This window comes from Ochotona curzoniae, unplaced genomic scaffold, assembly GCF_017591425.1.
Source record: "Ochotona curzoniae isolate NIBS_2020 unplaced genomic scaffold, NIBS_Ocur_1.0 contig_4792, whole genome shotgun sequence".
NCBI lineage: Eukaryota > Metazoa > Chordata > Mammalia > Lagomorpha > Ochotonidae > Ochotona > Ochotona curzoniae.
This window is the reverse complement of record NW_024466389.1, coordinates 528602-595960: the sequence shown is the minus strand read 5'-3', so window position 1 is coordinate 595960 and position 67359 is coordinate 528602. Positions and strand designations below refer to the sequence as shown.

General features: G+C 65.6%; 2 protein-coding genes across 2 annotated transcripts; one reads left to right on the top strand and one right to left on the bottom strand.

Annotated features, from left to right (window-relative positions):
* The first annotated feature begins 10420 nt into the window (after positions 1-10420).
* FAAP20 (FA core complex associated protein 20) lies at positions 10421-12296 on the top strand. The gene is made up of 4 exons (XM_040987584.1): positions 10421-10482; positions 10998-11136; positions 11208-11422; positions 12128-12296. Exons 1-4 carry the CDS (start codon positions 10421-10423, stop codon positions 12198-12200), a joined length of 489 nt encoding a protein of 162 aa, XP_040843518.1. The 3' UTR covers positions 12201-12296.
* Positions 12297-13747: 1451 nt separating this feature from the next.
* Positions 13748-61415, bottom strand: PRKCZ (protein kinase C zeta). The gene is made up of 18 exons (XM_040987784.1): positions 61219-61415; positions 59211-59332; positions 58658-58747; positions 58395-58445; positions 29447-29532; positions 25606-25737; positions 24705-24786; positions 23396-23448; positions 22679-22867; positions 21713-21810; positions 19605-19691; positions 18731-18866; positions 18559-18646; positions 16501-16620; positions 16095-16174; positions 15793-15882; positions 14098-14213; positions 13748-14018 (listed from the first exon to the last, which is right to left on the bottom strand). The coding sequence occupies exons 1-18, from the start codon at positions 61287-61289 to the stop codon at positions 13931-13933; spliced, it is 1779 nt and encodes a 592-aa protein (XP_040843718.1). The 5' UTR covers positions 61290-61415; the 3' UTR covers positions 13748-13930.
* Between the last annotated feature and the right edge of the window lie 5944 nt (positions 61416-67359).

Sequence of the window (67359 nt, the reverse complement as noted above, 5' to 3'; positions counted from 1 at the left end):
GCCAAGACCCCAGCAAGACCCAAGCGCACAAACACTGCTGCGCTTGCCCCCGGCTCCCTGCAGTGCCCAGGATGGCTGCTGCACCTGCGTGGGAGACCCTACTGGGACTCCTGGCTTCGGCCTGGTCCAGTTCTGGCCGTGTGGCCATCTGGGGAGTGAACCAGTGGTTGGAGACTCTCTCTGCACCTCTGCCTTTCAAAGAAATAAATCTTGGGAAAACGCACACACTCCTCGCAGGAAGGACACTGCCGACCATGGAGTCCCAGGGGAGAGCCGGTCTGGCCCTCCGAGGGTGCCGGGGTTGCCTGGTCTACACCTGACTGGGGTCTGCACACAGCGGAAGCCACATGGAGCCATGCAGCCCGTGACGGTGGCATGAAGGCGCGCCGGGCTGGCTGTGGGACGACAGCCACAGGGGACCGTGAACCCACACAGGACATTGAGGAGGGCACTGCCTTGGAGGAGGACCCGATGGGACCAAGCGCCTAGGCTCCCGCCCTGAGACCGCAGCCCAGCTCTGGGGGTGCCTGGCCTGGGCCACTTGGCAAGGCCCCCCGAGCAGCCATGGGCGTGCTACCCACAGGCCCCTGCACCCTGAAGCGTCCTGTGCCACACTGGAATGTGCGTTGCCCAGGGCTGCAGCCACATGGGTGACCACAGGTGGCTGCCCGGTCCCCGTGCCCTCCGGCACCAGCCCACGTGAGCCCTGGGACCCCTGGGGCAGGGGGCTGCGGGGTCACACGGCAGTCCTCCCACATGCACAGAGCCGAGCACTGTCAGATGGCTCGGGGAGCACTCTCCAGAGAGCACCAGCCCTGGCGAGGGGGCGTGGAGTCTAGAGGCAATGATTTGGCTTAAAGATGTGTTTATTTATCTATTAGCAAAGCAGGCAAGCAAAGAGGTGGTGTCAGGGGAAAAGCCAGCAGCTGGTTCACTCCCCAACTAAGTGGCCTCCGTGGCTAGCCTGGGCCAGGCTGCAGCCAGGAGCCTTCCACGTGGCAGTGGGCCCGCGTTCTTGGACCACGGTCCACTGCCTCCCAGGTGCATGGGGGGCACTAGTTGACCTCCCAAAGGCCAGATGGGACCCCAACAAGGACCCACCCTGGCTCCCCGCCTCCTGCCCCGGCTGCCCCTCAGTACCAGACCAGGCCCTCTGCCCTTCCTGTAGCCAAGCTCCCTCCGGCCGCCCTCCTAGGGGGCCCACTCCACACTGGGCTATGAGCTGGCCTGGGGGCCGCCTTCAGCTGCCGGTTCCGAGCACACTGGCCAAGACCCTCCTGCAGATCTGGCCCTGCCCCTCACTGCTCCAAGTGTGACCCTCTGGCTTGGGGTTCATTCACTTACTGCAGTGCGGTTGGGGGGTGGGAGGCTGCCTTTCCTGTGGTGCCTAGTGTGAGACACACAATGCCCATCATAGCCCTGGGTCTGGGCACCGCTACCCCCCACTGAGCCTCCACGTGGCTGGGGGTGCTGGCCATCCGGGCCCTGGGGGTCCCTCCTGCACAGCTGCCCCAGTCTGGGATGGCTGTAGCGGAGGCCCTGAGCAGACGGGGCAACATGGAGGCCCAGGGGTGCCCAGGAACTCCAGGCAGGCCTGGTCTCTGAAGGGGAGGGAAGAGCAGCCGGGTGCCCAAGGGGCTGCGCTCCAGGCCTATTTGGGCCGCGCAGAGTGGGCCTCCGCTGGGCTGTGACCTGGAGGGCACGGGGCACCTGGAACTTCCAGGACGAAGGGCTCATCACGGCCCTCCGTGGGCTCTCAGAGCTGCCCCTTGCGGCTGAGGGCTGGGGTGGGTCGGGGGAACCCTCAGACCCCGCCATGTGGGATGCAGAGGCCTAGGCAGCAGAGGCAGCAGTGGTCTGCACCCCAGGCCTGGCCATAGCCACCTTGCCCTGTCACCCAGGCTCCCAGCCTCTCTCGCCTGGCACCCCTGGCTGGCCTCAGCCTCTTGATGCAGCAATCAGACAGCCCCCCCTGGGGAACAGGAACCCACAAACACAGCTGGGTGAAGGGAAGCCTGGGCAGAAGAGGGGCACCCCCATGCACCCTGACCCTGCTGCTCAGAGAGGGGTCTGCGGTTCCCCGTCCTCACGCCTCGCCTGCTCCAGGACCCGTGTGGAAAGCCTCTCCCTCCAGGGGCTCCCGTGGGCTCCTGGCCGCCTCGGGCCCTGGCCCAGCAGCCTTCAGTGGAGACTGCAAGATGTCACTGGCCAGAGAAGGGGCTGTGCACTGTGGGGAGGCTGCACATAGGGTGGGGTCCTCCCCCTGCCTCCCTTCTCTGGCCAGGGCGGGCCGGGGTCTCTGCAGGGCTGGGCGCTGGCCTTGGGCGGCGGTGTGCCCTGCGCCCACCGGGCGGCCCCTTTCCCTCTTCACACGTCGCTTCTTGGAACTCGCACCCTCTCGGCTTTGCTATTTTTACCCACCCTGAGCCTTCCGGTCTCCATGGCGACGCCTCCAAACAGCAGACTCCAGGCGGCAATGACGTCACCTTCCCCTTCCTGCGGCCCAGGCCTGCGAGGCACTGGTTGCCTGGGCCCCCTCCCACGCCCCCCTCCAGGCCTCGCTGGCCCCGGCAGCCCCCAAGGTCTGTGTCCGGCCCTGTCCACACCCCTCCCGGCAGCTCACCCTCGGGCTCTGGGACCCCCAGCCCTCTGAGCTGCCACAGGTCCTAGGGCCTCGGGAGGCAGGGGCCAGCTGGCACCGCGGGCCGAGGAAAGGCCCCTGCAGCCGCCATGCCAGAGACAGTTAAGCAGTCAGAGCCGTGGCCTGGGCTGCCAGGTGTCTGCCACTGTGCCCGTGAGGCGCTCATGGCGCCCGGGTCTCAGCCCTGCCACACACCGGGTGCTGACTTGCAGCTGGGCGGGCTGTGGCCCCAGGGCCTCACGCGGAGGTGGGGCAGGGCAGGTGGCCCCCATGGGTGTACGCTCAGTTGTACAGGCAGAGTTCTCTGAGAGCTGAGGGGTTCCCCTCCGCTGTACCCCCTCTTCCCTGACTCCCCATTGTCTCCCTGCTGCCAGAGTTCTTTCTGGTCCCAGGCCTGGCCGGGGGTCTTTGCCCTGGAGGTGCTGGGGTCCTGGCCCCACTTGGCCTTGGCCCCTGGGGCAGGGCCGGCCGCCGGCTCCAGGAGGCCCCAGGATCCTCCCGGGCTGTGGGCCTGGAGGTAGTTTCCTCTTGCTCATTCCTGCGACTCCCAGATGCCGTCCCAACTCGCCTGTGTCTGCCGGCAGCAGGCACGCCGCAGGTCCGGGCACGAGGCGTGCAGGTGGGCGGCTGGCCCCAGAGCCCCACGCAGACCCAGTCACCACCCAGGTGTGCCGCGGACGGCCACAGGCAGCCTTCCGGACCAGCCCCACCCTGCAGACAGGACCTGGGGGAGGCCTGTGTGAGCGACCACGCTCCCCAGAGCGCAGCCGCGCAGCCCCAGGGACAGCGCTGTCTGAATGGACAGGGGACTCAGGGAGCCATGAGGGCTGGGATGGGGGAACCCCAGCCCCGGTACACGTGCAGGTCACACCAGGACCCCAGCGGCTGGCAGGGAAACTCCTGGCCAGCCGGACGGATCTTGCCGGGACAGGACAATGGTGACTGAGGGTGAAGCCCCGGCTTCCACATGGGCGGAGGGGCTGTCAGGACCTGGTCTTGGGGGCTGCGTGTGTTGGGGTGGGGGTCCAGGCTGCCCCCTTCCAGGCTAAGTGGGGGCGCTCGGGTTATTTGAAGATGCATTCATTTACATGAAAGGTTACAGAGGGAGAAGTCTTCCACATGCTGGTTCACTCCACAGATGCCTGCAACGGCCAGGGCTGCGCCAGGCTGAAGCCAGGAGCCAGGAGCTTCCTCCAGGTCTCCCACGGGGTTGCAAGGGCCCAGGGACTTGGGCCATCCTTCACTGCTTTCCCAGGCGTGTTGGCAGAGAGCCGAATCACAAGTGGAGCAGCCGGGACTCCCACCAGCGCCCAGCCGGTATCCCTGGCCGTACTGGTGGTGCCACGTGCCCGCCCTCTGTGACAGACGGGCTGAGGGGCAGCTGGCTGCAGCCACAGGGCGCTGCAGGAGGGGCAGGTGCTGTGTCTGCCACTGCCCCCACCACGGGCCCTTGTGTGGCAGAGACTGAAGGGCTGCTGGGCCCCAGAGCAGGCGACGCTGCGTTCCTGAACATGTTCCCAGCCTCGCCACCCCGCCTGGCACATGGGCGGACCCTCCCCTGGCCCCTTGCTCAGCCCAAGACCCTCTGGGGCCTGCGGCTGGCCCCTCCCGGCCCTGTCCCTCCCACTCCGGCCCAGCCTGGGGGTTCAGCAGACAGGTACCTCAAGCCTGGAGCTGGAGGTGCTCAACTGCCCCATGTCGCGGTGCCCGGCAAGGCCTCCAGGGAGTCCTGCCCGTCCGCAGGCCTTGCCCCTCCAGGCCCAGCTGCCCAGGGCTGTGTCTCCATGAGTAATATTTAACTTGGAAGGGCTCTCGGACAACTGCGGGGGAGAAGTTAACAGCAAGTTAGGGTTTGGGCTGCTTGCCAGGAGGGGGATGGGAGGAGAGAGCAAAGTGGGGAGGAAGACAGGCCGGAGGGGCGGCAGGGACGGGCGCTGGGGAGGCGGGCCCAGACAGCTCCAGGGACCCCAACCAGCCCAGGCGCCCCACAGGCCCTGACTCGGAGCCTCAGGACTCGGTTCTGGGGCCTGAACGCACATCACGCGGAGACACGGGGAGACGCACGCGTGCACTAGTACACACAGGCTTGTTAGCAAAACAGCCCCACCCGCAGCTCAGGGGCCTCAACCAAAGAAACGGGAGGTGGGAGCAGGGAAGCAGCCCCCCCCCAGGGGTTCCCCCAGATGCAGGCTGCTGGCAGCGCCCACGGGGTTTGGCTGTTCCAGGCCTAGGCTGGGTGCTGCCCTCGGTCACCACGGAGACACCCAGAGCCCACTCAGGAGCGAGCTGGGCAGCCTGGGGCAGATGCCATGCGCAGGTCGGGGCAGAACAGTAGGGGCTGGGCTCTAGCTGGGCCCCCTCCTCTCGGGGAACAGAGCCCAAGGTTGGGGGGCTCAGAGGAGAGAGCCCCGTTGTCCACGGGACACTCCTGAGTGACCCGGAGGGTTCCTGGCATCCCCAGCTCTGCCCGCGGCCCCTTCATGCCAGGCAGAGTCCCACCCCACTCCGAGCCGAGAGGAGGGGAGGGGGAACGGAGGGGAGTGCAGGGGAGGGGGGAGCGCGCGGCTGCTCAGTTTTCAGGCTTTTTTTTTCCCCTCCAGCTCAGGGAAAAATCCACCCCTCCCATAACCTTCTCTCTTTCTCTCTCTTTTTTTTTTCTGATTTGCCCTTGGGCTAAAAGACCTGCCCCTCCTCGTGGAGGGGGGTGCGGGAGCGGGGGATGGGGCCCTAGCCGAGCTGGGCAGAGCTGGGCGGGCCGCAGCAGAGTCTGGGACCCCGCCCAGGGGAGGAAGGACTCCCCGAGTCACTCCCGGGACCCCGTCCCCTCCCCTGTCCTGTGTCCCGCCGCGGCCCGCCCTCCACCGAGTCCCTCCTGGCAAGTTGGGACGTCCCAGCCCGGGTAGGGGGTCAGGAGCGTCCAGCATGAGCCTTTGGGGGCCCCTCCGCTCCACGCAGCATGGGGAGGTCTCCCTGGCCCGGCTGTGCCGCCCGCACCCCGCCCGCGCAGGGTCCTCGGGCTCGTCTTCCTCCTTCAAGGACATGGCCCACTGCAGGGTCAGCGAGTGGGGCACCCAGAGGGCAGGACCCGGCCCGGCCCCGGCCACGCCGGCTGGCAGGCTGGCAGGTCGGGCTGCGGAGGGCCCGAGGCCGCGTCCCGACCCTCGCGGGGAGCAGGCGGGTCTGGGCGCGCTGGGGCCCCACGGAGCACAGCCTGGGGCGGGGGCGCCCCACGCACGCGGCCTCGCAGCAGGCCCGGCGCGAACAAAGGGCTGCGCGCGAGGCCCTGGGGACGCGCGTGGGGCGCACCGGCCCGGCCTGCGCGGGCTTTCGGCGGCCGCCCGGGGCGCTCCCGGCGAGCGCGGACCCCGCTGGACCGAGGCCCGGAGGCCGTTAGCGGGCGGGCCCGGGGCGGGGCGCGGGCGTGGGTGTGGGAAGAGCCGGAGGGCGCGGCCGGGAGGGCGGCAGATGGACAAAGACCCGCGGGCGGGGGGCAGGCGGCGGGCGCGGCCAGCGCGGGAAAGCGGAGAGCAGAAGGCCGCGCCGGCGGGTGACCGGGCCGTCAGCCCAGCGGCGTTTCCGCGGTCACCTGGGCTGTCAGGCTGCCCCGTGCCTGCCAGCTCTCCCGGGCACGGCGGTGGGCGGCCCCTGGCAGGCTGCTGGCGGCCGTGGCAGCCGGCCACACTTTGTGCATGACTCCAGTGGCCTGTCCATAGGCTCGCCAGGCCACCGCACAAGATGCCAGGGCGCTCCGGGGGAGTGGACAGAACAGGCCGAGGGCAGTCTCCCACAAGTCGGCTTGACCAGAGCCTTCGAGGACGTGCCAGGCCCACAGACACCCACAGACGGAGGGCAGATCCGACGTGGGCTCAGGGTGTTGGCTGGGCAAGAGTCTTTGGGCACCAGCCCGTGTGGCTGCAGTGGGTGTGGTCTACTGGGCAGTGGCCAAGCTGGGGGTCAGGCAGCAGGGCATGGCAGGGGAAGTGGCCTGTGCGCAGTGGGGTGCTCCTTTCGCTGCCCGCCTCAGGCCAGGTCTCCCAGGCTGAAGCCACTGCGCCCATGCTCACACCGTGGGTGCTCAACTCCCAGCCCAGCCCAGCCCTTCGCTCCTGCAGCAACAGCAAGGGGCCCAAGTTGCAACCTGCCACAGCTCTCCATCTGTGGCCTCTGAAGAGAACAGACGCCCCAGGCCTCTGTAGGACACTGGCTGGAGGGGGCGGCCCGGCAGCCAGGCCCGCGTCCCGGTGGAGGGGGCGGCCCGGCAGCCAGGTCAGTACCCTGGTGCATCTCTGACTGTCCCCTGCTTCCCCTCACCCCCTGGGAGGGCCTGGGGGAAGGTCCTGCATAGCCGTCTGTCGCTGTCCTTCTGTGAAGCAAGGGACAGGTCACAGGGCAGGCCTGAGACACAGCCCCCTGTCCAGGGTCCATTTCAAGCTGACAGTGTGGGACACAGCCTGGAAAGGCCTCGGGAGGTTTTGGGGAAGGAGGAGTAGGCGCTCCAAGTCCGAACTCAAGCTGTCACTCCGGAGGGCCTGGGGAGGTACCCCCAGCACGGCTCGGGCAGAGAGAGAGACTTGAACCAGGGGACCGGGAGCAGGGTCCCACTGCATGCAGGAGTGGCCGTGAGGAGGCCATGACATCCGGGCCACGTGGCATGCCCTCAGTCCACGGCCCAGGCGGGGGCCCACACTCCTGCTGTACTGCAGTGTTCCCCAGGCAACAACACACACAGCCTGTCTGCCTGGCACTCATGTACCCCATGAACACCGCCATGCCCGGCTCCAGCACTGGCACAGCACAGCCAGCAGGTGTCAGGAGGTGGCCAACTCAGGCCCCTGGCTGGGGCCAGTGTGCCAGTGCTGGCACTGTGGGGGACATGTGGTGCAGGAGGTGACCCAGTGCCTGCCTGCCTCAGGTCCTGCACTATGGCCCCCCACCCAGCCCGCTCACTGCCTGCGTCCCGACAGTGTTCGTCCAGTGGCCTGCAGGATGCCCACCACCTCCTGAGCCCCTAGTGGATTTGGTTGGGCAGCACTAGGCACCCTGGGGTCTTGCCAAGCTGATCTGGGACCCCGGAGAAGTCAGCTTCCCTGCCATCGTCCACAGGGCATGCTGGCGACGCAGGAGGACGAGCTGGTGGTCCCAGGGCCGGCCCTGCAGCGCCGTGTTGTAGTTGGAATGTTGCTCGTCTCTGCAGCGTGTCTGCCCAACTAGAGATTAAGCTCCAAGCAAGCCAAATTTCCAACGCAGGAAATGTGTCTCTGGGCTGGGGGTACAGTGCCCCTCACGATGCTGGCTCTCTGAGGAGGGTCTGTGCCATCTGGGCACCAGAGCACCTTGGGCTGGCCCTCCTGGGGGCACCTCTGCTTTTCCCCACTGCTTCCCTTGCCACTCCCTTCTGTGGAGGGTTTCCAGAAACCACGTGCCCATCTGGGCCTGCATGAGGTGCCCTGGGGAGTGGGGACACCAGGCATCTCCCACCGCCACCGTCCGGCCCGGGTACCAGCAGGACAAGGCGGTGGCGGTAGAAGTTTGAAAGCTGAACTTAATGGGGCTCAACTAGTTAGCTGATCCTCCTCTTCAAGTGCTGGGACCCCACAGAGGCCCTGACTCGTGCCCAGCCAGCTCCTTGCTTGCAGCCTGGCAAAGCCATGAGATGGGTCACGCCCTTGGCCCCTGGACCCGGATGGGAGGCCCGGCTGGGCTGGCTCGGTCCTGGCTGTGAGGTGGCTGATGGAACTTCTGTATGTCTTTCTCAATCCGCAAATGGGGCCCCGGGGGGGGAGGGGAAGGCAGAGGAGGGAGCCCCCTCAGCGCCTGTGGCTCTGCCTGCTGGAGGAAGCTGGAGCAGGATGCGCACAGCGGTCCAGGGAGGGACAAGGACCAGGCGCTGCAAGTGTCAGATCGGCTCTGGTGTCCGGATGCTGGGGTGGGGCCCTTCTGGGTTGTCCCGCATGGAAAGCCAGGGTTGACGACAGCAGCTGCCCACATGGTCCTCTGTCCTGTGTGATCCTGTGGCACATCTCTTTGCCCTGGGGACCTCGCACAGGGCCAGAGAAGGGTCCAGGGTGGGCTCAGTGGAAGAGGTTGGCCCTGCACCCCGCGGACTTGACCATAGAGACAAGGAGGTAGGCAGGGCTGCCCTCTGGGTCCACCAGTGGGACCTTGGTTGGAGCGAAGGGAGAAGGGGTGAGGACCTGAGAGCTGAATCCCAACACCCCCCCACCCCCAAAAGCCCCCGAGGCCTGGTACCTCCAGGAAAGACCTGGAGCTGGGAAGCAGGTTAGGGCCAGTGGGGTCCAGCAGGGCACAGGGCAGAGGTTGGCAGCAGCCTGTGGGTCACCACCTGCAACAGGCATCCCTGGGGATTCCCTCATCTGAGAGCGTCCTGACCGCTGGTCACTTTCTCCAGGGTCCCGTGAAGTCCCTCTGCCTGCAGGCCCAAGTGTTGACTCGCTCATGTGCAACAGCATGGGCCCTGCCGAGGTCTGGCTTAGCACAGGTCAGCAGGGAGCAAAGGACGGCGTGGCCCTGGGAGGGGAAGCCACAGTGTGCAAGGAGCCAGGCCTGGCAGGCAGGTCACACGGAGACGGGGTGGGCACAGAGTACTGCAGGGCTTGCCTTGCCCACCGGCTGCAAGGAGCCAGGCCCTGCCAGGGTACCTGGGCCTGTGCTGCCACCCTGTGGCGGCCTTTGAGGTGGCCTGGTGGCACGCCAGGAAAAACAGCAGGACGCAGGGTTCACCCGGGGCTGGCCAGGCGGCCTCAGCCAGAACACCCCTGCACCAGAGCCGGGCTCTTGGGGGGCTCCCGGGGAGGGCGGAAGTGGCCTGCTGGGCTCGGCAGGGATCCGCCTGAGGTGCAGGTGGGGCGGGTGGACCAATGTCTGTGGTGGACCCAGTGGGCGGCCCGGTTCTTGTGCATGGGGGTTCTGTGGGGGTGCTGGCGCGCTCCCAGGGCAGGGGTTCTGGTGTAGAGGGTTCTGGGGGGCCGGCCTGCTCCCAGGGCAGGGGGTTCTGGTCAGTGGGTTCTGGTGGTCGGCCCGCTCCTGGGGCAGAGGGTTCTGGTGGTTCTGGTGGTCAGCCCCTTTCCAGGGCTGAGGGTTCTGGTGCAGGGGGTTTTGGTGTAGAGGGTTCTGGGGGCCGGCCTGCTCCCAGGGCAGGGGGTTCTGGTGGTTGGCTCGCCCCCCGGGGCAGGGGACTCTGGTGTAGAGTGTTCTGGGGGGCTGGCCTGCTCCCAGGGCAGGGGGTTCTGGTGCAGGGGTTTTTGGGGGGTGGGTCTGCCCCCGGGGCAGGGGGTTCTGGTCAGGGGGTTCTGGTGGTCGGCCCGCTCCCGGGGCAGGGGGTTCTGATGCAAGAGGGTCTGGGGGCCAGCCCGCTCTTGGGGCAGGGGGTTCTGGGGGTCGGCCCCCTCCCAGGGCAGGGGTTTCTGGTGGTCGGCCCCTTTCCAGGGCTGAGGGTTCTGGTGCAGGGGTTTTTGGGGGGTGGGTCTGCCCCCGGGGCAGGGGGTTCTGGTCAGGGGGTTCTGGTGGTCGGCCCGCTCCTGGGGCAGGGGTTCTGATGCAGGAGGGTCTGGGGGGCCAGCCCGCTCTTGGGGCAGGGGGTTCTGGGGGTCCGCCCCTTTCCAGGGCTGAGGGTTCTGGTGCAGGGGGTTTTGGTGTAGGGGGTTCTGCTGGTCGGCCCCCTCCCGGTGCAGGGGCTTCCAGCCGGGGCGGGGCTGAGGCCCCAGCCGGGCGTGGCCCCGTGTTCCGTGCGTCGTTTCCGCCGAGCCCGCTCTTCCGCCCATGGAGGCTGCGAAGAGGCCGCGGTTGAGGCTGAGCCGCCGGAGGCCGCCCTCGGAGGACGGGTGAGTCGGACGTTGGAGCCGCGGCAGGAGGAGGACACGGCGGGGTCCCGGCCGTCCACGTGCCCCCGGGTCACCCCGGGCCCTTTCCGCCTGGCCACCTCGCGCGGCGCCGCCCCTTTGCCCGTCCCGCCCCGCCCCGCGACGCCTCCAGCCACGCCCCGCCCCTGCTGACGTCTCCGCCCCGCCCCGCGACGCCACTAGCCACGCTCCCCATCGTCGCCCGCCCTCTCCCGGCCCCGCCTTCCCATCTGACGTCGCCCGTCGCGCCTCCTGGCCGTCCCGCCCCCTCTGACGGCGTCTCGCCCCGCCCCACCCCCAAGGCCCCGCCCCGTGACGTCGCCCCCTACCTCAGGTCCCCGCCCCTGGCCGCCCCGCCCCGCTGACGTCACCCGCCCCCAGGGCTTCGTCCCGCCCCTGCCGCCCCCGCCCAGCTGACGTCACCCTCTCGCCGCCCCCAGGGCCTCGCCCCGCCCCTGGCCGCCCCGCCCCGCGGACGTCGCCCGCCCCGCCCCCAGGCCCCCCGCCCCGCCCCCTGGCCGCCCCGCGCCCCCGGCGGGCAGCGAGGACTCGCCGTGGACGGAGCTGCTGCGGACGGCGGGCGCCGAGCTGCACGTGGACGGCGAGGTGCCGCCTCTGCCCGCCTTCCCCGGCCAGGTGAGCCCGCCGCCACCCTGGGGGGCGCCCTGGGCCGGACGCGGCGCGACGCCCCCCTCCGTGTGTTGCAGGAGCCGGGCCCGGAGCCCGCGGCGCCCCTCGAGGTCTTCTCCGTCGGACCCCAGACCTTTTCCTGGCCGCCCTTTCCGCAGGCCGCGGGGCGCCCGGGCGCAGGGGAGCGCCTGGGGACCCCCACCCGGTCCCCGCGGCCCGAGAGCCCGAGCACGCCGCCGGGGGCGCCGGCCCTGCGGAACTGCCCCATGTGCCAGCAGGAGTTCGGCCCCGAGTGAGTATCCATGAGTGTCCACCTGTGTCCCCCGAGGGGGTGGCGGGGACCCCCGGCCTGGGACGTGCCCGAGGAGGGAGCTGGAGGTGAGCGTGCAGGTGTGCGTGACCTAGGTGTCCAGCGCGGCCGGGCCTGGTGACCGCCGCGGCTCCACCGGCCAGGAGCTGCACCCAGGGGTGCCACCTGTGTGTCCGCCCCAGCCTGGGAGGGTCCCCCGGGAGCTGCAGCCCTGTGGGCAGCGGGTCTACCTCTGCCTGGCACAGTGACGGGGGGGGGCGGTGGGCGGACAGGGAGCTCTACCAGCTCGTGGTTCACCGCCTGGAGGCCAGCCCCACCAGGACCCTCCTGCGGGCCATGGTGCCCCTGTTGGGGTGCAGCTATGCTGGGGCGCCTCTAGAGAAAATGGCACATTGCAAATCCTGTTCCGGCCTGGGAAAGCAGCCGAGGACGGTCCAGGTCCTTGGGACCCTGCACCCACGTGAGAGACCTGGAAGAGGCTCCTGGTCCTCGGATTGCGTCTCGTGCATCCCTGCTCTTGGTGGCCATTTGGGCAGTAAGCTGGTAGATGGAAGATCTCTCTAACTCTGCCTTTCAGCTGAAGAAACAGTCAGGTCATGCTTTTCTGGAAGCGGGATTGGCCATGGGGTGGGAAGCACAGGACGGGGCTGGGGCTGAACAGGGTGGCATGACCGCCGTCTCTTGCAGGCTGGTGCAGCTGGACATCGACAGCCACCTGGCGCAGTGCCTGGCAGAGAGCACGGAGGACGTGCTTTGGTGACCGCAGGCACCCAGCCCCTTCTGCCTGTGCGTCTGGGTGGGGCGGTGTCCGGCCCGCCCGTGTCCCACCAAGGCGCAGGAGGGGCTCCCCGGAGGGACCCCACAAGGATCCCCCAGTGCCAGTAGCCATCCGGGGCAGTGGCTGGACTGTGCTGGCCTGCTTGCCCGTGGGCAGAGCCAGAGGGGCTCTGGCCTGTCGCAGGGAGGGCTGGCCTTGGGGCTGTGGCGCCTACCGCATGGCTGAGCCTGGCCGGGTTTGCATGCCAAGGGGCCCTGTGGCATCTCCAGGAGGAAGCTCACGTGGGGGAAGGGATGTGAAAAAACATGGTTTGGGGGAGTGACAGGTGGCCTCTGCAGGCTCCCACCCCTCGTGCCTGCTGCAGCTGGGGCCGGCGGGCTGGGCGTGTCCAGTTCCTGGGCCTCAAATGAAGCAGCAGGGGATGGGACTGCATGTGGGACGTGCCTGGCATATGCCCAGGACTGCCCAGTGCCGAGTGGACGCTGGAGGACCTGGCAGGCCGTGGCTCCAGGGCACCTGTGGGGCCTTGTCCCTCCCGTGAGCCCAGGCTCTGCGGATGCGGCCACTCGGGCCGTGGACACAGCTGGACACTCGTGCTCCAGTCCCCTGCCCCTCCCTGTCTTTGGAATAAATAACAGCATTTCTCTGCAAGAGCCTCTGGTGAAGGCGCAGACCCGTGTTTGGGAAGTCTTTAATGGATGTGCAGGAACAGGGTGGGCGTGGGTGGACTGCCCAGTGGCCAACACGCAAGCCCAGAGCTGCGCTGTCCTTCCCCACAAGGCACTTGGCACGTGCCCCACCTTGGAGGGGAGTTGCCACCACTGTCACCCAGGTCAGGCCTAGAGCGTGGCACTGTCCCCCAAGCTGGGCTGCAACCCAGGGCGCCCCGATCAAGGTCGCCTTCGCTGACTTGGGTGGAAATGGGGGTTGCTGGTTGCAAATGAGCCCTGCTGTGGTCGGCGAGCCCAGCCGTCTGGGTCCCAGGGGCTTCCACCTGCCCACGCAGCACCTGGCTGTGTCCTGTGACCACTGGGCAGCCGCAGACCTGAGGAAGTGGAGGGTTCAGGGCTGGCACAGCCCCTGCCCTCCCCAAGGCATGGCTCTGGCCACGCACGGCTGGGGGCCTGCCCACCACACAGCCTGGGGTGGGGCTTGAGCCATGCCCCTCTCAGCCCCAACCCCGAGACACGGCCCTTGGGGCCCTTGGGCAAGGCTGTGGAGGGGGCCCAGCGCGGCGGCTAAGGGGTCGGCCAGGCGGGTCTCAGCGCGCCCACCCCCCTGGCTGGAACCCAGGACTGCAGGCTGCCGCCCTTCTGTGTGGACGCAGTGGCCCGTGTGGGGGGGAATCTGCCCTGACTCCCCCACGACAGTCCTGCGCAGCTGCTACCGCCACAGCACAGGGGAGGTTATTGTGGCCTGGCGGCAGCAGCCCATCCCCAGCTGGCCAGGCGCCACACGTGGGAAAAAGGCGGAGGGCGCGTCCATGTCATCGGCACGTTTTATTCCTCGGGACATGACACACGGGCGGCGGCAGCGCGGCCTTGCGCCGAGTCCTGTCTACACCGCCTGCCGGGGGCCTTGCCGCGCCCCTCGGCCTGATGCCAGCTGCCCTGCCCTGGCGGGCCGATGTTCGTGCCCAGCCTGGCATGCAGTGCTGTGGTTGGGAGGGAGGTCAGGTCATCCCCAGGCGTGTGCACGCGGCTGTCTGAGCTTCACACGGACTCCTCGGCCGAGAGCAGCAGTGGGTTGATGTACTCGAAGCCTTCGAACTCGGACTGGTCGATCCTCTTGATGGTATCCCTGCAAGGAAGGAGGGGACAGATGGCTGCCAAGCCACGCCCCTGCCCACCGCCCCCTGCCCACTGCCGAGGTGACTCACTCGTCGTCGGGGGTCAGCTGCACGGGCTCGCTGGTGAACTGCGTGTCAAAGTTGTCCAGGCCGTAGTCGTCCGTGATCTGCGGCTGGAACGGCGGCAGGGCCTGCTTCTTCTCCAGCTGCCGAGGCAAAGACGGGGTCAGTCCACACGCTGCCCACTCCTGGCACAGAACAGGTCAAACCCAGGCCCTGCTGGGCCCTGCGAGTGGCAGGCATCACTTCCTTAAGATGGAAAATTGGGAGGGGGGCAGGGCTGGTGCGATGGCCCAACTGGCTGATCCTGCACTTTCAGGAGGTGGCATCCCATATGGGCACCGGTTGTGCCCCAGCTGCTCCACTTCCCATCATGCCTGTGGCCTGGCGAAGCAGCAGAGGACGGTCCAAAGCCTTGGGACCTGCACCCGCGTGAAGCTCGCTTTGCATCAGCTCAGCTCCGGCTGTGGCAGCCACTCGGTCAGTGAACTACTGCGTGGGAGATCTGTCTGTATCAATCTGCCTTAGGGCCCACGTGGGGGTGGCGTGGCCTCGGGGCCGGGTGGTGGCTCAGTCACCGCTCCTCAGGCCACAGGGGCTCCCGTACACAGGCACCAGTGTGCTTTTCAGGGTCCCCCAGCCTCAAGAGCAGCCAGAGCTGCCCCTGGTCCATCGTTCCGGCACTCCAAGTATGAGCCCGGAGAAGCAGGGTGAAGGGTTGGGAGCCAGCGCCTGCGGAGGGCGGCACGGCCGATGGCCTGGAGACCAGTGCCCGCTCAGGGCTGAGACCCCAGCAGAAATGGGAGCCCATTTTCACGTCCAGCCCCACGAGGAACTGACCGCGCTAGCTCCACACGGATGAAGTGACCCAGCAATGTCTTTGCTCCATGAAGTGCCGCCCAAGGCCCAGGGTGGGCGGCTGGCCCTGGGCAGCCAGGGTGGCTGCAGGTGTAGACAGTACCCTGGCCTGGTCTTCCTGAGGCTCCGATTCCCCAAAGGGGGCCTGGGGGGGCACCTGCTGCAGGGGCAACAGCCAGGCCGCCCCCTGGAGGGAGGATGGGAACTTGCAGGCGAGCCAACAGGTAGCCGCACCCCAGCGTGGACCAGCAGGCATGGGAGGGCTGACACACCCTGGAGGGGTCGGCCCTCAGGGATCCCAGCAGGGGTGGGGTGATGTTTCCTAGGGCTGGGTGGGGGGCGCTGGTGATGATGGGCTGTGGTGATGGCCGCGCGACCTGTGAGTCGTGGGGGAACCACGTGACTCTTGAAGCCACTGCCAGCAGGGCCGACGTCCCTCGTGGGCACAGACTGCTCCACTTTGTTCCAACTCCCTAACGGAGAGCAGTGGAAGCTGGCCTGAACGCACCGCGTGGGAGACCTGGCAGAAGCTCCTGGCTCCGGCCCGGCCACCATGGCTGTCCGGGGAGTGAACCAGCAGATGGAAGATCTTTCAAAGCCGTTGTTCCTACGAACATTCGCTTCCTCTGGGCCTGTGACGGCTGCACCTCGGCCTCGCCAGCCAGCCGCTGGCTGGACAAACAGGCCTTGCCCCGTCAGGCATTGCACTGCCAGAGGCTGTGGCGCAGTGTGTGGGGGGGCAGCCGGGCGCCGCCCTAGGCCGGCCCCAGGTGGGGTCTGACCCAGTGTGCCCTGTGCCCCGGGACTGGGATGCCAGCTGGGGGGCCTGGGCAGCTCCCTTCCCATCCCACTGCTGCACAGCCTTACCAGGTCCCAGTCCACACTGCGGAAAAAGGCGTGAGACTTGATGTCAGAGAAGCCCGTCTGTGGCCGGCACCCGAGCCTCTCTTTGGGGTCCTGGGGATTAGAGGTCAGAGGACGAGCAGGCCTACTTCCCCACGGGATGGTGAGCCCCGCGTGCCCAGCGCCACCCCTCACGCACTGCCTCTCCCTGCCCCATCTAGTTCTAGTCCAAGCAGCAGCAACATGGACTCGGGTTCGCAAACCCACAGCCCCACACAGCGGCCCAGCTGCCCCCCAGCCCGGCCCACCCGGGAGGCAGAGCCCACCTTATTTAAAAATCCTTTCAGGACGTGGGAGGCCTTGACAGACAGGAAGCGGGGGATCCGGATAGGCTTTTCCAGGATGACTGCAAGGAGGGGGGTGTGAGCTGCTGCCCAGGGAGCCCTCGGCCGTGCCCACACCCCGGCAGGCCTCCTGGGCTGCCCTCGGCCGTGCCCACACCCCGGCAGGCCTCCTGGGCTGCCCTCGGCCGTGCCCACACCCCGGCAGGCCTCCTGGGCTGCCCTCGGCCGTGCCCACACCCCGGCAGGCCTCCTGGGCTGCCAGGTGCCTGCAAGGAGCGCTCCCACAGGCCCGCACCAGCGGCTCAGAGGATCCTGGGTCGAGTGGGACAGGGCAGAAGGAGGGCTCCTGGCCAGCGCACAGCCGCAAGTAGTGCGGAGAGGGCCACACCTTGGAACAGGTAGTCCTCCGTGTTCATGTCAGGGTTGTCCGTGATGATGTCGAAGGGAGAACGGCCGGCCATCATCTCAAACATGAGGACGCCCAGCGCCCACCAGTCCACGCTGAACCCTGCGGCAGAGCAGGCGCTGTCATGGCTGCCAGGGTCACGGCTGCCAGGGTCATTGCTGTTCTGATGTCCCCCACCTGCGCCGTCCCCTGGGCTTTCCTGGGGTCCCAGTTTCTTTGTCCTGCCCAGGGTGTCTCCCCGCTGACAGGACCCTGAAGGATGCCACCATCGTGCTCACTCTGCTTGCTGGAGGGCACAGCAGGGAGCCTGGACCCCTGCCAGGAGAGCAGCTGACACAGGCCAGTATCCGCCCACTTGCTCCTGTTAAGGTGGCACACTTCGCTCATGCACAACACCCCTGCCTGAGCCTGGCTCTGACCTTGGGGCTGAGGGTCCCACCTGCTGTCCACCGCTGGCTCCTCGTGCGCCAGACACTTCTCCCAGATGCCCCAGGACCACCCATTCTGCCCGCCCCTGTGGTACAGGGCATCCAAGACATGAGTCACTGCAACGTGTGCAACACAAGATGGTGTGGACACATGGGGCACACAGAGCATATATGGTACACGGTACACACAACATACTGTGCACTACACAGCACACAGCACACAGTACTCCCAGCACACAGTACTCAGCACACAGTACTCCCAGCACACAGCACTCCCAGCACACAGCACACAGCACTCCCAGCACACAGCACTCCCAGCACACAGCACTCCCAGCACACAGCACTCCCAGCACACAGCACTCCCAGTACACCCAGCACACAGCACTCCCAGCACACAGCACTCCCAGCACACAGCACTCCCAGCACACAGCACACAGTACTCCCAGCACACAGTACTCCCAGTACACCCAGCACACAGCACTCCCAGCACACAGCACTCCCAGCACACAGCACTCCCAGTACACCCAGCACACAGCACTCCCAGCACACAGCACTCCCAGTACACCCAGCACACAGCACTCCCAGCACACAGTACTCCTAGCACACAGCACACAGTACTCCCAGCACACAGCACTCAGCACACAGCACACAGCACTCCCAGCACACAGCACTCCCAGCGCACAGCACTCCCAGCACACAGTACTCCTAGCACTCCCAGCACACAGTACTCCCAGCACACAGCACTCCCAGCACACAGCACTCCCAGCACACAGCACTCCCAGCACACAGCACTCCCTGCACACAGCACTCCCAGCACTCAGCACTCCCAGCACACAGCACTCCCAGCACTCAGCACTCCCAGCACACAGCACTCCCAGCACACAGCACTCCCAGCACACAGCACTCCCTGCACACAGCACTCCCAGCACACAGCACTCCCAGCACACAGCACACAGCACTCCCAGCACACAGCACACAGCACTCAGCACACAGCACACAGCAATCCCAGCACACAGCACAAAGCACTCCCAGCACACAGGACTCCCAGCACACAGCACTCCCAGCACACAGCACTCCCAGCGCACAGCACTCCCAGCACACAGCACACAGCACTCCCAGCACACAGCACACAGCACTCAGCACACAGCACTCCTAGCACACAGCACACAGTACTCCCAGCACACAGCACTCCCAGCACACAGTACTCAGCACTCCCAGCACACAGCACACAGCACTCCCAGCACACAGTACTCCCAGCACACAGCACTCCCAGCACGTAGCACTCCCAGCGCACAGCACTCCCAGCACACAGCGCACACACTTGTCACACAAGCATACCTACTGCAGGTTTCTGTGCACACGCACAGCTATGCTGTGCTCCTTCGTAAGTTGAGGAGCAGACGTGTTCCTGTCTCGGGTGCAGGGCTAGGTCACCTCACCCTCGGCACCTCCCCACCTCGGGTCTGTCCCGGGCCCTGGTGCTCCCTGTGAGAGGATCATTGCTGACCCCTCCTGGGGAGAGTTGGGCGGGGTCTGCATGGGGAGGACATACCCCGTTCTGACTGCCTGGCTTTCCAAGCTCTCCCTCCTCAGCCCATGTCCGCGTGCTCACCGTACTCCTCTCCCCGCAGGATTTCCGGGGCGATGTAATTCGGGGTCCCACAGAAAGTGCTGGTTGTGTCGCCGGGGCCCAGGCCTTCCTGTGGGGGCAGTCAGCGGGGGGTGCGTCCTGTGAGCCGCTTGGGCTGGCCAGGGCGCTCGGGGTGGGCCGGGACGGCGCCCACCTTGCACATGCCATAGTCGGTGAGCTTTATGTGGCCGTCGGCGTCCAGCAGCACGTTGTCCAGCTTTAGGTCCCGGTAGATGATGCCCCTCTCGTGCAGGAAGTTGAGGGCGATGCAGATCTCTGCCGCGTAGAACCTGGAGGGGTCAGCCTGTCACGGCCTGGCTAGGCCCCTGGCCACCCCAGCTGCAGCAACCCACGTACACCATGAGGGAGAAAAGTCGGCACCAGGACCTGCAATCAGCCCAGGTTCAGCCCCACTGGGGCACACAGGACTGATGGGCAGGCCCCACACAGACACACAGCTGCGGACCCACACGCATCCTTCCAACAGCCAAAAGGCGGCATGGCCTTGGCGTGCAGAGGATGAACAGGCAGGGCCACGGACAGCAGGTGCTGACAAAGGCCCTGCGTGGGCGGCCGCAGGGCACCCGAAGCCACAGGGGCCCTGAGTGGCAGGCTGCAGGGCTGGGGCCTGACGTCATAAGGGCCCTGCCTGGCAGGCAGCAGTGCTGGGGGGCCCTGCGTGGGTGGCCACAGGGCACCTGAAGCCACAGGAGCCCCGCGTGGCGTGATGCAGGGTTGGGCCTGACGTCAACAGGGGCCCCGTGTGACGCTGTGCAGAGCGGCCCCCAGTCCTGTGTGGCAGAGGGACGGGCCCCGGGAACATGTGCTGAGCCGCACTGAGCCAGACCTGCCACACCTGGACTTGTCCCCTGGTATGGCAGCCGGGCAAGGTAGCCTCTGCAGCTGGCCCCCCTCCCCGGCCTCTCCCGGCCCTCTGCCCCGGCCCCCTGGGCCTCTCCCGGCCCTCTGCCCCGGGCCCCTGGGTCTCTCCCGGCCCTCTGCGGCCGCACTCACCCGCAGACACTCACCTGGCATGCTCCTCTGGCAGCTTCCGCTGCCTCTGCATGTGGAACATGAGGTCCCCTCCATTGACGTACTCTATGACCAGGAAGAGCCTGGCGGGGGACAGAGGGGCAGGGCTGAGAGGGTGTGGGACCCCCAGGACAGAAGCAGCCAGGCTGTGGGGCATGTGTGTCCCGACAGGGGGCTGCTGGTGCCAGGGTGCTGACCACTGGCCGGCAGCTGCAGTGTGCCCAGCGCCAGCCAGTGACAATGGCCACAGCAGGACGCTTGAGATACAAGCATGGAGTGGCTCTTGCGGCCACACACTGCCCTGGGACTTGCACCTGCACGCTGAGTGTTGGCGGCCCACGCCATTGGGAGCAAATGGAAACCTGAGTCAGGGCCTTTGGGGCGGAGGCCTGGGCTCGGGCTCTGCTCTCACTGACCCCAGCAGTCTTGGCTGTGCCTCCGGGGCCGGCCCCAGCTGCAGGGTCCTGCTCCTGTAGGCCGTGGGGAGTGGACCAGTGGGTAGACCTGTTGGTCTCTGTTTTCCAAATAAGCAGAATAAACCACCTACTGAAAAAGGTGGGAAGACAGAGAAAGGAGGGCGGAGAGAGCATGAGAGCTCAACCTTCCGCCTGCCGGTTGGCTGCAGCGGCGTCTGGCTGAGCTCCTGTCCTTGTGCTCTGGGCGGGCGACAGGAGCCCAGGCACTTGGGTCAGCACCGTCTGCTCTCCTAGCACTGTCCCCAGGGCCCTCGTACGCAATGCTAGAGCCACGAGCGGCAGCTTAACCTGCTGAGCCAGCTGGTCTCAAAAATAAACACGACTCCGAAAAAGAAATACATCTGGAAGCCAGCAGCCTCCCCACCGGGGAAGCCGCCGGGGGAAGGTGGCTGTGGCACAAGCCCCCGCGCTCAGCCCCGAGGACACCCCAGAGCCCCGTGCTGAGCTGCAGGTGCACTGCATCTCACCGGGCCTGGTGGCTTTGCCAAAGATCCCCAGCCCACACGGGCCTCACCACACAATATGGGGAGCAGGACCAAGCCACACTTGACATGTCAGAAAGGAACCCGGAGGTAGGCCCCTTCCGGATCGGAGGGTCTGGGGTTGGCCACACCAGACAGCAGTGCCCCCGTTTGGCATGCAGTCAGCCTGCCACGTGCACAGAATAGGCTGCTGGCCCTACCCTGGCTCAGGAAGAACCATGGGGCAGAGAGGGCATGCTGAAGCTGGATGAGAGGATGGAAAGACGCAGGCCATCACAGCCGGGCCACAGCCCACAGTCACAAAGACACACACACATTCTCCACCGCCAGTTCTCTCCAAATGGCCACAATGCTAGAACCAGAAGCTCCATCGGGGTCTCCCGCGTGGGCGCAGGCCCCATGTCTGTGGGCCAGCCACGACTGCTTGCCCAGCCACAAGCTTGTGTCCTGGCTGCTCCCCTCCCTGTGCACACCTCCTGTGCCCCACGGGGCTCCCACTGCCCAGGGCCCCGAGCATCCTGATGGCTCTCCGCGTGTTGCCAGGAAGAAATCGCCCCATCAATGCAGAAACAATCCCAAACCTTCTCAATATCAGGGGTCTCCTCCCCGGCCCGACTGGACACAGCCCTGCCATCCCACAGGATATGTCCTGGGTGACAGCAAACCATGCCTGGAAGGGTTCCCCATGCAGCCCCACCCTGAGCCCCTTGCTCAGACACTGCGCCCTTGACTATCCAGCTTGGGGGTGTCGCTGCTTGGGGGGTTACAGGCGATTTCTAACGTATGAGTGAGCACTGGTGCATGGGAAAGGCGTGGCGCTGGGTGGCACCGGAGAGGACTCAGTCCTGTGGGCCTGCGGGCCCGGGTGGCACCTGCCCATCCCCAGAGTGCCAGCTCAGTGAGAAGCTGATGCCCCAACAGAAGCTTCTGTCTAAAGCTGCTGCCAGCTCCGTGGGCAGCCAGAGAACCGGACGGGGCTGTCCAGTCCTCCCGCAGCTGCCCAGAACCCCTTGCCAGGATCTCCTGGCAGGTCATCCAGTCTCACAGCTTAGGAGTGCATGTGTGCCCAGCAGTGGCTAAGGGTACTGTGCCCAACAGCACCTTCTGGGCTCGCACAGGGTCCTGGCCATTCGGTCAGGTCCTCACCGACTTGTCGTCTGGAAGCAGGAATGCAAGCCGACCAGGAAGGGGTTGCTGGACGCCTGCTCAAACACGTGCTTCTCCGTCTGCACCCAGTCGATGTCCTGAAACAGAGGCCAGCTGGTCGGCTCTGGGCCCCGACGCTGGCTCCCAGCTCTGGGCCCCGACGCTGGCTCCCAGCTCTGGGCCATCGACGCTGGCAGTTGGAAGAAAAGCCATGAACGGGGAAGCTCTCTTTGTCTCAAAATAAAACTAAATTTAAAAATTACATTAAAAATAGCACCATCAAATGCACCTATTCTAATTTTGCTCCATAAACTGTGAGGGTAAGTCTTGGTCCTGGCTTAGCATCTGTGCCCTGGAGTGGGTGGGCAGACATGGCATGGGTGCCTGTACCCTTCGGGGGTGGGCAGACACGGCGTGCCTGTACCCTCCAGGGATGGGCAGACCCTGTACGTGGTGTGCGTGCACCCTCCGGGGGCGGGCAGACCCTGTGCGTGCTGTGTGTGCACCCTCCAGGGGCGGGCAGACCCTGTGCGTGCGCCTTCCGGGGGCAGGCAGACCCTGTGCGTGTGCCCTCCAGGGGCGGGCAGACCCTGTGCGTGCTGTGCGTGCACCCTCCGGGGCGGGCAGACCCTGTGCGTGCTGTGTGTGCACCCTCCGGGGGCGGGCAGACCCTGTGCGTGCTGTGCGAGCGCCCTCCGGGGGCGGGCAGACCCTGTGCGTGCTGTGCGTGCGCCCTCCGGGGGCGGGCAGACCCTGTGCGTGCTGTGCGTGCACCCTCCGGGGGCGGGCAGACCCTGTACGTGCGCCCTCCGGGGGCGGGCAGACCCTGTACGTGCGCCCTCCGGGGGCGGGCAGACCCTGTGTGTGCACCCTCCGGGGGCGGGCAGACCCTGTGTGTGCACCCTCCGGGGGCGGGCAGACCCTGTGCGTGCTGTGCGTGCACGTGTGCCACGGGAGCCACCTCACCTCATCATCGTGGACCAGCTCCTTCTTCACCACCTTCATGGCATAGACCTGGCCATTCTTCTTGAGCCGCACCAGGAGGACCTTGGCGTAGCTTCCACGCCCGATGACCCTGATGAGGTCGAAGTCCTGCAGCCCGAGCCCCTGTGAGATCTTGATCCCGTCCACCCCGTCGATAACTGGCTTCAGGTCCTGGGGGAGGAGGGGGCTGTGAAGGCAGGCCTCATACAGGCTGGCCGCTCCCTGAGGCCCCGAGTCTCAGCCCAGCCCGCGGAACGCCTTGGCCACGGCCTGCATGAGGCATGAAGCCAGCCATGAGTGCCACGGGCTGCTGCTTGCAGCGAGCACCCAGGTGCTGCACTGGCAGCCTGCAGGAGCCCCGCCCCCTCCAGGAATGAAGCATGCACGGTGAGCAGCTGCCGAAGCCCGCCAGGCCGCGTTAGGTCCCCTCCAGCTTGAGGAGGGGTCCCTGGCATTCTGCGAACAGCGGGGTTTCCCTGTGAGCTGGCTGTGGAAGAGCAGCCCATCGGGACATCCTGGTCCCAGTGCACGGAGGGACGCAGAAGGGCAGCCAGGCCAGGAGGGCCAGAGGATGGGCAGCGGGCAGTCTGACAGAAACTGGAGCTGGGAGCCCACCCTGGCCGCCCTCATTTCTGGGTGCAGAGGCGAGCACTGGGCACCCCAGCCCCCGCCCCATCAAGGGGCTATCAGAGCACTCACCTCAGAGTCCTCTTTCATGCTGTCACGCTTCCGGGTTGAAGAAATATAAGTAACTAGAGGAGAGAGAGGAAGAAAGGGGGTTACGGGCATCCCTGGGACAGGGCCCCGATGCCCTGGGCCTGGCCAGCGGGGTGCCACCATGCATGGCAGTACGGTCCGGGACACGCTGCGCACAGGCAAGGACTGCGTGTCAGCCCCGGCGTCCAGTCTGCCCGTGGCTCATTAGGTCCAACTGCAGGGTCACAGGTCAGGGGGCTTGAGTGCAAGGACGGGTGATGACAGGAGTGGAAGGATGGAAGAGGAGTGTGGGTTGGCAGATGGGCGGGCAGCTGCTGGCTGAGAGGCATGGGGTCTCAGCCGCAGACGCCTGCGGGCTCAGAGCTGGGGCACGCACCCAGACCCACAGGGTGCTGGCTCAGTGGGCGTCAGCGCCAAGCAGGAGCGAAGATCTCTAAACATGCCTTACAAATAGAAAGCCACTTCTCCCCAGGAAAAACCACACGAAAACCAGAAGATCAAGCCATGCCATGCACAGGGCAGCTAGCCTCAGGCCTCTACGGGGAGCTGAGCGCCCAGCCATGCACATAGTAGTCAGCCTCAGACCTCTATGGGCAGCTGAGCGCCCAGCCATGCCATGCACACGGCAGTCAGCCTCAGGCCTCTATGGGGAGCTGAGCTGTGTGGCACCCAGAGCGGGGTTCCAGCTGACAGGAGATGCTGCATGGAGCTTTCTAGAACACCTGAAGTCAGCTTGAGAGCACCATGGCCACTGTAGGGCCACCCTGCCCATCTCTGCTGGGTCTGGATGGCTCTGGGGGTGTTGTCCCCGAGGTGGTCACAGATGCTGGCCATGGGGGGTGGGGGGTGCTGGCCGGGGTAGGGGGTGATGGCCGGGGTGCAGGGTGCTGGCCAGGCTGTGGGGTGCTGGCCGGGGTGGGGGTGCTGGCCGAGGTGGGGGGTGATGGCCGGGGTGGGGGGGTGCTGGCCGGGGTGGGGGTGCTGGCCGAGGTGCGGGGTGCTGACCAGGGTGGGGGGTGCTGGCCAGGGTGGAGGGTGATGACCAGGGTGGGGGTGATGGCCGGGGTGGGAGGTGATGGCCAGGGTGGAGGGTGATGACCAGGGTGGGGGTGCTGGCCGGGGTGGGGGGTGATGACCAGGGTGGGGGTGCTGGCCAGGGTGGGAGGTGATGGCCGGGGTGCGGGGTGCTGGCCGGGGTGGGGGGGTGCTGGCCGGGGTGGGGGTGCTGGCCGAGGTGGGGGGGTGATGGCCGGGGTGGGGGGTGCTGACCGGGGTGGGACGTAGCACCTACTTCCGTCAGGCTCCTCGGAGGGCAGGTCCGTGTTGTCACTCTTGTCATCTCCTGGAGGCTCTTGGGAAGGCATGACAGGATCCTGCCGGCGAGACCCCAAGGTGATCCCTGGCCTGACCCCCAGCTCCCAGGGAACCTGACGGCCACCCGCACGAGGGACCTTGGAATGCTGATGGAAGGCCGAGTCACAGTGAGAAAGCCGTGTGCAGTTTTCCTGTGATGCGTACTTCTCATGAGTCCTATGTGTGGATTTAAACATTTCTTGCACCAAAATAAACCTACCCTTAAGAGTTTTTCTTTGAGAGGAAGCGAGCATGGGGAGCTCCATGGTGCCGCCCACGACAGTGAGGACTCCCACGTACTGCCTTGCGGGGTCCGCACGAGCAGGGAGCTGGGGCCATGCCTGCCCCCTACACCTGCTCCCGAGCGGCCACCAGGGCCGATGGCCTCGGAGGCAGCTCTGTGAGGCGGACACTTAAATTTGGAGCATCGGCCTCCCTCCGGAGCCTCTCCCATGGTCTCAGGCAGAAGTGGAACTACATGGTCAAGGGGTGCTTGTGCTCTTGTGGTCTGCACGGGGCCCCCCATGTCCCTGAGCCCCGAGAACACAGGGGGGTGGCAAGAGGTGGAGCCAATCGCTTCCTGCCCTGCACGTGCGGGGACGCGGGACGCTGGCAGGGCTGGGGGACAGGTGCTCACTGCGAGGTCCCCTGACACACACTGGCCTTAAGTCACCAATGGACTCCAGATTGCAACTCACAGGAAAGACATGCACAGGTGACCAGGGGCGCCCCCTGGTGTCGCAGAGGGCTCTGGCGCCTCCATGGGCATGGGTGACCACCGCCACCTGCCTGCATCGCGGCGGGGACAGTACAGAGGGGCAGGGCCTAGGCCAACTCACCATGCGCCTCCTGCAGGTCAGCGGGACGAGGCCGTGGCAACGCTTATGGACCAGCAGCTTGCAGGCGATGCATCTGTAGCCCTGCCTCGCGAGGCCCCATACCCTCTCGCTGCACTGGCCGCAGTATGCTTTCTGCGGGCGAGAACGGCAGCCGTCAGGGGGCTGGAAGGATGTCCCACGCCAGGCAGGAGACGCCTCAGGCTACGCACTCAGCCCCCCCCCGCCCCAGACCCTCTGAGACGCCTGCTGGAGCAGCCTTGGGGCAGCCCCACACCCCGCTCTGCGCAGGATCTGTAAGGACTCTGGGGGGTCCCAGCCAGCTTAGACCACTGTCTTCTAAACAACCTCAAGTTAGTTCTACGACGTCTACAAGTCTGATTTTCACAAACGGCAGGGGACCAAGGCCTCCCAGTGGGGCACACGTCACTCAGCTGTGTCCACAGCTGCACCATGGTTCGGGGTGCCTGTGCCCCCACTCCACTTTCGGCTCTGTCCTTCATCTCTCTAAGTTCTGCTTCTCAGTGAGTCTGAGGCCACTCATGAATGAGGGAGCAGGTACCAGCGGCCAGCCTGAGGTGAACTGACAGGACTCCAGGCACACGTCTGCACACGGGCACAGGGACGGGTCCCCCAAGGGCATCGTGGTCAGGGTGGCGTGACTGGTGCCCAGGACAGAGCTGAGGCTCAGGTATGTCCAAGGGAACACTGACACACACGCCGTGGCCACGGCCCTGCTGGAGCTACGTCTGGGTGGTCGGCAGCCGGGGCAGCGCGCAGTGGGTGGTCGGCAGCCGGGGCAGCGCGCAGTGGGTGGTTGGCACCTGGGGCAGGGCGCGCTGGGTGAGGCGCAGTGCAAGCTTGTCTGCCTGCTCTTCTCAGAGGCTCACGTGGCAGAGCAGATGAACAGGGCTATGCTGCAGGCAGCCAAGTCCCTCTTCTAGCTTCTGGATGGTTCTACACTCGCACCCACTGGCCTGGGCCATGTTTCCCACCCTCTGTGATTTGAAGTCATGAGCTCAGATGTTCAGTGTATGCTGTGGGAGCTGACACCAGTGGATTCCTGGCTGGATGAGGCCGTGGTAGCTGGCACCAGTGGGTACGGGGCTGGTTGGGGCTGGCTGGAGCTGGCACCAGTGAGTATGGGGCTGGTTGGGGCCATGGGAGCTGACACCAGTGAGTATGGTGCTGGTTGGGGCCGTGGGAGCTGACACCAGTGGATTCCTGGCTGGATGAGGTCGTGGGAGTTGACACCAGTGGATTCCTGGCTGGATGAGGCCGTGGTAGCTGGCACCAGTGGGTACGGGGCTGGTTGGGGCTGTGGGAGTTGACAGCAGTGAGTATGGGGCTGGTTGGGGCCATGGGAGCTGACACCAGTGGATTCCTGGCTGGATGAGTCTGTGGGAGCTGGCACCAGTGGATTCCTGGCTGGATGAGGCCGTGGGAGCTGGCACCAGTGGATTCCTGGCTGGTTGGGGCCGTGGGAGCTGACACCAGTGGGTGGGGCTGGGCTGAGGTTTCCATTCTCACTTCTTCACACGGAGGGCTGGGCAGGGGATGGTAACACGCAGCCCAGCTCTCATCTGCCCCTTCAGCTGCCATGTTGGGGCCTTTCATGTTGATGGTGGGAGTCAGGGCGGTGTCCTCTACCATGCCCAAACCCTCTCCCGTCAAGACAGCACCTTGGGCCTTCTGTCCCAGAGTGGCCAATGCTGGCCGCCCTTGTCCACTTGGACGCCAGTCTCATGGCATGTGATCAGGGCCTAGGCCCGAAGCCTGGAAGCTGGGTGCTGGCTCCCTGCCCCTCTTTAACTGCTTGCTGGGCAAAGTGAAGACACCTTCCAGTGGCAGGGCCTGGGCAGTGCCTGTGGCAGGTGGGCTCTCCCTGCCTGCTGTCACACACCTGGCAGAGCCCTGGGAGCCTGGGGAGGCCCTGTCCGCTGCTGTGGGTCAGGGCCTGGCAGGGGTGGCATGGGGGTCTGTTCTCAGTATGAGCGCTCGAGGTGAGATGCAGGCCACGAGCGTCTCAGGGCGCAGCTGTGCCCTTGTCCCAAGCCAGCTGTCAGTCACCTGCCCCGCTGCTCCAATCATTCCCCACTCAACGTCTCTGCAGAAACAGACAACCAGCACTCCTGCCCGCCCATTCTCACTGCTGACCTCCATGCCCGCACAGAGCCTCTGCAGGAGGGCTGGCGCTGGGGTCCCGGCCAGGCTGCCTGTCACCTCCTCCAGGGCTCTCCTGAAGGGGGCTGGAGGAGCTGCCTCCTCCCCAGAACACAGCTGCACCTTCTAGAAGTGCCTACGGAAGGTCCGTGCAGAGGCAGGCCGGGAGCCACAGACCCCAGGCCATGGCACCCCTCGTGTTACCCCTGGGCTTCGACACATGCTGGGGGATGCTTCATCCCCTCCAGGTCCTGCCGAGTCCCACTGAACCAGCCCTGTGGCAGCCCGGAGTGCAGAGCACCTCCAGGCCAGCAGGTGAGCTGGTGCGAGCAAAGAGGGGGTCACGTCTCCCGCCTGTACTTTGACACGGCCAGGGTTTCTGGGGTGGCTCCTGGGCTTGCCTGCTCTTGTCTGGGGAGTGGGCAGCACAGGTGTGGTGAGGAGCTGGGGAAGGACCTGGCTGGATCAGTGAAGGAGTCAGAGGTGGACACAAGTCCCTGGCCACAGTCAAGCGTGGCAGGGACAGTCAGGAAGGGGCGTCTGCCAGGTGGTGGCCTGTGCGGACCCCAGGGCACCTGCGGAGCCAGGCAGAAGGGGCCGGCTGTCCTAGCATACGAGCTAAGGTGTCCCAGGCCTGGATCCCAGCTGAGGCCTGCCAGGGCGGGGTCCCAACCCTCCCTACAGATACACTGCCCAGGACCCCAGGGTGGACATGATGGATGGAATGAGGCCCTGTGGGGTGGGTCAGGCCATATCCAATGACTGCTCCTCCAAGCCCAGGGACACACACACACACACACAGACTGCCAGGGGCAGGGCTGAGCCCAGGGACAGGCAAGGGGCAGTTCTGCTGGGCAGGCTTGTACTCAGGTACTGCACCCCACAGACACCCTCACCTGCCATCCAGAGCACCAGGCCCCTCTATCTCCCAGCACACAGCTGATACCCACCTGGGCTTCCTGTGGTCTGGAGCCCCAAGACTCAGCCTCAGGGACCCCGAGGCTCTGCCCATCAAGCCCTACTGCTCCCAGCACCTCCTGCAGAAAGCTCCCCGGGGTCTACACAGCATCTGCTGCCCTCCCTGACTGCTCTGACCCGAGTCTGCCCTCCCCTCTCCCACGTCAGCTCCCGGCGCAGGGCTGAGGATGCGTGAGCCCTGCTCCCGCCAAATGAAAGGGCCTGGGAGAGGCACAAGTGACAGTCCACAACGCCCACCTCCTGGACCAGCCCCCACGTGTCCGTGTCACTCTGACAGAGCGGAAAGGATGGAGCTTACAATAGCAGCGGAACTGCCTCCATCCTTCCAACTGCTGGGGCGGCTGCCTGCCAAGCATGGCACAAATGGCAGGGAGCAAGGAGATCCCTGCCCCCTGAGGGCTGCCAGGAGGCTGCACACAGCACTGCGCGCTCCCGTGTGCCCTCTGGGGAGGGAATCAACATGCCCACCTCATTTATGGTACGTGGGATGGCACCGTGAGGAAAATGCAGGGAACATGCGCGTGTCCTCCGGAGGCTACGGAGGGAGGCACGTGTTGGTGGGATCCACTGTGCCACCAGGCTGGCTGGGGGACACGGAACCCGGGTGTGCAGGAGCCATGAGGAGCCACTGGCACCACCTGGGGGAAGCCTGCAGGACCCTGTGTGCTGAGGGGGTCATGAGACAAGCGGGGTGGGCACTCACCCTGTTAAAACGCTTGGCCTGGAAGAGATGACCGTTGGCGCGGTAGAGCTTCCTCCATCTTCTGGCTCCCCGGCGGTAGATGGATTCTGCAAAAGGCCAGAGAGGCATGAGCAGTGGTACCACACGCCTGCCCGGAGCCTGGCGGTGGCCGGGCAGAGCCAGCTCGGTCCCCTCCTCACACGACTCTCCCCTGGGGGAGGCTGGACCCTGCTCTCCACACAGGATAGAGGTGGTCATGGAGGAGAGTGGACAACGCCCCAGGGCCTACTGCCAGCCTCCAGCACGGCACCGGCCCAGCATCAGCACCACTCCACTCACCGACTCACGGGAGCCGGGAGGCGAGAGGGGTCAGGGCTCCCCGCCAGGGTGCTGGCGACCCAGGCCAATCTCAGGGCAGGGGGAGCGGACCCTGGGAGCGCTCATTGTCACAGCGGAGACAGCCAGAGATGTGCCCCGCAGCCCGGCGCTCTCGGCAGCTCCACAGGCTGACGAGGACCAACCTGGGGAAGTGCAGTGCACAATGGGACGCTTTGTGCTTTATAAGACGCGCAGCAAAAGCCACTTTCATGAGCCGGTGGAGGTGAGCGAGCATGCCGGGTGGAAACCCTAACGGAATGTTTTGAAAACAAGCAGCTCAGCAGCTCCAGCTGGGACCTGCCAGAACCAGGTCATGGTGCTGCAGAACCCGCTCCTCTCCGCCAGCAGGCAGACCGCACAGGAGCCTGGGTGCCACTGGGGACAGGCCACCTCCATGCAGTGGGGCCAGGCAGGGTCACTTCCCACCTCAGCCACCTTGGGAGCCGGGATCTGGCCCCCCCACCCCGTGTGCCCCACCCCTCCCGGGATAGGACACCAGCTCCGCCTGCCCAGCCCAGGGGGTGGTCCTGTTTGCCCCTGACTGTGACACTCACCCCCCTCACTGTCCCGGGACATGGGGAGAGAAACACACTGAGAGTCCAGGCAGTCAGGTCGAGCCGTGCCAGGACCAGGTCTCAGCCCCTTTCCACCCAGTGCCCGGTCCAAGTTCCCTCTGCTCCCAGCAGGGCTCCCTGCGAACACACACCATCCCCGAGAGGCAGCAGGTGCCGGCGCAGGGGCTGCAGTGAACCGAGCCACATCGCCACTTCCTTGTGTGGCTGTTCTGGAATGGCGGCACATGGCAAAGCAGCACAGAGCTCCACACTCCCGCCACAGGCTCCGTGTGGGCACGTGCTGGCCGCATGCCCTGCTGCCCACCATGACTCAGTGCCATGGCCCAGGCACTCACTGCTGCGGGTGGCACACAGACTGCCGTCCCAGTGCCATGGCCCAGGAGCTCACCGCTGTGGGTGGCACACAGGCTGCCCTCCCAGTGCCATGGCCCAGGCACTCACTGCTGCAGGTGGCACACACGGGCTGCCGTCCCAGTGCCATGGCCCAGGCGCTCACCGCTGCAGGTGGCACATGGGCTGCCCTCCCAGTGCTTCTCTCACGGCAGGCCTGGGCATGAGTGTGGCCCCCAAGCATCTTTCTGGAAAAGTCTGTGTCCCCACAATGCTGCTACCACCCGAGACTACAAACTGCCAAGCCTCTGACCACAGCATCCAGGTCTGCATCTGTGCTGCCTGGCGGCCCCAGGGATCCAGATCTGAGGCAGTGTGAACCCCTTTCTGGGTGGTGGAGAGGGGCTGTGGCAGCCTGCTCACCTGGCCCACCTCAGGCTGAAGGGGTGCACCTGGCCCGGGGCGGTGAGCCCCACTTCCCCTGTGCTCCCCAACCCCACAGCCCCCACTGGGGTGCACCCGGCCCAGGGCGGTGAGCGCCCCACTTCCCCTGTGCTCCCCAACCCCACAGCCCTCACTGGGGTGCACCCGGCCCGGGGCGGTGAGCGCCCCACTTCCCCTGTGCTCCCCAACCCCACAGCCCCCACTGGGGTGCACCTGGCCCGGGGCGGTGAGCCCCACTTCCCCTGTGCTTCCCAACCCCACAGCCCCCACTGGGGTGCACCCGGCCCGGGGCGGTGAGCGCCCCACTTCCCCTGTGCTCCCCAACCCCACAGTCCCCAGGAGCTCTTCGCTTGCCTTTGACATTCTATAATTAGGTTGGGCGCAGGCATGCTAACGAGTTGGTTTCCAGGGCAACACAGCGTCTTGAGCACTCCACAAGGCGAATAAAAACACATTTTCAAAACTCAGCTCGGCAACAGCCCGGGAAGCAGCCCAGGGCCGCCCCGATCCAGGGCCCAGCGTGTGCGAGGCAGGGCGGCCATGACCCCTTGTGACCGAGAGCCCCGGCGCAGGGTGTGGCTGGCCCAAGCACTGCAGGACCCTGGAAGGTCAGGCCAGCCGCCAGACGTCCACCCTCCCTTGCAGGAGCTGGCCACAGGAGGGCTTGGCTCCCAGCTGATGGTGCCTCTGTCCAAAGGCTGCCATGCTATGCCCACTCTCCCTGTGATGGTCCACATACGCACCAGGGTTCAGCAAGGTTACCCCACTGCCTGGCAGGGGACAGGGATGGGGCCCCAGTGGGGACCATAGCCTGAGAAGTGAAGAATCAACCACACTGCCCACACTGCCGAGCGCATGGGGAACCACCGGGGGGAGCCAGCACGCGGGACAAGCGCCAAGAGCCCCGATGTTCCTACTGCCAACTGCCACAGCACCGCCCTCAGACCGCCCGTGGGTCCCCACTGGACCTCAGGGCGTCCCTGGCAACACCCTGTCCCAGAGCGCTCACGTGGCCAGGAAGGAGAGGGGAGGCGGGCAGCAAGCCCAGGGCATGGCCTGCCCACCCGGACACCGCTGGTGGGCGGGCACGACCCGCTGCTGCCTGCATGTAGAGCACAGGCCCCAGTTCTTCCTGGTGCTGGGCGCGGGGCAGGCAGGTGAGAAGGGGAGGGAAGCTGCCTTCCTGGGGACCGAGCTGCAGCATGGGGAGGTCTTGTGTACACCGGACAAGGACAGCACGTGGCTTTGTGGGGAGGCCGCCGTTGGGATGGCGTGGGCCCCCTGCTGGACAGCAGAGGAGGTTCAGGGGCCACAGGGTGCAGCCTGGGGACAGCAGACTCATCCCATGGAGGTTTTGAAAATGCAGAGGCTGTGGGAAGGGGGTTCCCGTGGCCCTGAAGGGAACCCTGCTGGGAGGCAAGCAGAGGAAGGGGAGGTGTGTCTGAGGGGCTCCCCACATCTCAGCCAGCTGTGGCCAGCCCGAGGGAGGCCAAGGACCCAGGCCGCCTCTGGCGATGCTATTGCAGGGGAGTTAGGTCTCCTGGGAGTGGAGGGCAGCCCCAGTCCACGGGCTTCTCCACGCCAGCATGTCCACTCCGGGTCTGGCATGCACGCTTCCTCCGAGCCACGAATCTGTAGGTGAGCCTCGTGTCTCCCCTGAGCCCGTTCCTTGGCAGATGCGTGACGTGTGTGGGGTGGGCGTGTGACAGCCCCTCTGCGGAGGGAGGAGAGGGGTGATGGTCCAAAACCCAGCAAGGGGGGCCCCTGGTCCTGGGGTACTGTCCTGTCCTTTCCCCCTGTCCACTGTGGAGCAACCTGAGGCCATGATCCCATGCAGGAAGCAGCTGCCGGATGCCCCAACCGCTTAAGTCTAGGTGGACCGTGGGCGCATCCTGCTGGACTCAGCCCGGCTGGCGGGCTCCGCTTTTAAGCCACACCACCAGCAGGTGACCAGTCACTGGACACAGGCCCATAGCTGACGTGGTCACTCGGGGTGCATAGCCAGATGACTGCAAAGCAAACTGACCGGGGAATTGGGATGCCACAGGGAAGAGTCATACGGAAATTCTCAAAGAGAAGAATGTGCTAGAACCCAGGGGCAGCACACCAAGACAGACACAGATGGGCCAGGGTGTGTGTTGGGGGGCAGGGTGTAGCGTTGTGTCTTGGGGGCGGGGTGTGTCATGGTGGGCAGGGTGTGCCATGGGGGGCGGGGTGTGTCTTGGGGGCAGGGTGTACCATGGAGGGCGGAGTGTGCCATGGGGGGCAGGGCGTGCCATGGGGGGCGGGATGTGTCTTGGGGGCAGGGTGTGCCATGGGGGGTGGGGTGTGTCATGGTGGGCAGGGTGTGCCATGGGAGACGGGGTGTGTCTTGGGGGGCGGGGTGTGTCATGGTGGGCAGGGTGTGCCATTGGGGACGGGGTGTGTCTTGGGGGCGGGGTCTGTCTTGGGGGCAGGGTGTGCCATGGGAGCGGGGTGTGCCATGGGGGGCGGGGTGTGTCGTGGGGGGCGGGGTGTGTCATGGGGGGCAGGGTGTGTCGTGGGGGGCGGGGTGTGTCGTGGGGGCAGGGTGTGTCTTGGGGACAGGGTGTGCCATGGGGGGCGGGGTGTGTCTTGGGGGCAGGGTGTGCCATGGGGGCGGGGTGTGTCGTGGGGGGCAGGGTGTGCCATGGGGGGCGGGGTGTGTCGGGGGGGGGGGCAGGGTGTGTCATGGTGGGCAGGGTGTGCCATGGGGGTGGGGTGTGTCTTGGGGGCAGGGTGTGTCTTGGGGGCAGGGTGTGCCATGGGGGGCGGGGTGTGTCTTGGGGGCAGGGTGTGCCATGGGGGGCGGGGTGTGTCATGGTGGGCAGGGTGTGCCATGGGGGGCGGGGTGTGCCATGGGGGGCGGGGTGTGTCGTGGGGGGCAGGGTGTGGCATGGGGGGCGGGGTGTGGCATGGGGGATGGGGTGTGCCATGGGGGGCGGGGTGTGTCTTGGGGGCAGGGTGTGCCATGGGGGACGGGGTGTGTCTTGGGGGCAGGGTGATGGGGACAGGGTGTGCCATGGGGGAATGGGTGGCATCTGATGGTGACTGACGGTCTCCATGACACACCACACCCCTCCTGACAGGGACACAGCACAGGCTTTCACGAGGCCACGGTGCTCAAAGGGGCAAGCAGAAAGCGCGAAGGAGCTCACAGGACTGACGGGCAGCCCTTCCGGCGGAAGCCACAGCTCCCATGTCCCAAAGCTGCAGCAGGGCCCCTGCCCGACCTGGGGTCCTTTCCCAGGGGCGACAGCAGTGAGGTCACCGTGCGACCTGCCAGGCTGTGGGGGCATGTCTGTGGAAAGGCTCTGGGTGGGTGTCAGCTGACACTGGGACGTAGGACAGGGCTGACCCGGATGCCGAGGACAGCGGCCCAGAAACAAAGAGGCGGAGCCAAGCTCCTACAGCAGTTACCGGAAGAAGCGCTTTAACATACTCCACAGCGAACAAAACAAAGTGTAGCGGAAACACCGGATTAATGCAAGGGAGGCTCGTGCAGAGGGCAGGTCAACCATCCAAGCAGCGAAGCCTCAGTGAGGCAGTGGGACCAGGTGAGATGCCTGGGCGTGCCAGGTGCCCTGGTGGCAGCAGGTGGGATGCCTGGGTGTGCCAGGTGCCCTGGGGGCAGCAGGTGGGATGCCTGGGTGTGCCAGGTGCCCTGGGGGCAGCAGGTGGGATGCCTGGGCGTGCCAGGTGCCCTGGTGGCAGCAGGTGGGATGCCTGGGCATGCCAGGTGCCCTGGTGGCAGCAGGTGGGCCCTCCCAGTCACCGAGGGCAGATGCCGGCGAAACCAGAACGGTAACGAGCAGCAACACATGTGTGGAGGTCCTGCAGGACTGCCCAGAGGCACGGCTCGGAGACGGCTGCCGGCGACGGGGTGGGACGCGGCTCACGTGGCGCACAGACGGGACACAAGGAGCAGCAGGAGAACCGAAAAGGCTCATGAACCCTGGCACCAGCATCCCCTAGGCACACAGGTTCGAGTCCCAGCTGCTCTGCTCCCCATTCAGCTCCCTCCCTGTGGCCTGGGAAGGCAGTCGAGGACGGCCCAAGGCCTTGGGACCCTGCACCTGCGTGGGAGACCCAGAGGAGGCTCCTGGTTCCTGCCCCCAGATCAGCTCAGCTCTCACCATTGTGGCCACTTATGGAGTAAACTGGTGGATGAAATATCTTTCTGTCTGTATCCCATCTCTGTAGATCTGCCTTTCCGATAAAAATATATAAATCTTAGAAAAAGAGAGTTAACAGGCCACCTAGGGGCAAGGCTGCCACCGGCCACTCCTGGTCAGGGGCGTGGTGGGTCCCCACCCCACTTCCTATGGGCCACGGTACCCTGGAGGACACGTTATATATATAATATCACACACACACTTAGACTTCAAAATCCCTGAAAACACAGCAGAAGTAACAAGAGAAAAAGGCCTGCGTGAATGCTACATCACAGGAAGGTGTGACACACACGGAACTGCCAGTGAACCGAGAAATAGCATATCCTTCCTCAGGCCCCTCCCCGAGCTCAGAGCAAAACAGGCCACGATGTGCAAGCTGAGCTCGTCTCAGTAACGGGCGACTGGCCTGTCCTCCCAGTGACGGCCACGGCTCGTCTCAGTAACGGGCGACTGGCCTGTCCTCCCAGTGACGGCCACGGCTCGTCTCAGTAACGGGCGACTGGCCTGTCCTCCCAGTGACGGCCACGGCTCGTCTCAGTAACGGGCGACTGGCCTGTCCTCCCAGTGACGGCCACGGCTCGTCTCAGTAACGGGCGACTGGCCTGTCCTCCCAGCAACGGCCACAGCTCGTCTCAGTAACGGGCAATCAGCGGCCTGTCCTCCCAGTGACATCCACAGCTCGTCTCAGTAACGGGCGACTGGCCTGTCCTCCCAGCGACACCCACAGCTCGTCTCAGTAACGGGCGACTGGCCTGTCCTCCCAGCGACACCCACGGCTCGTCTCAGTAACGGGCGACTGGCCTGTCCTCCCAGCGACACCCACGGCTCGTCTCAGTAATGGCGACTGGCCTGTCCTCCCAGCGACACCCACAGCTCGTCTCAGTAACGGGCAATCACCGGCCCGTCCTCCCAGTGACGGCCATGGCTCATCTCAGTAACGAGCGACTGGCCTGTCCTCCCAGTGACGGCCACGGCTCGTCTCAGTAACGGGCAATCAGCGGCCCGTCCTCCCAGTGACGGCCACGGCTCATCTCAGTAATGGGCGACTGGCCTTTCCTCCCAGTGACGGCCACGGCTCGTCTCAGTAACGAGCGACTGGCTTGTCTTCCCAGGATGCCGCAGGTTCAATCCCGCACATGTGCCTGCCAGGCAGGTGCACCTGCTTGGAGCCACACACGCCAACCGTATCAGTGCACACAGGCCGGCTCCTGGACACGAGCAGACAGCACTACAAGGAGAGCCTCCGACAGGAGCAGGACAGGGCCTCCTAGCTTCTGTTTGCTCGTTCAATTACAGCAAGAGAGACACAGGCTGTAAATGGGCCAGCCTGAGGGGCTGGGCAGGGCTGAGGCTGGGGACCGGGGCTGGGCAGGGCTGAGGCCAGGACCGGGGCTGGGCAGGGCTGAGGCCGGGACCGGGGCGGGGCTGGGCCAGGCCAGGCTAATGTCGGGGGAGCCAGGAGCTTCTTTTGTCCCCCACAAGGGTGCAGGAACCCATGAGCCTGGCACACGCTGCTGCTTTCGACAGGAAGTGGAACAGCCGGGACTTGAACTGCAGTTCCTGTGGGATGTTGGCATCTCATACAATGGCTTCACCCACCACTCAACTGCACCGGGCCCTCTTTACAGAACAAAAGCACAGCCCTGCAGACCACAGGCATGACGGAACTGGGGCTTCCCCTAATCAGGATATGGCCGCACCGCTTCAGGACCACAGTATGTTGGAAAGAAACAACATCTGGGCACAAGACGACACCTGGGGGTCAGCACTGCAGCCGCTTCCTGACCGTGAGATGAGGTCCTTCATTCCCCTGCGAGGTGACACGTGGATGACCAGTCCAGACTGAGCAGTGACCACCCATGCTGCTGAGCTGCTGTGTCACCACCATGGTTCCTGAAAGGACAGGCTCCTTCGAAGAGGACAGGGGGACAGTACCCAGGGGTACTGTGCAGACAGAGGGGGCTGGCTTGCGGGGCGGTGTCCCCATGGGGACGGGGGGGGCTGGCTGTGCGGGGCGGTGTCCCTACAGGGAAGGGGGGGGGCTGGCTGTGCGGGGCGGTGTCCCTACAGGAACGGAGGGAGCTGGCTGTGCAGGGTGGTGTCCCCACTGGGAATGGGGGGCTGGCTGTGCGGGACGGTGTCCCCACTGGGAATGGGGGGCTGGCTGTGTGGGGCAGTGTCCCCACGGCGACGGGGGGGCTGGCTGTGCGGGGCGGTGTTCCTACAGGGAAGGGGGGGCTGGCTGTGCAGGGTGGTGTCCCCACGGCGACGGGGAGCTGGCTGTGTGGGGCGGTGTCCCTACAGGGAAGGGGGGGCTGGCTGTGCAGGGTGGTGTCCCCACGGTGACGGGGGGCTGGCTGTGCGGGACGGTGTCCCCATGGGGACGGGGGGCTGGCTGTGCGGGGCAGTACGTGCAGTGCAACTGCAAGGTGACTTCAGCATCACAGCCCAGACACCGAGAGAGGGGCAGCCACATTTGTACGTCTGAGGCTGAAGGGCAAGTCAGTGCCAGGGTAAGAGGCCAGGGGATGGGTGCTGCAGCCTCCAGTCAGAGACAAAACACACGTGGGTTCCCTCGCTGGGCTCCAAACCCCGAGCCACTAGCTGCAAAGCAGGTGCAGAGCTGGTTCTCACAAGGGATTCAATTTGACCTGCCAGGGATGGATGCCCCACTTACCAACACATGAAGCGGGTCACACCAGGGCATTCCACTGCAACTCCCGCGCCGCTAACAGGACCTGGGACTCCTGCATACATGTGGGCATGCCCTGCCCAGTGTCCAGGTGCCCACGCCCTGCCCAGCATCTGGGATTCCTGTGTGGACCATGCACTACCCAGTGTCCAGGCGCCCATGCCCTGCCCAGTGTCCAGGCTCCCATGCCCTGCCCAGTGACCAGGTGCCCATGCCCTGCCCAGTGTCCAGGCGCCCACGCCCTGCCCAGTGTCCAGGCGCCCACGCCATGCCCTGCCCAGTGTCCAGGCTCCCACGCCATGCCCAGTGTCCAGGCACCCACGCCATGCCCAGTGTCCAGGCACCCACGCCATGCCCTGCTTCCAGGCTCCCACGCCATGCCCTGCTTCCAGGCGCCACGCCATGCCCTGCTTCCAGGCTCCCACGCCCTGCCCAGTGTCCAGGCGCCCATGCCCTGCTTCCAGGCTCCCACGCCCTGCCCAGTGTCCAGGCGCCCATGCCCTGCTTCCAGGCTCCCACGCCCTGCCCAGTGTCCAGGTGCCCATGCCCTGCTTCCAGGCTCCCACGCCCTGCCCAGTGTCCAGGCGCCCACGCCATGCCCTGCTTCCAGGCGCCCACGCCCTGCCCAGTGTCCAGGCGCCCACGCCATGCCCTGCCCTGCGTGGGTCACACCCTGCCCTGTGTGGGCCACACCCTGCCCTGCGTGGGTCACACCCTGCCCTGCGTGGGTCACACCCCGCCCTGCGTGGGCCACATCCTGCCCTGCGTGGGCCACACCCTGCCCTGTGTGGGCCACACCCTGCCCTGTGTGGGCCACATCCTGCCCTGCGTGGGCCACACCCTGCCCTGCGTGGGCCACACCCCGCCCTGCGTGGGCCACAGCCCACTCAGCTTACCTGAGAGTGGCTTCCAGGGCTCACAGCTGTGGCTGCAGCCAATGCCTCTGTGGGTCAGCAAGAGCAGGCGGGAGTGTGGACACCACACCGAGTGCCTGGCCTCCAGGCTTCCTGCTCCCCTGTGCCCTGGGGCAGCCTCAGCCCAGCCCTTCCGCTGCTGACATTCGGGAATGACCGAGTGGACGGGCTGAGTGAAGCTGGGGGGGTGAGCACTAGGGTCGCCACCTCTGATGACGCCCAGAAGCTGCAGCACACGTGCCGGCTCCCAACCTCGGGGAGCCTGTCTCCCCTCCCATCAGTACCAGGTCACTCCAGGCTGTCAGGCGTGGGCAGCTAGTGCCTGGACGACACCATATTACAGTGCAAGCGACAGATGGAGCCTGCCGCCCAGCCCTGGGAGGACCACGCACTGTCCAGCCCTCGGGCTGCGGCCACAGCATCCTACCCAGACTGGCCCTGGGCACGGCCAGCAGAGGAGAAGGCCAGGCAGGCAGACAGGGCCACCAGGGGAAGGGACCCGGTGCGACTGCCTCGCTCACGCCTCACTGGCGTGGGCAGGCATGTCACCCAGCAGGGGTAGAGCTGGGGACCAAGAGCAGCGCTTCTTACAGGGAGACGGAGAGATGAGGCGGGGAACCGGCACCAAGACAAGGCAGGAGCCACCCTGACCGCCCCGGCCTGGGATCAAGAGGATGGCCAGGGGTCAGAGGAGGAGCTATCACCCCTGAGGCTGATCAGCCCCAGCGCCCGACACCGGCCCAGGCTGTCACTCCCAGACTGCCACGCACCTGAAGCAGGGGCGGCTCCAACTTCCCCGGAAGACCAGGGCACGGGCACTCAGCAAACCCCTGCAGGAGGCCCAAGTCTCCAGCCGGTCACGGCGGGTGTGGCCGGACCTCCCCAGGCCAGGGCCATTCCGCCTTTCCGGTGCTGGACCCACCCGGAGACCCCGCCCCCACGGGGCAGGCCACACCCCTTCCCGGAGACCCCGCCCCACGAGACAGGCCCCGCCCCTTCCCGAAGAGACCCGCCTCCACGGGGCAGGCCACGCCCCATCCCCGCCCCTTCCCGAGGAGACCCCGCCCCACGGGGCAGGCCACGCCCCAGCCAGGGCCCGGCCACGCCCCCAGGCCAGTCCTGGGGCCACTGCACTTTCAGCGGCTCTGGTCAGTACTTTGTCTTGAGCAAGCAGCCCTCAGAGCTCAGCTCTCAGCCTCACCTGCGTCTCGTCCTAGAACGGGGACTCCTCGGGCCCAACCTCCGCATCCGTGGGCTCAAGTGGTGGCGAGGGCAGAAGGGGTTTCTGGAATTCCGGCCCCAGAGATTGCGGGGTAAAGGGCGGTGTGTGCAGACACGGACCTTGTGCCAGCCGGGCGGCCTGTCCCCCACCCAGTGTGCCTCCAAGAGGCTCCACTCGCCCACCACACACACTGTGGCTGTGCAGGGCTCTGCTTGGGGGGGCGCCCCCTGAAAATCCCAAATCCGTACCAACATGGGATCCCCGGGCACCCACACGAGGGATCCAACAGTCACGGGCTAGAGGCCACACTGGAGAAGTGGGCGCCAGGGGCAGGGCTGCACGGGAGAAAAGGGACTTGCCAGTGGATGCCACCCGAGAGCTTAACAAGCTGGGCCTGGCACCAGCCAGGGAGTGCAGCCCATGGCCACACAGCTAGCTCTGCCCAGGGACAGACAGGGCACCCAGGAGGGCACGAACCTCCTGACCCAAAGACACCACTCCCAGGGGGCATGCAGGGGAGACGGGGGAGGGCAGCAGATGGCTGCAGATGCACATCCACGTGGGACCCACACTACACCGTCCACGTGGGACCCACACTACACCGCCCACAGGTGACCCACACTACACCGTCCACGCGGGACCTCACAATACACCGTCCACAGGTGACCCACACTACACCGTCCACGTGGGACCCACACTACACCGTCCACGTGGGACCCACACTACACCACCCACAGGTGACCCACACTACACCGTCCACGTGGGACCTCACAATACACCGTCCACGTGGGACCTCACAATACACCGTCCACGTGGGACCTCACAATACACTGTCCACGCGGGACCTCACAATACACCGTCCACGCGGGACCTCACAATACACCGTCCACAGGTGACCCACACTACACCGTCCACGTGGGACCCACACTACACCGCCCACAGGTGACCCACACTACACCGTCCACGTGGGACCCACACTACACCGTCCACAGGTGACCCACACTACACCGTCCACGTGGGCACTCACAATACACCGTCCACGTGGGACCCACACTACACCACCCACAGGTGACCCACACTACACCGTCCACGTGGGACCCACACTACACCGTCCACGTGGGACCCACACTACACCGTCCACGTGGGACCCACACTACACCGCCCACAGGTGACCCACACTACACCGTCCACGTGGGACCCACACTACACCGTCCACAGGTGACCCACACTACACCGTCCACGTGGGCACTCACAATACACCGTCCACGTGGGACCCACACTACACCACCCACAGGTGACCCACACTACACCGTCCACGTGGGACCCACACTACACCGTCCACGTGGGACCTCACAATACACCGTCCACGCGGGACCCACACTACACCGTCCATGTGGGACCTCACAATACACCGTCCACACGGGACCTCGCACACCATCCACATGGGACCCACACTATACCGTCCACGTGGGCACTCACACTACACCGTCCACGCAGGACCTCACACTACACCGTCCACGTGGGACCCACACTACACCGCCCACACTGCAGCCCACCGTGCCCACACACACACATATTGTGTACGGGCCTGGGCTCCCAGGAGTATATACCACATGTGTCCTTCAGTGCTCACAGATAAGGGAATGTGAACATGTGGTCAGCACAAGACCAGCCCAGCCCAGCCCTGTGCACACGTGGCCTGTGTGGCTGAGAACCCTGATAACCCAGCCCTGTGCACACGTGGCCTGTGTGGCTGAGAACCCTGATAACCCAGCCCTGTGCACACATGGCCTGTGTGGCTGAGAACCCTGACAACCCAGGCCTGGGTCCCCACACTGAGTAGCCTGTTCCATGCTTCTTCCCACTCAGAATTCACTTTACAGAAAAACAGGTGGGTGTGTGGCAGCGCTGAACTGACCACGCCTGGTTGGGAGGGAGTGGACAGACGCGGAGCAGCCGGGACCTGCAGGCGGCCAGGCAGATGGGGCGCCATCATGGGATGGCTACCGCAAAGGAAACAGGAAGAGGTGAACATTGTGGGGTGGCTGTGAGCAGCTGGCATGGAATTGCAGCTGCTGTGTGGAACCCAGAAGCTCCTAGCAGAACCACAGGCAGCACACACAGGCCCTGCTTGTCCACAGGCATGGCTGCTGAGAGGCGACCGACAGGTAAGTGTGTCCGCAGGTATGGGCACACCAAGGATTCTGCCTGGCCTGAGCACAAGACCCAGCACCCCCCGTGGCCTCCTAAAGGACAAATGTGGCCAGCAGTGGCGGCAATAAGACCTGAGGACCACCTGTGAGCACCTTAAGCAAGCCACAAGCTGGGAGGAGTGGAAGCTGGGGGCCACAGATGTGTATGCACCCTGTGATCTGGGGTCGGGGAAGCAGGGTGTTCATAACCTGGATTCCTATTCCATGCAGGATACACCATGGGAGAGGAGGCTCATGGGACGCAGCCAGGTCAGAGGAGGCTCATGGGACGCAGCCACGGGAGAGGAGGCTCATGGGACGCAGCCACGGGAGAGGAGGCTCGTGGGACACACACAGCCACGGGAGAGGAGGCTCATGGGATGCAGCCACGGGAGAGGAGGCTCATGGGACGCAGCCACAGGAGAGGAGGTTCGTGGACGCAGCCACGGGAGAGGAGGTTCGTGGACGCAGCCACGGGAGAAGAGGCTCATGGACGCAGCCAGGGCAGAGGATGCTCATGAGACGCAGCCAGGGGAGAGGATGTTGGGCCCAACTTCAAGCCCACAACACGCTGAAGACAAGCAGGCCAGTTGCCAAGACCCCGGGGCAGTCTCCACACAAGGGAGTCCAAGCTTTAGTCGGCACCCATGCCTGCTCCACTGTCCACCCTCAAACCAACCCAGACAGGTGCAGGCCACGGCATTGTGCTCAGCGACTCTGCAACCCTCTGCAGCTGACCACACTGCCTCCTGTGGCCACTGGTACACTCCTGCCCCTTGCCACACACTCTCCCGAGCTCAAAACTACCCTGGGTGGGCACCAGGGTCGCCAGGAAGAACCTCATCCCAACCCTGCACCCTGACCACGGTTCCCGCCAGAACAGCCACTGTGGGGCAGCAGTGAGGGGCAAGTGACAGGGCAGTGGCTGCTGGGGACCACCAGGGAATGACTTTGTGTCACTACCACTCAGGGCCCTGCCCAGGGGATTCAGCCCCCCACCAAGCACGTGACTCGGATGAGGGCCAGGGAACCGAGGGCTATCTGACCATTCCAGCATTTTGCCTCGCCACCTTTGCAATGTTGTGCGGTCTGCATGGATGGGGTGATTTCAGCACGGGGCCTTGCTGAGAGGCCAGCCATGCACCCCAACCCACAGCCCTCAGTGTGGGAGACAGTGGGGTCACCTGGGACTTGAGGGGGACCCAGGTGACCTGGGAGCCAGACCGAGGGTTTCTGAGTGGAAATTTCAGCAGGAAGGAGGAAGCGGGAAGGAGAGGCAAGGGGGAAGTCAGGGCCCACCCCGGCGAGGAGCTGCCGGCTGGGCAGTGCTGCTGGGCGAGGCAGAGTGGGCTCCCAGCCCTGCCCCAGCCCCACAGCAGGGGAAAAAGCCACCATTCAGACCGTTCTGAATGGTGCCTTCAGTGGCAGTGCCTGGCGGCCAGCACGTGCCAGCCACCAAGGGGCCTGTGCTGCCCAGGCCAAGGCGGGCCTCTGCCAGAGGCTGCTTCTGCAGGAAGCCCTCATAGTCCATCTGGACCCTAAGACCAGAACACCCCCTGTGACGAGAGGCTCAGGTCCCACTGCTCCACCTGGCCTCACCCCGCAAGCCACACACCCCAGAGCTGCGTCTTGGCTTCTGCTTTGCAGAATGATCTGTTCACAAGGACGCAAGGGGTAGTGTGGGTGTGGGGGCAGTCTACTCAGCTGCCAACGGCAGCAGCCCGCAGGTAGAGCCCACTCAGCTGCCCGCAGGTACACCCCTCTCAGCTGTCCGCAGGTAGAGCCCTCTCAGCTGCCCGCAGGTACAGCCCTCTCAGCTGCCCGCAGGTACACCCCTCTCAGCTGCCCGCAGGTACAGCCCTCTCAGCTGCCCGCAGGTACACCCCTCTCAGCTGCCCGCAGGTACAGCCCTCTCAGCTGCCCGCAGGTACACCCCTCTCAGCTGCCCGCAGGTACACCCCTCTCAGCTGCCCGCAGGTAGAGCCCTCTCAGCTGCCCGCAGGTACACCCCTCTCAGCTGCCCGCAGGTAGAGCCCTCTCAGCTGCCCGCAGGTACAGCCCTCTCAGCTGCCCAGGTAGGGGCACAGTCCAGCCCTGCTTGTTAGGGGCATCAGAGGGGATAACTGGCGAATGGCACACGCTGGCTAGCTCACTTTGTGTGTGTACATTATACACTGTATTTACATGTGTATTAGCACATCTTTGCACATGTGTGGGGTCCCAAGGCCTTGAGCCATCCTCCACTGCTCTCCCAAGCCACATGCTGGGGACTCCATCGGAAACAGAACAGTCAAGACACATGGAAAGCCAGCGTCTCTGGAGAATCAGCCAGCTGAGCACTGAGCCTGCCCCTGCTGGTTGCAAACAGCAACCACAGAGTCGCCGCCAAGCACGGTGCCCTGCACTCGGGTGGCCCAGGTCTTTACAACCCGCTGTCTGGCCCAGGCAGACGCGTGTCCCAGATCAAGGCCTCTGGGCGGGGTCCCAGCTCCACCACCGAGCGTCAGCTCCCTGCTGCTGTGCCCCTGGGGAGGCTGCAGCCATGACTCGCTGGGGTCCCAGGTGGAGCTCCTGGCTTCAGGCTGGCCCGGCCCGAGCTGCTGGAGCCACTGTGGGAAACAGCGTGGGCAAGGCCCCTTTCCGTCTCCCTGCCCCCACCCCCATACAGCTTTCAAATAGATAAGTAGAAATATAAAAACCAGAATGAGTAAGAGTGGAGGCAAGGCCATAAAGCTGAGACAGGCAGCAATTCCTAGCCCCTCTGCCGGTGTGCCATGACCACACGGACAGGGTGGGCCTCACGGAGGTCTGGCCTGGTACCCACAGGTGCGTGCCACGGGCTAGGTCCTGAGGACAGAAGAGCTGCATGGGAGCACAATTCAGAACCAGACCCACGTGGCCCTGGGGCTCTGCAGGGCGCGGTTCTGCGCCCCTGCACCTGTGTGTGCAGCGACAGCTCGGCAAGGAGAGCGCCAGGAGCACATGGCACTGGGGCACAGGGTCACACGCGCACACATGGCTCAGGGCCCCTCCCCCTCCTGGTGGATGTGGCTCAGGGCAGACTGGGCAAAGTGTGCTGGCCCTTATGTGTCTTAGGAGGACAGCAGCGTGGACAGGCCCTCAGGCCCTGGGTCTGATCTACAACTTGGAGGCACTCACTGTGGCTGCTGTAACAGGACACCAGGGCCACGGCGTGTCCATTCTAGAGGAGCCTGCCCGTCGGTCAGTGGAGAGTGAGCCAAGAGGGGCTGTGTCTGCCAGCTCACAGTGGCAGAGCAGCAGGGACAGAGGCACCTGGTGGGGCCAGCCCTGGTTGACCCACACCCATGCCCAAAACTGGGACAACTGGCACCAAGATACAGGTTCCAACTCGCATGTGAGCAAGCACCCATGGGTTCACACGGCAAGGGCAGAGCGTGCTACCCACATGCTCACAGGAGGAGAGGGGCAGCACCCAGCACAGCTGCAGCTGCTGGGAAGACACCTGGGAGGGCACTGTGCAGACCAAGGTCGCCCCACAGCAGGGGGCAGCCAGGGACCCCCAGCACAGTGCAGGGACCCCAACCTCACACACCCCACAGTGCAGGGACCCCAACCTCACACACACACACACAATCAGCTCTTCAGTACTCAGGTAAACCTGTGATAGCCTACAGAAAGACGTAACCAGCAATGCCGGGGTGGAAAGTTCTGGAAACAGCCACATGCCCATGTTCTCAGAATTGGGAAGCAAAGAGAAGCGGGAGTGGACAGTGACCATGGGCACACGGTGGAAGGAGGGTCTCCCCAGACCCTTAATCCTGAGAACCGCGCAGCGGACATCACATGGCACCGAGGGTCCCTGCAGCCTGGGCTGTTGGCCTGGAACGGCCTCCTCGTGTTCTGTGGGCCAACCCATTTCACAGAGTGACAAATGAGGGCGCCTGCAGGTAGCTGCAGGAAGCAGATCTTTCCAGTCAGGCTTTCTCCCACCCCAAACACACCGAGAAGAGATGTTTAGAAAGCTTCAGAAGTCACACACAAGTAAGATTAAAGCATTGCATGCAACCTCGTCCCGTTGGCAGGGCTCCACTCACTGCCCTACCATGGACCTGTCTGCTGGACAGTGAGACCCAGCAGAGCAGAGCCACCTGCAGGGGTCCCACTTGAAGTGACCCTAGGAATAACCTGTGAGGCTGACGCTGCCTCGTTGCCCCCTGGTGGGTAGGGGGCACGCCCTGAGCTCTGCAGCCCAGCGGGCAGGGGGCACGCCCTGAGCCACAAAGCGGTGCGTTTCTGGTGTTGGGCCCTAGCTCCTGCTGTCTGGAGCCATACTCTGGCCCGCTTCATGCTGGGAGCAGGGGCTGGGCGTCTGGTCAGTCCACAGAGAGACTGCAGGCACTGCTCCTGCGGTGCCATCCAGCTGCCTGGCGCCAAGGGCTCAAGGTGGCAGGGCACAAGGCAGTGCCCTGTACCACAGACCATCTCTCCCCAGGGCCACTCCATGCCTGCCCCTTCCTATCCCCAACACCACCAAGTCAGCAAGCGAGGCAGCCAGTGGCCTGCCTGCCGGGAGCCCCACAGACGGTGGGTCTGCGTGCACACAGGTGCCTCTGCAGCATGCTTCGGAGCCTCACCACCCTGCCTTCCTGCTCAGAAACCTGGAACCCAGGGGGCAGCTTCCCAGGGGCTGAGCCGGCCGGTGGCCCACAACTCCTTACATAACTTGATACAGACACGGAGGGAGAAGGCCCAGGCATAATGCGAATCCACACCGGGCACGGGCAGGGGCCACAGGCTGAGCAACTGCCAGCGCTAGGGCCCTGGGCTGCACAAGGGCAGGGGGCCAGGCACAGCCTGCGCAGCCCATGGCACGGGCAGGGGCCACAGGACACCTGGCGGTGTGGGCCTAGGCACAAGGACACCTCATCCCTGTCCCGTCTGGTCCCTTGCCAACCCAACTAGAAGACCAACAAGCCCCACCCCAGAGCGGGCAGCAGGTGAGGGGGCGCCCTGCAGCTGGGAGGAAGGCCGCAGCTGTCTTATTTTTTTCTTCCAGAAATACCTTGCAAAATGGACGTTTGGAAGATGCACCCTCGCCGCAGCCCCGCGCCCCACCCCGCGTCCCGGGGTTTACCTCCAACCATCTCATCTCAGCATCAAAGCCCGGAGGCCACTGCGCAGGACCCACGGGGTGAGCCAAGCGGTGCCCGCTGCCCGCCGTCAGAGCCGCCGCGGCCCCGACATGACGCTGTGCCGGACCGCACGGGCAGCGCAGCGGAGCAGCGGAGCGCGCTGGCTGGGAACAGGTGACCAGGGCCCGGTCGGTGCCACGGCCCTCCCCGCGTCCCCGCACGCATCGCGGCCCCCCGTGACCAGGACACCCCTGGACACCTCGGGCCAGGTGGCGGCGTTGGGGGGACGCGAGCCCCCAGCCCCGCACGCACACCCGCGCGCGCGCGCGTCCCCTCCCTCCGCCCCCGCCCGGCTCCCTTCTCCGACAATCTGTCACTCCCCGCCCCCCCTGGCCTCCGCGTCCCCCGCCGTCCCCCGCCGCGCCTGCCCGGCCGCCCACAGGCCCTGGCCGGACGCGGCCGCCATCCCCCATCCCGCACGGCCCGGCCTCGGCAGCCCGAGGATGCGCCTTCTCACCGCGGTCTCCTCCCGCCGCCGCTCGCTCTACGGGGCGGGGGCCGCGCTCCCAGGCATCCTCCGACCCACAGGCCGACAAAGGCTGGGAGCCTCAAGGCAGCGCTGGCCGGCCCGCCACCCGCCCCTCACATCCCTGCCTCCTCATGTCTCCAGGCCCGGGTGGTACCCGGCTCCCCCGGGAAGCTGCAGCCGGCAGCCGAGGCGCGCGCTAAAACACGGCACGGATGGGAAGGAGCTGACGTCACAGGAAAACAAGCGCTCGCCTCGCGGCGGGGCGACCTGTGCCCGCTCCACGCGGGTGCCCGGGCTGCGGGCACGGCCGGGGGTGGGGCAGATGGCGAGGGCCCGCGCCAGGCCAGAGCCCGGGGCCGGGGGCCTCGCCCTGCTGCCGCGCGTCCACCCCGGGGCTTCCCAGGGTGCCGGGGCGGTAGGGACGGCCAGGGCAGCTGCGAGCGAGGCTGGGGCGGCGGCGCGCACAGCTGAGGCCGGGGCTGCTGCTGCACCTGCACCTTGCCAGCCACCCACAGGATGCCCAGCTGCCCCAGGCTGGCCTGCCCCAGCCTCGGCTGAGCGTCCCCCCCCAGGGGGCAGGGGTCACGGCTGCCGCTGACACTTCTTACCCTGGTGTGGGGCCCAGAGGGCCAGCAGGGGCCGAGCTCAGACTGCCTGGGAATGGCGGGGACCTGGTAAGCAGGGGGCAGCCCACGCAGAGCCGGGTGGGGGCTGGGACTCGGGAACCCCCACTCGTGGCTCCAGAGCACCTGCCTGCCTCCGCCCCCTCCGGCACTGGGAGGACCATCTCGACAGGGTCAACCCTCCCGCAAGGGCACTCACATGGGGCAACCCCATGGGAGACCACAGCCCCAGGGTGTCCTCAGGGCCCAGCAGGTCAGGCCCCGCCCTGTGCGCCCCTTGCTGGCTGACGCCTGTCTCCCAGCATCTGTAGCAGAGACGGTGTGGCCCACAGAGCCAACAGCAGCAACAGCCTGCGGGCCCACGAGCAGCGAGGCACCTCGAGCATCCCCTGTGGGCGCTGGTTCGAGCCCTGCTAATGGCCTGGGAAAGCAGAGGACGGCCAAGTGCGGAGCCGGTGCCTGCGTGGGCTTTGCTCACATCCTGCCCTGTTGTGGCAGCTGGTGGGGGAATGAACCAGCGGACAGATCTTTGTCTCTCTCTAATTCTGTTTTTCAAAGAAGTAAATAGATAAATCTTTTTTCAAAAAGATATTTTATTTTTGCGAGGGTGGGGGGGGAGAAAGGCAGATAGACAGAGAGGAAGATCTTCTGTCCGTTGGTTCACTCCCCAAGTGACAGCAACGGCCGGTGCTGCGCCGATCCGAAGCCAGGAGCCAGGAGCTTCTTCCGGGTCTCCCACATGGGTGCAGGGTCCCAAGGCTCTGGGACACTTTCATTGCTTTCCCAGGCCACAAGCAGGGAGCTGGATGGGAACTGGAGCTGCCGGGATTAGAACCGGTGCTCACAGAGGATCCAGGCAGATACCTGGCAAGGATTTAGCCACTAGGCTAGCACACCGGGTCCAACACATAAATCTTAAGAATAGAGAAATAATAATGCAATCACAATGTCTACGTGGGGCTTCAAATGAGAACCCCAATGTGTCCAGCGAGAAGCTGACACACTCACCAGCCACCCTGAGGCCCCATCCTCAGCCGTTTTCTTTCCTGTGGGCTCCGAAGCATTCCGCCTCACGCAGCCTCTGCAAACCCAGGCCGAGTGACGACTGCTAACTGCCTACTTTAGGTGCGAAACCAGCTTTTCCAGTTTACTGTAAATAGCTGAAGACAAACCTGAATGAGATTGGGTTTTTGCTAAAACAGTGGGTAACATACCCATGTTGGGTAACGCCTCGTGTTGGTCCTGCCAGGTGACCCAGGGCAGCCTGCCCAGCCACGCCCAGAGGAAACTGCGGACATTCAGCTCTCCACCAAAAACCAACCAAACCAACCGCCGAGGTGCCCACTGCAATAAGCCACCAACCCACAGCCACCCCGTAACCACCCCAGGAACCCACAGCCACCCACAGCCACCCCGTAACCACCCCAGGAACCCACAGCCACCCACAGCCACCCCGTAACCACCCCAGGAACCCACAGCCACCCACAGCCACCCCGTAACCACCCCAGGAACCCACATCAACCCACAGCCACCCCGTAACCACCCCAGGATCCACAGCCACCCCTTAACCACCCCAGGATCCCACATCAACCCACAGCCACCCATAACCACCCCAGGAACCCACAGCCACCCATAACCACCCCAGGATCCTACATCAACCCACAGCCACCCATAACCATCCCAGGAACCCACAGCCACCCACAGCCACCCCGTAACCACCCCAGGAGCCCACAGCCACCCACAGCCACCCATAACCACCCCAGGAACCCAGAGCAATCCACAGCCACCCCGTAACCACCCCAGGAACCCACAGCAACCCACAGCCACTCCGTAACCACCCCAGGAACCCACAGCCACCCACAGCCACCCATAACCACCCCAGGAACCCAGAGCAACCCACAGCCACCCCGTAACCACCCCAGGAACCCACAGCAACCCACAGCCACCCCGTAACCACCCCAGGAACCCACAGCCACCCATAACCACCCCAGGATCCCACATCAACCCACAGCCACCCCATAACCACCCCAGGAACCCAGAGCAACCCACAGCCACCCCGTAACCACCCCAGGAACCCAGAGCAACCCACAGCCACCCCGTAACCACCCCAGGAACCCACATCAACCCACAGCCACCCGTAACCACCCCAGGAACCCCCAGCCACCCCGTAACCACCCAGGAACCCACAGCCACCCATAACCACCCCAGGATCCTACATCAACCCACAGCCACCCCGTAACCACCCCAGGAACCCACATCAACCCACAGCCACCCGTAACCACCCCAGGATCGACAGCCACCCCGTAACCACCCCAGGACCCACATCACCCCGTAACCACCCCAGGACCTACTGCAACCCACATCAACCCACAGCTACCCCGTAACCACCCTAGGAACCAACAGCAACCCACAGCCACCACCAGGAACCCACATCAACCCACAGTCACCCCGTAACCACCCCAGGAACCCACAACAAGCCACCAACAACCCCAAATTCAAACCAACCACCACCGGTAACCAACCAATCCTGTTACCACCCACAACCACCCACTAATAACTCACCGACCATCTACCCACAACAACCAAGCAACTCAACAATGAATCATCAAGAAGCCACTGACGGCCACAAATCACTGCGACAAGCTCTCCATCAGCTAGCCACCCTGCTCCTGGGCCAGCCATGAGTTCATACCCCCACCCCCGCCCTGGGGGCTGCATGCCATGCCATGGGGGTCCTCTCCTCCCAGTGGAGCAGCACGCTGGCACAGCCCTCCCCTGTGCACCCAGCATAGCAGGGTCATGGCCGCCACGGAGCCTGTGCCAGCAGCGCCACCTGGACCTCAGACTCAGTGTCCCAGGTGCCACGCAGTAGCCCCCACCTTCAGGACCAGAAGATGTAGGGCAGCAGGTATGTGGGGGTAAGGCTGTGACAACAGTGGAGACCCCGTCACCATCAGCCCAGCACAACAGCTCCAGGAGGAGCAGCCCCACACCCCACAAGGAGACGGGGCAGGTGGCATCACCCAGCAGCCCAGGGTCCAGGAACTCCCTCCCACCCTCTGTCCCTCCAGCTTCACAGCCCCAGGAGGTAGACAGCAGAGCAGGACTGGCTGCAGGTGGCTGGAATCACAGATCACACGAGCCCAGGACACAGTCAGCCCTGGACAGTGCGCCCCCCAGAGCTCCGGACCCACTGAGGGTCTTGAGATGGATGGGGTGGGGCCTAATGACTCAGAAGCACCCTGAGTCCATCATCCTGGTAACTTTTCAGGACACTGGGAGGACCCATGAGGACAGGAGGGATGGAGGAGAGGTGTCCGAGCCAGGGAGGCCAGGGACATTAGGCCATGCAGTGACCCTAGGGGCTGGAGAGGCAGGGCTGGGGGGCCTCGCATCCACAACACCAAGCCGACTGGGAGCACAGCCCCTGGCCTGTAGGCACCCGACAGATGGGGCACAGCCTGCAGGGGGCAGCCTCGCTCAGCAAGAGCCCCAGTCCACCTGCTGCACCCCAGGCGGCCAGGCTCAACCTCAGCCCCCAAGGCCACGTGACCAGCATGGCCAGCCCGTCCTGCCCCACACAGGGAGCCTGCATTCCTCACGGGGTCACCTGCTCGCCCACAGCTCTCCCTCCACAAAGGTGCTGCAGACACCCAGCCCAGGCAGGATGCCAACCAGCGCCCAGGCAGAATGCCAACCAGGCTCTACCCTGGCCATGTCCCCTGCCCCACAGCTCTCAGCTGACGCGCACCACAGGTGCTGACCCGGCATGAAGTCAGAGCCCAAGGCAGGGAGGACCTCTGCGCTGAGGCCACTCCCCTCGCTGTGGCCAGGACTCAGCGTTGTGAGACGCGTGGCCTGGGGCAGGCATCTGGGACAGCGGTGTAGCCAGGGTCAGGTGTTCTGTGCTGGAGCACTTGGTTCAAGTCCTGGCTACTCCCTTGCCTAGCCCCCTGCTCATGCATTCCTCTGGGAGCCAGCAGCTAAGGGCTCAGGTGCCTGGGCCCTGGCCGCCCCCATAGGAGACCTGGATGGACCCAGCAGAGCGAGTTCTGGGGAGCGACCAGCAGGTGAATCTGTCCGTCTCTCTGCCAGGGTCAGTTCTGTGCCATACCAAGCTAAGCTTCCGCCTGTGGTGCAGGCATTCCATATGGGTTCGGTTTGAGTCCTGGTTACTCCACTCCCCATCCAGCTCCCTGTTTATGGCTGGGAAAGCAGCAGAGGACAGCTCAGCACTTGGCCCTTGCATCCGCGCAGGAGACCCAGCTCTGGCCACTGTGGTAATCTGGGAAGTGAACCAGTGCATGGAAGACCTCACTTCTCTGTCTCCTTCTCTCTGTAGCTCTGCTTTTCAAATAAAAATAAGGGCCTGGCATGATAGCATAGTGGTTAAAGTCCTTGTCTTGCACGCGCCAGGATCTCATATGGTCGCTGGTTTGCACCCTGGCAGCCCCACTTCCCATCCAGCTCCCTGCTGAGGCCTGGTAAAGCAGTCAAGGACAGCCCAAAGCCTTGGGACCCTGCACTCATGTGGGAAAGCCGGAAAGAAGTTCCTGGCTCCTGGCTTCGGATTGGCGCAGCACCAGCCATTGCGCTCATTTGGGGAATGAATCAGCAGATGAAAAATCTTCTTCTCTGTCTCTCCTCCTGTTTGTATATCTGCCTTTCCAATATAAATAAATAAATCTTTAAAAAAAAAAAAAGACGGGCTGCTTTCTATTAAAAAAAAAATAAAAACACTTTATAAAAATAAGAGCTAGGGCGGCACGATAGCATAATGATGAAGGTCCTCGCCTCGCACGCCCGGGGTCCCATATGGGCACCGGTTCTAATCCCGGCTGCTCCACTTCCCATCCAGCTCCCTGCCTGTGGCCTGGGAAAGCAGTCGAGGACGGCCCAAAGCCTCGGGACCCTGTACCACGTGGGAGACCCAGAAAGAAATTCCTGGCGCCTGGCTTCGGATCGGCACAGCACTGGCCACTGTGCTCACTTAGGGAGTGACTCATCGGACGGAAGATCTTCCTCTCTGTCTCTCCTCTCTGTATATCCGCCTTTCCAATAAAACAAATAAATCTTTAAAAAAAAAAAAAAAGAGAGAGATACAACTGAACTTGAACTATGGACATGCAGAGGTGGAGGAATCCACCATGGGGGAGGACTGGGGGGGAGGGGGAGATTCCAGTACCTAAAAAGCTGTATCACATAATGCAACGTAATAAATTAAAAAAAAAAGATAAATGAATCAATAATGGGGAAATTGTAAAATTCACAAATTTAGAAAGATTAAACAGCACAACCAATAGGGCAGAGGAGAAGTGAGGAGATCAAGGAACCAACCCCAGGCGGAGAACGGGGCAGAGCAGGCGACGCAGGACGCTCGGGGCAGCGGGAGCCCGGGGCCGGGGCCAGCGTCACAGAGCAGTGACAGCCACTGCCAGCCACCTACCCTGCGAGAGCTGGACTGGGGGACAGAGACATCCCGCTCTCCGCCTTCCACAGGACCTGCAAGGAGCCCTACAACCTGGAACTCGAGAGTCGGGGAAAAAGGGACCAAGTCCAGACTCAGAAGGCCGTGGGCAGAGGCCTGGAGCAGGCCCGTGCCAGCCAGGCGGCTGCGAGATGAGCTCGGCCAGCAGGTGGAGGGCTCAGCGCTGCCCCACGGCCAGCCCCGCAGCCCTGAGGAGGAGGCCAGTGCCAGCCAGGCGGCTGCGAGATGAGCTCGGCCAGCAGGTGGAGAGCTCAGCGCTGCCCCATGGCCAGCCCCGCAGCCCTGAGGAGCACAGCAGTAACTCCTCACACACGGAACCATGCTGATGGTGCACATGGGGGCCACGAGGACCCACTTGCGGGATGCCAGGACAGCTCAGGAGCAGAGGGCAGGGGTGCAGGGTGCCTGGCTGCCACGGTGACCCATGGATCCCCCCCCCCCCGGGCCTGTCACGGTGACCCACAGATCCCCCCGGGCCCGTCACGGTGACCCACGGATCCCTGCGGTCCTGTCATGGTGACCCACAGATCCCCCCCCGGGCCCGTCACGGTGACCCATGGATCCCTGCGGTCCTGTCATGGTGACCCACGGATCCTCCCCCCCCGGCCCTGTTACGGTGACCCACGGATCCCCCCCGGGCCCGTCATGGTGACCCATGAATCCCCCCCAGCCCCGTCACGGTGACCCACGGATCCCCCCCAGCCCCATCACGGTGACCCATGCATCCCCATGGTCCTATCACGGTGACCCACAGATCCCCCCCAGCCCCATCACGGTGACCCACGGATCCCCCCAGCCCCGTCACGGTGACCCACGGATCCCCCCAGCCCCGTCACGGTGACCCACGCATCCCCACGGTCCTGTCACGGTGACCCACGGATAACAGTCCCAGTGACACTTCCTGCAGACAGGAAAGCCCAGGCGGCAGAGTCCCGCCAGGAGCAGAGCAGGACCACAGGCCAGTGTCCTGCTCAGAGCCCAGAGGCACAAGGCTGACCCTGACTCCACAGCCAAGTGGGACTCAGGACATGGCCCTGGAGCCCCCCTGGTCGCAGCCGGGCCCCACTCCCACATCTGGCTCGGCTCTCTCGGAGGCAGCAGGCCAGCTCAGGTACCTGGCCCCTGCCGTGCACAGGAGACCTGGCCAGAGGCTCCCGGAGCAGCTGCAGGCATCCGAGAATGAATCAGCAGATGCACACGTGCTCTGCCTCAAAATAAAATTTTTTTTTAAGATTTATTTATTTGGGGGGCTGAAGTGACGGCTAAATTGGCTAATCCTCTACCCCATACGGGTGCCAGTTCAAGTCCCGACTGCTCCACTTCCCATCCAGCTCCCTGCTTAATGCTTGGGAAGCAGTGGAGGCTGCCCCAAGTGCGTGGGTCCCTACACCTGCCTGGGAGACCTGGAAGAAGCCCCTGGCTTTGGATCAGCTCAGCTCCAGCCAGTGCAGCCATTTGGAAAGTGAATCAGCAGACGGAAGATCTCTGTCTCCTTCTCTCTGTAAATATGCCTTTCCAAATTAAAAAAATTGTTAAGAGACCTATTTATTCTTATTGAAAAGCAAATTTACGGACTGACAGGGAGAACTGGATCACTCCCCAATGGCTACAACGGCCAGAGCTGAGCCGATGCGCAGCCAGGAGCCAGGCGCCTCCTCCGGGTCTCCCACGCGGGTGTTGATCCTAACACTTCCCAGGCCACCAGCGGCGAGCAGGAGGCGAGGCAGTCAGGGCAGAAGCGGTACCCCAATGGGAAGGCAGCACTGCGGGGGAAGGATTAGCGTGCTACACCACAGCACTGGCCCCTGCCTTGCAAATAAAATTTTGGAAAAATATTTTTAACTTTCTGGGGAGAAAAACCAATGTCTGTGAATTGTGCAAAACAGGTGACCAGGCTCACTGACCTCAGGAAATGCCAGTGAAAACCAGGAGAGACCACTGTGTGTCGGGACAGACTTCCGGGGAGCGGGAGACTACGAGGGCCGGCAGGAACAGGAAGTCGTTGTGACGGAAGTGGAGGTGGCTCACACAAACCCTAGCAGTTAGCGCGTGCTCTGGCAGGCCCACCTCCAGCTCTGGTCAAAGCCAGGGGAGCACACGGGCGAGGGGAGGCCGTTCTCAGAGCAGTGTCCACGGCCGCATGCGTCGTGGGACACACACAGGAAGTCCTGACACCTGCTACGGCACGGGGGCCAGTCGGGGTCCTCCCGACGGATGGGTTGGGGCAGTGACTCCAGAGGCCAAGGGGAATGGACGGAGGGTGCAGCGAGACGGGCAGCTGTTGGCGACAGCCAGAAACGACAGCAGGACCACACATGTGGACCAGACACCAGAGAAGCGGTGGAGAGCGGGCGCCTCCAGTGCCCTCGGCAAGTACAAGTATGTGTGGAATGTGCCAGAAGGTACTCGGCGAGAGTGAACACGGCCTTTCAGCTGGAGGTGCCCATGTCCTCACTGTTGACCCCACAGTCCTCCACTGGGGCCCTTGCCAACTCAAGGGTGCCAAATGTCTACACCGAGGCCGGCCTCGGGCACCGTGGCTAAGGACAGGCAGCTGCGACACCAGGGTGGCCACAGGTGGCCAGACCTGAGTGCACTTTGCCAAGCACACAGGAACCACTGAGGCCTGCAGCCCAGGCAAGGCGTGTGTCGCTTCTCACTCTCCCGTGATCCTGCGGGGCGGCTGGACGGACGCCAGTGTCCGCTTGCCCTCCCTGCCCTCAGGCCCTGCCCCACCCAGCGGGAGGCCAAGCAGTCGGCAGTGCCCCAAGTCCCGAGAAGGCATCTCGAGGGCCCACTCGGCAGGGCTGTGTGCCATCCCCCAACCCCACACCCCATTTCTGCCTGGCTGGGGTGGCCTCCGCCCAGGGACAGACAGAAAGGGCTGAGACAGGGTTGGGGCGACTGTGGGTTCCCTGGCCTCGTGACAAGGACCACATGGGGCAGAAGAGAGAGTCTCCTGACCCAAGTCACCTCAGCCAGTCACCCCAGTCCCCCGTCACCCCAGCACCTCAGCCACCAGACACCCCAATCCCATCACCCAGTCACCTCAGCCACCAGATACCCCAATGCCCTGTCATCTCAGCCACCTCAGCCACCAGTCACCCCAATGCCCCGTAACCCAGCCACCTCAGCCACCAGTCACCCCAATCCCCCATCACCCAGCCACCTCAGCCACCAGTCACCCCAATCCCCCATCACCCAGTCACCTCAGCCACCAGTCACCCCAATCCCCCATCACCCAGTCACCTCAGCCACCAGTCACCCCAATCCCCCATCACCCAGCCACCTCAGCCACCAGACACCCCAATCCCCCAGTCACCTCAGCCACCAGTCACAATTCCCTGTCACCCCAGCCACCTCAGCCACCTCAGCCACCAGTCACCCCAATCCCCCGTCACCCCAATTCCCCATCACCCAGTCACCAGTCACCCCAGCCAGCTGGGGGCAGGACCTCAGCAGCTGGAACCCTCGCTTTGAGTCACTCCTGGAGGACAGTCCCCAGGGAAGGCTCCAGCACAGGTGAGGCTCCCAGGCAAGGTCACGGCCAGAGTCAGCCCCATGTGGCGGAAGACCCTGCAGAGCGTCCGACACAGGCTGTTGCTGCTACTTGTGGGGTCCCCAGCACCACCCCAGCCTTCTTTGCACCACAACCCTCAGCTGGCCCACACCTGGGGAGCCCCTTCGCTGGCCCCCAATTCCACATGAGCCAGACAGACACAGCCTGGCCTCTGGCGGCCTGCAGCCCTCTCCTCACTGGCCCTGAGGCTCAGCATGTGCACAGCCTGAGCACCGGCCAGCCCTGCATGCCCTCACCCAACCCACCTCGGCCTCTTTTACCCCAGCACCACGAATGCCACGTGCTTGCCCATCGCTGCCCCGTGTGTATGACCTGTGTGTGACCTCCCACCTGTGTGACCGCCACGTGGTATCTGCCCGGTCACTGCCTCCTGCCAGGACTCACAAGGTTACACCATCTCCCGGACACGGAGGGGCACGCCCAGGGCCGAGTGAGCCACGTGCTCCCCGTGCCCCTGCAGCCCCCCACCCTGGGGACCAGCAGCTGCCCCCTCCACAGTCACTGCCCTGGCCTTGGTCCCACTCAGCCCTGGTGGCTACAAGGCTGGGGCCTGACAGAGCACGCCCCGCTGCTGCTGCCCAGTGAGCAGGCGGCTACTCCGTGCGCAGTGAGCATGCGCTGCCCAGGGCGCCGCCACACCCAAAGCCCATGGCCACAGCCACTGCCCAGTGGACACGTGGCCAGCGGGGACTCACTGTCTTCTCCGGGACACGGCATGCCTGGCTGCTCCGGTATGCTGGGGAACACTGCAGGGGGAGAGGGCAGAGAGGGGTCAGTGCCTGTCCATCGCCCCCAAACGCAAGCCCAACCCAGTGGGTGAGACCAAGACACCCCCGAATCTGTGGCAAAGGCAACCGGAGGGACCCCAGAGCTACGGGACCTGCGTGGGGCTGCGGGTCTGAGCACCGTGAGAAGGACAGGCACACCTCCCCGTGCGCGTGCGCTGGCCATCACTCACCGTGAAGGATGAGGCCGTCGTCCCTGCGCTGAGAGGCCAGGCGGAAAGCCTCCCCCAGCTCCATCTGCGAGGACACGGTGCACGGGTCACCTGTGCCGGAGAGACGTCACTGAGGGGCACTGGAGGGGAGGCCTGGGCGTGGCAGCAGGTGGGCCGAGTACGGCTGCTGGGGCTCAGCCACCCCCAACTGCTCCCGGGACAGCCCCAGCCCACATCCCCTGTGAGCCCTGGCCAGTGCCCAGCCCTGACCCCTGGGCCGGGCAGGACGAGCAGGACGCAGGGCGGATCCACATGGCTGGACACCGACAGAGCCGGACGCGGCCAGCACAAGGCTCCGCCCGCCTCGCTGCGGCTTTAGCTGCCAGGTAGCCCGTGAAGAGGGCCCAGTTTCTGGCAGAGGGAACACGCAGGAGCGAGGGAAAGGCTGGGGCCCAGGGACCCCTGTAGCTGGCCCCAGCGGGAGGACCCCTGTGGCTGGCCCCAGCAGGAGGACCCCTGTGGCTGGCCCCAGCGGGAGGCCCCCGTAGCTGGCCCCAGCGGGAGCCCGACGCACCTTCGCTGTCCACCCACTTAAGGGTGAGCGGGTGCTGCTGGTGCAGGCCGCACATGTCCCTCACTTCCTCACACAGCTCCTCGAAGGTGGTGGCCGCGTCCACGCTGGTAATGAAGATATCCCTGGGCAAGGAGCACATACAGTCACCGCGGCAGCCCGTGTGACGGCCAAGGAGCCACGCGTCGACTGACCCACACGCGCCCCACACCAGACAGGCCTGGCCATGGCGTTCCCACATTCATTCACGGATTTATTTGCAAAGAGAAAGAACGGGTCTTCTATCCACTGGTTTATTCTCCAGGGGGGCCACAGTGGCCAGGGCTCGGCCATCCCGAAGCCAGGAGCTTCTTCCAGGTCTCCCACACGGGTACAGGGGCCCAAGGACCTGGGCTGTCCTCGATTGCTTTCCCAGGCCACATGCAGGGAGCTGGACGTGAGGTGGAGCAGCCGGGATTCAGGCTGGCTCCCACGTGGGATGCTTACACTGCAGGCACGGGCTGTGCCAACTGCAAGGCTCAAAAACGGAAAGACGAAAGGGTTCTTCTTCCCGGGGGGGGGCCAGACAGCTGTACCTGCTCCAGGATGGGGCGGCTGCTGGGGTTGGGGGAGCCAGGCCAGCCCCATGCCCACACTCACCTGTCACCCACAGAAACGGGGGCTGCCCAGACGACACCCCCGGAGCTGGCTGCAGGTGCCACAGCCGCCCCATCCCCGTGCTCGCCGTCAGTGGCTCATCGTGGGGCTCCCGCGCCCACGTGCTCAGGACCATTAGGGCTGCCAGTCAGTGCCACCTGTGCCCCGTGTCCCAGGTGCAGCACCTCAAGCCAAACCTTCCAGAACAAAATGGGGGCAGCGAGCAGCAGCACCAGACCAACCTCCCACCCAGCACCTTCTCAATTCCTGGGTGACCTGTGTCGTCGGGCCTTGGGGGCAAAGAGGAAGGGTGGCCCCCTTTTCAAGAATGGCCAATGCTCAGTATTTAGCCATGGCAGGTGCTGGGACAGGGCAGGGCCCCAGACGGCAGCAGGCTGACGGCAAGGAGGAAGAGAGGGGCCTGGAACCCGAGTGCACGGGTTGAACCCCCAACAGCCCCCCCACTCCCCTCCTCAACGGAACGGGTAACCAGAGCCGCCCCAGGGGCCGGGGAGGGAGGGCGTGGCCAGTGGCCAACAGCTCAGCTCAGAGCCTGGTCAGCGCCCCACTCTCCCAGGGGCCCAGCCTGCCAGGGCTGCTGCTTGCTGGGGCTCGGGGCAGGCAGGCCAGATCGGCAGGCTGTGACCCTGCCGGACACACTCAGCGCTGGCCAGGCTCACCCGGAGCTGCCCCAGAAATCCTGCTTCCCTTCTCCGGCACACACACCACACACCGGGCAGGGCGGGGCCCCAGATCCCGCAAAGTACACCCTGAGGCCAGACGCTGACCCCTCTCCTCCGGATCAGAGGGCGCAATCAAGGTGGGGCAGGGCCCTGAAGGTGCCCCCGGGGCCGCCTGTGCCCGTACCAGGGGCTCCACCTGCCCCTCCAAGAAAGACCCTTCGGGCAGCAGGGGGGTCCAGGCTGCGGGCCAGGGTCTACCCGCAGTGCCAGGCAGCGCTGCACCTGGCCACACCCCGTTCTCCCGCCCGGGGCATCGGCCAAGCGTCCAGCGCTCTGCGGCCGGGCGGACGCGCCCAGCCGATGACCACAGCGGCTCCCGCTGCCCGCCCCGGTGCGCGGCGGGGCGGGGCGGGCACTGCGGGTCCCGGCCGCGCCTGGCGTCCCCACCAAGTCCCACGCCAACTTCGGGCACTGGCAAAAACGCTACAAGCTCGCGACCTCGCTTCCCCACGGGACGAAAACTTCATTCTCCGCGCGGGGGCTGGGCGTGCGGTTCCCCGGCCGCCGCCTTCCCGTGGAGACGTCAACAAGCCGGGCCGCCCCGCCCGGGGGGGGTTCCCGAGGCGGCGGTCCCGGGTTCGCGCCCGCCCGCCGCAGCGTCCACGCGGCCCCGACGGCCCCCGACGGCTCACCCGCTGTAGTGCGCCTTCAGCCGGACGCGGCCGCCGCTCCCGTCCATCTTGGGGCCGGCCCTGCTGGGCATGGCGCGCCCCGCCGGCCGCCGTCAGCGTCCTGCCCCGGGCCCTCGGGCCATGGCGCGGGCCTCCCGCGGGGCCGCAGCGCGCGGCGTGGGACCGCGGGCCGGCGGGGCCGACTCCACGGAGCTCGGCGCGGGCGGGGGGCGCGGCCTGCGGGGACGCGCGGGGACGGGGGGCGCGCGGGGCTCGGCCCGTCCCGAATATGGCCGACCCGGGCCAGCCGGCGGCCAATCGGCGGGGCGGGCGGTCCCAGGGCGGGGGCCGTGGCACCTGCGGCCAATGAGGGCCAGGCGGGGCCTCCACCTGGGCCAATCCCCAGGGGACCCCGCGGCGCGGCCCAATGGCGGGTGCGGAGGTGTTTACCTGCGCGCGGGCGCGGCCGCACCTGAGGCCAATGGGCGCGCGCCCGGGCCCTGCCCTGCGCCCCGGGCCGGCGGGGGGCGCGGGCAGCCGGCGGGGGGCGCGGGCAGCCGGCGGGGGGCGCGGGCAGCCGGCGGGGGGCGCGGGCAGCCGGCGGGGGGCGCGGGCAGCCGGCGGGGGGCGCGGGCAGCCGGCGGGGGGCGCGGGGGGGCCGGGGAGCCGGGGGGCGGGGGGGCGGGGGCGGCGGGGAGCCGGCGGGGGGCGCGGGCAGCCGGCGGGGGGCGGCGGGGGGGCGCGGGGAGCCGGCGGGAGGCGCGGGGAGCCGGCGGGGGGCTCGGGGAGCCGGCGGGGGGCGCGGGGAGCCGGCGGGAGGCGCGGGGAGCCGGCGGGGGGCGCGGGCAGCCGGCGGGGGGCGGCGGGGGGCTCGGGGAGCCGGCGGGGGGCGCGGGGAGCGGCGGAGGGCGCGTCGCTGGGCGTGTGCGGGTGGACGGCCGAGGGCGCGCCGCGCCCCGAAGCCCAGGGCGGTCGGCAGTGCCGTCGGGCTCGGCTGGTTCTCCCAGCCCCTGCGCCCCTGGCGCGCGGAGCCCCACGCCGCGGCAGGGCAGGGTGGGCCAGGCGGGCGGGCGGTGCGGGGACATTTCCATCTTTGAAAGGCTTTGGGCAGAGACCGAGACCGTCCACCACTGGTTCGCTTCCCGGGCCGAGCGGAGCCAGGAGCCTGGAGTCCTCCCCGGGGTCTCCACGCGGGCCGCGGGGACCCTGCCCGGGATGCGCATCAGCGGGGAGTTGGGGGCAGTTGCAGCTGCCTGTTCCAGACCCTTGCACCCCGCATTCTCGGCCGCTCCCCTCCCCGCCAGGCACAGCGTCTTACGGCCCCCCAGCTCTGAGAACCGGCGCTCACTCTCGGCCCGGCCCCCTCCATCTGCAGGTGGGCAGCCCCTCCAGCGCCCAGCCTCCAGCTGTGGCCTCTGCCCGATCCCAGCCACACCCTCTCCTACCGGGCCCCTCTCCTCGCTGACCCCAAACCCGGCAGTGCCTGCACCCCACTCTTCCTGCCATCACGGGCCAGCTGCCCGGCAGGGCCTCTGCCTGGGCGGTCCCTGCCTCCGGGAGGTCTTCCTGCTGCGCTGCGCTGGGCTCCCCCACCCTCCCCGCGCCTGCCCACGTTTCACAGCAGGGCAGGCCAAGTCCAGCCCCCACCTCTTTGGTCCCCTGGCCTGGCAGGGCCCCACACAGTTCCAGCTCTCCCCTGGGGGAACACAGGGCACCCTCACAGCGTTACTGCCACAGCTGCGGGCAGGACATGCAGCGCCAGCCTGGCACGAGGCCCCTTCAACCCAGGGAGGGGAGTGAGGGTGTGGCTGGGCTGATCTTGGCTGTTGGCAGGAACCCCATCTGAGCCCCATCCCGGAAGGAAGGGCCTTGGTCCTGGGGACCTAATCCCGGAGAGAGGCCTTGTGGCACCACCTGCCACTGCTCCCTGCCCACAGCAGGCTTCACACAGGCCTGCCGGACCCTGCCGGACCCTGCTCACAGCCTCTGGGAGGGTGGCAGCGATCACATTGTGGGCAGGGGCGTCCCTGAGGCCCCAGCTGGAGGCTGTGGAGATGCAGCCTCCTGTCCCCAGCGGCCCCGTCCTCCCTGACCTCTGAGAAGCTGTTTACTCCACTTGCTGGCCACTCCCCCTGGCGCAGGGCAGGGAGGGGTGAGTGAGGAGGTGCGGGGAAGCGGGGACAGGGCTGCGGGACTCAGGTTCCAGGTCGGACCGGCCTCTCCTGTGGGCGGAGCCTGCAGGTGACCCTTGAGCCCAAGGGCCCTGGGCAGCACAGGGCTAAGCCAGTGACACTCTCGGCCCGCAGAGCTGGGGTGGGGCAGTCCTTCCCGGCCCCCACCAGGCCAGTGCAGGGCTGCCTAGGGAAAGGAGAGGGGATGCCCGGGGTGGAACCTTTGAGGCCTCAAGGCCCTTGCGAATCTGGGGGCCGAGGCCCAGCGTGCCTTCTAGGACGGGGGCTGACCATCACTTCTGGAGTCCTCTGGCCCACCTCCAGGCGTTCCCTTCATCATCCAAGCCTGGGACGTCCAGGAAGAGGGGACAGTGGGAGGAGCCTGGGGGTCATGGGTCAGCTCACCCTGCCGGGAAGACCACCCTGGGCGCAGAGGGACACAGGACACCTGCTGACCGCAGCAGATGCTTCCTTACTGTCACAGAGCCAGGGACCTGCAGGGATGGCCCCGTGACAGCACCGCTTCCCCCATGTGTGTGCGTGTCCATGACGCCGCTTCCCCTCGTCCACATGACGTCTGCTCCCCCACGCGTGTGCATGTCCATGACGCTGCTTCCCCTTGTCCGCATGACGTCTGCTCCCCCACGCGTGTGCGTGTCCATGACGCTGCTTCCCCTTGTCCGCATGACGTCTGCTCCCCCACGCGTGTGCATGTCCATGACGCTGCTTCCCCTCGTCCACATGACGTCTGCTCCCCCCACACGTGTGTGTCCATGACGCTGCTTCCCCTTTTCCACGTGACGTCTGCCCCCCACGCGTGTGTGTCCATGACACCCGCTCCCCCCACGTGTGCATGTCCATGACGCCGCTTCCCCTCGTCCGCATGACGTCTGCTCCCCCACGCGTGTGTGTCCATGATGCTGCTTCCCCTTGTCCGCATGATGTCTGCCCCCCCACGCGTGTGCGTGTCCATGACGCTGCTTCCCCTTGTCCGCATGACACCTGCTCCCACCACGTGTGTGTGTCCATGACACCCGCTCCCCCCACGTGTGTATATGTGTGTCCACGTGGCCATAATGCCCGCTTCCCCTCGTCCACATGTGACACCCGCTTCTCCCACGCGTGTATATGTGTCCACTTGTCCATGACACCCGCTTCTCCCACGCGTGTGCGTGTCCATGATGCCGCTTCCCCACGTGTGTGTCCATGTGTCCACACCTGCTCCCCACATGTGTGTGTCCACGTGTCCGTGAGATCCATTCTCCCTGGTGTGAACAGGCACCCCGTGTCCATGTCCGCAGTGCATGAAGGAGCTTTTCCTTGCTGATTTGTCTGTGTTTATGTGAAAGAAGGAAGAGTGAGGGAGAGTGACCGTCCATCCGCTGGCTCGCTCCTGTGTTCATGACAGCTGGTCACCTCTGTCCATGCCTCCCGCGCGGGCGGGCCCAGGAGCCGCCGTCCCTCCAGGCCTCCCACGCGGGCGGGCCCAGGAGCCGCCGGCCCTCCAGGCCTCCCACGCGGGCGGGCCCAGGAGCCGCCGTCCCTCCAGGCCTCCCACGCGGGCGGGCCCAGGAGCCGCCGTCCCTCCAGGCCTCCCACGCGGGCGGGCCCAGTAGCTGGAGCTCGGTCCGTGCCGCCCATACGGGAGGGCCCAGGAGCCGCCGTCCATCCATGCCTTCCACGCGGGAGGGCCCAGGAGCCCCCGTCCCTCCATGCCTCCCACGCAGGCGGGCCCAGGAGCCGCCGTCCCTCCATGCTTCCCACGAGGGAAAGCCCAGTAGCTGGAGCTCGGTCCGTGCCGCCCATACGGGAGGGCTCAGGAGCCGCCGTCCATCCATGCCTTCCACGCGGGCGGGCCCAGGAGCCGCCATCCCTCTGTGCTTCCCACGCGGGCGGGCCCAGGAGCCCCCGTCCATCCATGCCTTCCACGCGGGCGGGCCCAGGAGCCGCCGTCCCTCCATGCTTCCCACGAGGGAAAGCCCAGTAGCTGGAGCTCGGTCCGTGCCGCCCATACGCGGGCGGGCCCAGGAGCCGCCGTCCATCCATGCCTTCCACGCGGGAGGGCCCAGGAGCCCCCGTCCCTCCATGCCTCCCACGCAGGCGGGCCCAGGAGCCTCCGTCCCTCCATGCTTCCCACGAGGGAAAGCCCAGTAGCTGGAGCTCGGTCCGTGCCGCCCATACGGGAGGGCTCAGGAGCCGCCGTCCATCCATGCCTACCACGAGGGAAGGCCCAGGAACTGGACTTCGGTCCACGCCGCTCACGCGGGCAGGCCCAGGTAGTGGCTGTACTCCTCCCAGGCTGTCAGTAGGAGCTGGGGCAGGGTAGAGCAGACTGGCTGGGACTGGTCCCATGCAGGATGCAGGAACCGCACGGGCTTGCTGCACGTCCAGCCGCTGGGATGGAGTCTTTGTGTGTCGCCATGGGTCTGCACTCGTGTCCGCAGGTCTGCACCCTTTGCGGGTGTCCACATCACGTCTTGGGCCCAGGTGCACCTGACCAGTGGCCCTCCTGGAGGCCTCTGCAGGCTGGCATGAGGCTGCCCTGGGCTGCGTCCAGCCTCCACCTGTTCACCTGGCCCCACGCAGCACCAAGAGTGCCCAGGAGAGGGCGTCAGAGGGCCACCTCAGGGAAGGGGCACCCCTGGCGGTCAGCCCCTGGCGGTCAGCGGGAGGTGCAGGGCTGCTCCACGCGGCCAGCCACTGGAGGACTGCCATACCCCACTCCAGGATATGCAGCTGCACCCTCAAGCAGGTCCCAGCCCGGGCCTGGCACCCTAGATGCCTCCTCAGTCTGGGGTCAGCAGCGTCCTTGTCGTCACGCTGCCACAGCCTGACACTCCTGAGCAGTGGTCCCAGCCGTGCACATCTGCACGTGTGTACACACGTGTCCGTGGGAGTCTCCCTAATCGTGTATGGTCCTGGAGGGGGTGGGCTGAGGACCCACCCAGCAAGGGTGGGGGCGGGGTGCAGGGCAGAGGCAGCTAGGGCACAGGCTCTGGGCAGGGCCGGCGCAGACGCTGCTGGGCACTCGCCTGCTGAATCCCGGGGGGCTCTGCCTGCACACATTGGGCTCTACTGCCCCTTGGAGAAGCCCCCGGAGGCGGGTGTCACAGCAGGGCCTCCGGAACGCGCAGGAGCTGCAGGCTGTCTGCACTGGGCGTGGCCTCAGAGCGGGCCCCCACTGCCAGAGCCTGTCTGCACCCAGTGGGTGGCTGGGCAGCTGCCCACCCCAGGGGGCCGCTCAGGGCTGGACCCTGCCCACCTTCATCCCCTCCCCCCTTCCTGTGGTTATTTCAGATCTGGTGGGAGCTGGCGTTGGAGGGGCCCGTGCCAGGACCACGGTCGCCATGGCAATGCCGGCAGGCGCGTGGGGCTGCTACGAGTGTTATTTTAGTTTCGTAAAAATAGACAAAACGACGGCTACCTCAAATGATCGCGGAGAGTCTGAGTTCCCTGTCGGGGCTGCACGCCCTTCCCCTGTGTCTGAGGGGTCCAGGGCCCAGGCATGCCCCCCAGGACCTGACCACGCCCCCCCTCTTGTCTCTCAGGGTCAGCTCTGCCCAGGCGTGTCCTGGAGGCCCAGCGTCCATGGCAGGCACTGCTCGGGACCATCTTGGAGCAGGCAGCCCGCGACAGGACTGGCTTAGGGAGCCGAGGTCACTGTGGATCATGTGACCTTCAGGACCGGGCTGTGACGCACCCTGGCACTTGCTCCAGTCAGCCGGCCCTGGCCAACGGATGCTGGCCTCAGCAAGCCGGCAGATGGGCGGCAGTGCCCTGCCGCGTCCAGCCTTCCCTGGCTTTGGAGAGCAGCCCACTTCCCCTGCAGGGGGCAGCCCCTGGGCCCCTCGGCTCCTTTAGCTCCTGTCCTCAGCCCACGCGTGTCCGTGTATGTCCACCCACGCCCACTCATGAGCGCCCAGGTATCCTGAGTTAAGGCGAAGCCACCCAGGGTGGGCTGAGCATGACCCCAAGGCACAGCGGGCCCCAC

Coding starts and splice junctions, on each gene's coding strand:
- FAAP20 (XM_040987584.1), top strand. CDS start 10,421: ATGGAGGCTGCGAAGAGGCCGCGGTTGAGGCTGAGCCGCCGGAGGCCG. Junction 10,483..10,997: donor AGGCCGCCCTCGGAGGACGG/GTGAGTCGGACG, acceptor CCCCGCCCCCAG/GCCCCCCGCCCCGCCCCCTG. Junction 11,137..11,207: donor TGCCCGCCTTCCCCGGCCAG/GTGAGCCCGCCG, acceptor CGTGTGTTGCAG/GAGCCGGGCCCGGAGCCCGC.
- PRKCZ (XM_040987784.1), bottom strand. CDS start 61,289: ATGCCCAGCAGGGCCGGCCCCAAGATGGACGGGAGCGGCGGCCGCGTC. Junction 58,748..59,210: donor TAAGTGGGTGGACAGCGAAG/GTGCGTCGGGCT, acceptor TCTCCGGCACAG/GTGACCCGTGCACCGTGTCC. Junction 58,446..58,657: donor CGACGGCCTCATCCTTCACG/GTGAGTGATGGC, acceptor CTCCCCCTGCAG/TGTTCCCCAGCATACCGGAG.